Here is a 72,089-nt window from a genome sequence, read left to right on the forward strand (position 1 = left end):
TCATTAAAGAAGCTTCAAAGCTTGAGTCCAAAGAAATTAGATTTTTAAAATTGGGTTTTGTTTTAAGTGAGTGTTATTGTTAGTGACGAACTTCTAATTTAACTCTATGATTTTTAGTTTTTATGATTTTTTAGTATTGAATCTATTGTATTTTTAAAATTATAAATTTAGACCTACTATTTATTGCAACTACTGGTAGGTTTGAATTTAATTTAAGTTACACATAAAAAATGTTGGGTTCATTTGAATATGGAGCTTGACTATTGAATCCACAGTCCACAACTAGTTATTGCTATATATCATGTGTCTTGATTTGAATATCAAATTTGGGGTGACTAATATTGGTTGAGAATGTCATTTTGAAATTGTGGTTAAAATTTGAGTTATTTGGTGAAGATTGAGCTAGTTAGGTCTTTTTTATATATATGTATATTGCAAAACGTATGGAAATAGATAACAATATAATCAACATTGTATAATAATGTATGCATAGTGTATAAATATGTATAAACCCTTTATACACACACTACACATATGTGTGCACACACGTACACGCGCGCGCGCACACACGATATAGCTTATGAAATTAAGCTTTAAGCTCGTCTCCGTTGAAGGGTCTAAAATGCCCCTCAAGTATTTGAGTTGGTTCAAAATTACCTTCCATCCACCTATCGCCCTTAAATACCTTTTACGTCCACCTTTCGGCTAAATACCCTCGATGAAAATTCTTTGATTCATATTTGTCCTTATTTTTAGTAGCTCCATTAAACTAAAATTATTAAATATTTATTTATTTTATTGCTTAATGTTATTGGTCCAAATTTAAACCCTTCTCAAATAAATAATAAATTATATTTTTTTTAAAAAAATCTATAAAACCACTTCGGATTCAAATTTTGACCAGATACAATAGAAAATAATTTTGAAAAAATAAATAATTTCATGTGATCTTCATATTGACCTATTTTATGTCGATCTCAATTTATTGTAACGTAACCAAACTCATAATTGAGGATCCAACTAAAATCCTTACTTACCCCGACTGATTGTCCATGTAAAAAAATTAGTGTTTTCATTAATATAATTTTTTCTCTCAATTATCCAAATGACTTGTTCATTTTCTCTTTTATTCCTTTTTGTAATCTCTTATTCTTATTTAGGATATCCAAGACTCAAACATTAAATGAACTAACATATTTATATTTTTTTAATTAGTATTAAGTTATTAATATTTTCATGATGGGATGAGGGTGGGGATAAGAGAATTGATTATCTTTAATTTTGGGTACCCACAAAAGAAAAATGTATTATTTGTACATATTTACTTAATTAAGTCATCTTTTATTGAATTCATTATTTCTATATAAATGTATCATTATTTTCCTCCTTTTTCTCTCTCTTGTTTGTCATAAATTTAAAAAATGGTGAACATGATCCAAATAGGAATCTTTTTTGTAAGAGATAGGAAATGAAGAGTCGGTGAGGGAGGAGTGTAGAGTTTAGCTGCCTAACCTTTTTATAATTTAAAATTTACTATGAAATTCAAAATTAAGTCAATCATTTAAGCTTAAATATTAACTAATTTTAAATTATTTTAACGTAAAAGGGCCTAAAATGTCATCCAACTATGAGATTTGGTACAATTTTACTACCCTTTGTTTATCTAATGAGTACTCCCTCTTTTTCGAAAAGAATATCCCTATTTCCTTTTTATTTTGTTTAAAAAAGAATGACCCCTTTCCTTTTTTGGCAACAATTTAACTTCTACTTTTCATTTGACATGTTTAAGACCACAAGATTAAAGAGTACTGTCACGACCCAAATCGAGTCGCGACTGGCACCCACACTTACCCTCTCCTATGTGAGCGAACCAATCAATACAAAACCCAACATTTCGAATACAATGAACTAAATACATTGCGGAAGACTTAGAAACTCATTAACAAAATAAATCAAATAACTTCTAAAAACTCAAACATTTATTTTTATCCCCAAAATCTGGAAGTCATCATCACAAGAACATCTATCCTCAAATTACTAATTCTAAGAGTATCTAGAAAGCTAGGACAAGTAAAAATCTAGTCCATGCCGGAACTTCAAGGCATCGAGACATGAAGAAGAAGATCCAGTCCAAGCTAGAAGTGTAAGCTCACCCTGAAATCTGGTGTAATGAAGACTGGCTAGAGTTGCGGTTAAATTGAAGACAACAGCAAACGCGGTTGAATTGAAGACGACGGCACGTTTGCTGCACTCCACAAATAACAAGGAAAGAAACATACAAATAGGGGTCAGTACAAAACACGGGTACTGAGTAGATATCATCGGCCAACTCAAAATAGAAAACAATATATATCAGATCATATCATAAATCAACTACAATACTCAATCTGTAGCAAAAATATGTACAAGAATATTTGATAAATAACGTCAAGTACATTCATGAGGACTCAAGCCTCCATATCATGCTCATTTGGGAATTAGGTTCTTTTCATTCGAATTTATTAACATAATTCCAAGATTCATTATCTCTATTCCTCTTGTGTCGGCACGTGACACTCCTCTCCCTTACTACTATGTGTCGGAACGTGACACTCCGATCCCGTAATTCTACGTGTCGGTTCGTGACACCCGATCCCCTAATTCTACGTGTCGGTTCGTGACACCCGCTCCACTAATCTCATTCTATTAATTCATCAAGCCTTCTTTTATACCAAGGCATCATCAATCTCATTACTTTAGTTCATCAAGCCTTCTTTTATACCAAGGCATCATCAATCTCATTACTTTAGTTCATCAAGCCTTCTTTTATACCAAGGTATCATCATTAACAAGGGGTTTTCAAGATTTGGGATTCAATAGCTTCATCATGCTTATTTCATCATAATTATATAATCACATTCACGCAAGCATACAATTAAGCATATAGACGACTTTACAATACAACCCAACACATATCATTCACTATTAAGAGTTAACTACGAATAGTATAAAAACCATAACCTACCTCCACCGAAGATTAGTAATCAAGCAAGCAAGTTCCCAAAGCTTTGTTCTTATTCTCGTTTCTCCTCTTTCTCGTTCGATCCCCTCTCTCTCTTTCTGTTCTTTTCTTTTTTTATTCAAACCCTCTTTCTTTTACCCTAATTAGCATATAATTAAGTATATAAGATGGTGAATTAACCCATTAATTAATTCAAGGTTATCTCTTTTAACCCTCAAGTAGTTAAATTATTAACATTAACCCACTAAATTTATAATTATAGCAGGAATAGTCCAAAACGTCCCTTAAAACATTTAAAGAAATCCGACCCCGCTTGGGATTACGCAGCCTGTGACGGGCCGAAGTGCCTGCGACGGTCCGTCCTGCTGCTCCGTCACAGAGTTCAGAGACTCCATTCCATTAAAGTGTCTGTGACGGCCCGTCGTGCCCACGACGGTCCGTCCTGTCATTCCGTTACGAAGTTCAGAGAGTCGATTTCAATACCCAATTTTCAGAATTCTAAGTATTTTGAAATGAGACACCCTCGAAGGTCCGTCGTGCCCATGACGGTCCGTCGTGCCCATGACGGTCCGTCGTGGGTTCCGTCGTCTCAGCCATTTTTTTTCAAAAATAAAATCTGCTGCTCAAAACGACTAAATAGGTCGTTACAATAGATACCAATTTACCCATCGTTCGTTCCCCGAACGATCGTAAGAATGAAAACAAGGGTGAAAAGGAGTACTTGAATCTGTAAACAGGTGTGGGTATCTTTCTTGCATGACAACCTCTTTCTCCCAAGTGGCTTCTTCGACTGGTCGATTCTTCCATTGAACTTTGATGGATGCAATCTCCCCTGACCTCAGCTTGCGGACTTCTCTATCTAAAATAGCAACAGGCTCCTCCTCATAAGACAAATTCTCATCAAGCAAAACTGAATCCCAACGGATAATGTAGTGTCCATCCCCATGGTATCTCTTCAACATAGACACATGAAATACTGGATGCACTCCTGACAGTCCTAGGGGCAAGGCTAATTCATAAGCCACCTCCCCTACTCGCTTAAGTACTTCAAAGGGACCAATATACCTTGGGCTTAGTTTACCTCTTTTACCAAACCGCATCACCCCTTTCATGGGCGACACCTTCAGCAAGACTTGCTCACCCTCCATAAACTCCATGTCTCTAACCTTTCGATCCGCATATTCTTTCTGCCTGCTTTGAGCCGCTAAAAGCTTTTCTTGAATAGATTTCACTTTCTTCAATGAATCCCTCAAAAGGTCAGTACCCCAAGGTCTAACCTCAAATGCATCAAACCAACCAATGGGAGACCTACATCTTCTCCCATACAATGCCTCGAATGGGGCCATATTAATACTTGAGTGATAGCTATTGTTGTAGGAGAACTCTGCTAAGGGTAAGAAGCTATCCCAATGACCACCAAATTCTATCACACATGCGCGAAGCATATCCTCAAACACTTGGATTGTTCTCTCAAACTGACCATCGGTCTGAGGATGGAACGCAATACTAAGGTCCAACCTAGTACCTAATTTAGCATTCAGTGTTCTCCAAAACTTAGAAGTAAACTGCGTACCTCTATCTGATATGATGGAGAGTGGAACTCCGCGCAATCGAACAATTTCTGAGATGTAAATTTTGGCTAACTTCTCTGCACTATAAGTCACCTTGACCGGAATGAAATGAGCAGACTTAGTTAATCTGTCCACAATTACCCAAATAGAGTCAAACATCCCCGATGTCTTTGGAAGACCAACCACGAAGTCCATTGCAATTCTCTCCCACTTCTATTCAGGAATGGGCATTTTCTGAAGTGTTCCTCCGGCCCTCTGGTGTTCATACTTTACTTGCTGACAATTCGGACATTGGGCAACAAAATCCACAATGTCGCGCTTCATCCTACTCCACCAAAAGTGTTGCTTTAGGCCGCGGTACATCTTGGTTGCACCAGGATGTATAGAGTACCTTGAACTATGAGCCTCTGTCAGAATAGTGTTCATCAAATCATCAACGCGGGGTACACATACCCTTCCCTTGATTCTCAAAACACCTTTCTCATCGATTTGCGCTTCCTTAGCCTCTCCTCGCAATACCTTATCTTGGATTATGCTTAGTTTCTCATCATCAAACTGTTTTCCCTTGATCTTGTCAAGAAAAGAAGATCTCGCCTCCACACAAGCCAACAATCCTCCTTTCTCATTTACTTCTAACCTCATAAAGTCGTTAGCCAGATTCTGAACCTCTCTAGCCAATGGACGTCTAGAAACATGCAAGTGAGCTAGACTTCCCATGCTCCCTGCCTTTCTACTTAAGGCGTCTGCCACAACATTAGCCTTTCCCGGATGATAAAAGATAGTGATATCGTAGTCCTTCAGTAGTTCCATTCATCTCCTCTGTCTCAAATTCAAATCTTTTTGAATAAAGATATACTGTAGGCTACGATGATCCGTGTATACTTCACACTTAACCCCATATAGATAGTGTCTCCAATGCTTTAAGGCAAACACTACCGCAGCCAATTCCAAATCATGGGTCGGATAATTACGTTCGTGCACCTTTAATTTCCTTGAAGCATAAGCAATTACGTTATTCTCTTGCATAAGCACTGTACCCAAACCCGAATAGGATGCATCACAATAGACAATGAAATTCTTACCTTCCACTGGCAGGGTAAGGATTGGTGCAATAGTCAACAAGGTCTTGAGTTTCTGAAAGCTTTCCTCACATTCGTCTGACAATACAAATGGAACATTCTGCTTAGTCAAGTTCGTCAATTGGGAAGCAATGGAAGAGAATCCCTTGACAAATCCATGGGAATAGCTAGCTAAACCAACAAAGCTCCTTATTTCTGACACATTAGTAGGTCTTACCCAATTCTTCACTGTCTCAGTCTTAGAAGGATCCACCATCACCCCATCCTTAGAAACCACATGCCCCAACAAGGACACTGCATCTAGCCAAAACTCACACTTGGAGAATTTGGCATAATGTTTTTTCTCCCTCAACATTTCCAATACCATTCTCAAGTGCTCCTCATGTTCCTTCTTGGTCTTTGAGTATACCAATATATCATTAATAAATACGATCACAAAGAGATCCAGATATGGCTTAAAAATCCCATTCATTAAACTCATGAAAGCAGCAGGGGCATTCGTAAGACCAAAAGACATCACTACAAATTCGTAATGCCCATACCTGGTCCGAAAAACAGTCTTTGGCACATCCGTTGCCCGTATTTTCAATTGATGATAACCGGACCTCAAGTCAATCTTAGAGAAGACACAAGCACCTTATAACTGATCGAACAAGTCATCAATATGAGGAATGGGATACTTGTTCTTAATAGTTACCTTGTTCAACAGCCGGTAGTCTATGCACATCCGAAAACTCCCATCCAAGGAGATGCACTTTGTCTAATGAAGCCTTTGCTCAACAACTCTTGAAGTTGGGCCTTTAACTCTCTTAACTCCGCGAGAGCCATTCTATAAGGGGGTATTGAAATGGGGCGAGTACCCAGTTCCAGATCGATGCAAAAATCAATATCTCTATCCGGTGGCATACCAGGAAGGTCTGCAGGAAACACATCTAAAAACTCGCGAACTATCGAAACCGACTCAATTGAAGGTACTTGGGTAGTGTCATCCCTGAGGTGTGCCAAGAAAGCTAGACACCCTTTACTAACCATTCTCTTAGCCCGAAGAAAGGAGATGATACGAACCGGATTGGAAGTGTAGTCACCCTCTCACACTAACGGATCTGTCCTAGACTTGGCTAACGTCACAGTTTTAGCATTACAATCCAAGATTGCAAAATTTGGGGAAAGCCAAGTCATACCCAGAATTACATCAAAATCAACCATTTCTAAGATAACCAAGTCTACATAAGTATTGCTCCCCACAAAACTCACCAAACAAGACCTATACACTTTTTCAACTATCACAGACTCACCCACCGGAGTAGAAACACGAATAGGCATGTCAAGCAATTCACAATGTTAATTAAGACCATTAGCAAATGAGGAACATACATAAGAAAATGTGGATCCAGGATCAAACAATACAAAAGCCATGTAATCACAAACCAAAAGATTACCTGTGATGACAGCATCAGATGTCTCCGCTTCAGATCTCCCGGGAAAAGTGTAACAATGGGCCGTATCACCAGTCTGTCCGTTGCCTCTAATAGGTTGCGGTGCAGTAGTTCCCATTTGTCCGTCACCCCGGCCGTTTTGATGACCACCATTACCCCGGCCACCACGTCCTCCAAAATAACGGCCTCTACCATGACCACCTCTACCTCTAGCTATTGGGGGTCTATAACTCTGTTTTGGACAATTCCTCCTAATATGTCCAGTCTCCCCACATCCATAACACTCTCTGGAGTTAAGCATGGGTCTCTCAGAGAAGTGTTGACCGGTCTGAGGTGGACCCCCAACTACAGTCTGTAGTGAAGACTGAATTGGTCGGACTGAGTAACCTCCTGAACCCTGTCCTCTAGAGTAAGAACCATTAAACTCACCTCCCTTTCGAAACCTTTTCGATGTCGATGCCATGGTGAAGTCATCTGGCTTCACTCCTTCCACCTCTATCATGAAGTCTACCACTTCTTGAAAGGATTTTGCCGTAGCCGCTACCTGTAAGGCTGAAATCCACAATTCTGACCTCAACCCCTTCACAAAACGGCGAATCCGCTCTTGTGGACTGAAACAAAGTTGGGTGGCATACCTGGACAATGCACGAAACTTAGTCTCATATGCAGTAACCGACATCCTACATTGTTCTAGGCTCAAAAACTCATCTCTTTTCCTATCCCTCAAAGTGCGGGGTATATACTTCTCCATAAACAAACTAGAGAATGATGCCCAAGTCATAGGTGGTGCCTTTGTTGGTTGACACTCAACATGTGACCGCCACCACATTTTGGCATTCCCTTGAAACTGATAAGTCACAAACTCAACACCAAACCGTTCTACTATACCCATCTTGTGTAGTAGCTCATGACAGTCAACCAAAAAATCGTAGGCATCCTCAGATTCAGCACCCTTGAAGACTGGAGGTTTCAATTTCAAGAACTTACTGAAAATTTCATGCTGATCATTTGTCATTATAGGCCCTGTAGTCAGACGAGGAAACATGCCTATTTCCAATGAGGCATCCATGCGGGGAGCCACAGTAGCCGCATGTTGTACCTCCGGAGCCTGAGGTGCTGGTGTAGAAAACACTGGAGGCGCTTGGCCTTGAACAGATAACCCGCTAAGATAAGCAAGAACCTGATTGATCATCTCTGGGGTGGGTTGGGGTGGTAATTCCTCATTCTGTACTTGTTCATTTTCCCCATCCTCCCCTTCTCTTACTACTTTCTCAGTCGGTGGAGGAGTCACCGCCCTAGTACCAGATGTGCCAGGCGTTCATCCTCTTCCTCTAGAGGACGTCCTCCCGCGACCTCTACCGCGGCCTCTTGCTACTGCTCCTCTTTGAGCTACAGTCTCAATGGCTGGCTCAGATGCACCTTGTCTTGCCGATGTTGATGTTGGCACGGTTGTTGCTCTAGTTCTAACCATCTGCGAAATAGAGTGAAGATGGTCATATACCAATTTGTATCACCTAGATACCAATTGGATCCAAGTAATAGCACGAAAGGAAGAAAGAGAGAATGTAATTTTCCTAAAGTCTTATAGCCTCTCAAAGAAAAGTAAAGGCGTCCCCCTACCGTTCCTTAAGACTCTACTAGACTCGTTCTTGTGTGATGAGACCAACGAACCTAATGCTCTGATACCAAGTTTGTCATGACCTAAATCGAGCCGCGACTGGCACCCACACTTACCCTCCTATGTGAGCAAACCAATCAATACAAAATCCAACATTTCGAATATAATGAACTAAATACATTTGCGGAAAACTTAGAAACTCATTAACAAAATAAATCAAATAACTTCTAAAAACTCAAAAATTTATTATTATCCCCAAAATCTGGAAGTCATCATCACAAGAACATCTATCCTCAAATTACTAATTCTAAGAGTATCTAGAAAGCTAGGACAAGTAAAAAGCTAGTCCATGCCGGAATTTCAAGGCATCGAGACATGAAGAAGAAGATCCAGTCCAAGCTAGAAGTGTTAGCTCACCCTGAAATCCGGTGTAATGAAGACTGGCTAGAGTTGCGGTTCAATTGAAGATGACGGCACGTTTGCTGCACTCCATAAATAACAAGGAAAGAAACATACAAATAGGGGTCAGTACAAAACACGGGTACTAAGTAGATATCATCGGCCAACTCAAAATAGAAAACAATATATATAAGATCATATCATAAATCAACTACAATAATCAATCTGTAGCAACAACATGTACAAGAATCTTTGATAAATAACGTCAAGTACACTCATGAGGACTCAAGCCTCCATATCATGCTCATTTGGGAATTAGGTTCTTTTCATTCGAATTTATTAACATAATTCCAAGATTCATTATCTCTATTCCTCTTGTGTCGGCACGTGACACTCCGCTCCCCTACTACTATGTGTCGGAACGTGACACTCCAATCCCCTAATTCTACGTGTCGGTTCGTGACACCCGATCCCTTAATTCTACGTGTCGGTTCGTGACACCCGATCCCCTAATTTTATGTGTCGGTTCGTGACACCGGATCCCCTAATTCTACATGTCGGTTCGTGATACCCGATCCCCTAATTCTACATGTCGGTTCGTGAAGCCCGATCCCCTAATTCTACGTGTCGGTTCGTGACACCCGCTCCACTAATCTCATTCTATTAATTCATCAAGCCTTCTTTTATACCAAGGCATCATCAATCTCATTACTTTAGTTCATCAAGCCTTCTTTTATACCAAGGCATCATCAATCTCATTACTTTAGTTCATCAAGCCTTCTTTTATACCAAGGTATCATCATTAACAAGGGGTTTTCAAGATTTGGCATTCAATAGCTTCATCATGCTTATTTCATCACAATTATATAATCACATTCATGCAAGCATACAATTAAGCATATAGACGACTTTACAATACAACCAAACACATATAATTCACTATTAAGAGTTAACTATGAATAGTATAAAAACCATAACCTCCCTCCACCGAAGATTAGTAATCAAGAAAGCAAGTTCCCAAAGCTTTGTTCTTCTTCTCGTTTCTCCTCTTTCTCGTTCGATCCCCTCTCTCTCTTTCTGTTCTTTTCTTTTTCTCATTCAAACCCTCTTTCTTTTATCCTAATTAGCATATAATTAAGTATAAAAGATGGTGAATTAACCCATTAATTAATTCAAGGTTATCTCTTCTAACCCTCAAGTAGTTAAATTATTAACATTAACCTACTAAATTTATAATTATAGAAGGAATAGTCCAAAACGTCCCTTAAAACATTTAAATAAATCTGACCCCTCCTGGGATTACACAGCCTGTGATGGGCCGTCGTGCCTGCGAAGGTCCGTCCTGCTGCTCCGTCACAGAGTTAAGAGACTCCATTCACGACGGTCCGTGATACGCTCAAACTTACTTCTCAAATGAGAAGTAAAGCGGTCGCGTCAAGTAAATAACCCAACTAGTGAGGTTGGGATCATTCCCACGAGGAAAATAGTCTAGACTTAACTCCAACTTGTTATTACTATTGTTCGGTTGATGACTTCCTTAAAAAGTAAAAGCATAAAAGGGGGGTTTTGTACTTCCTAATAAAATAAAAAATAACTAACGAACTTGACAGAGACACTTAACAGCTTTTAATGTTGAGTTTTAATCAAGTAATCAAAGTAACTAGGGTTTACGTGTTCCCCACAGGTTCATAACTTGATAATTCTAGCTATAACAATTCTTTCCTAGTATCTTGCATGCAAAGTGATAAGCTATGTATTTCTAAATCCTTGGTCCGGCATCTAGAAAATCTCACTCCGCACCTTGGTCCGGCTACGTGTGTTGCTTTCCTAACCCTTATCCTTACCTCATATTAAGCATCATATTCGATATTTGACTCAGTTATTACCTCGTACCAATCAATACTAGCCTATTAGATAGTATACACTAAATCTATGTTAATAATTCTTTTCCTATTATCTACCTCCTTGGTCCGGCAAGTAGCATTAAGGCGAGTTCTAACGTTGATCATCCGTTAAAAAGATTTCTAAGCGAAAGAATTATTAATACATGCAAGACACTATTCTAGAATTGTTATTTTAGCTAGGGTTTATCTCATTATTTGTCTATGGTTCCCACAACCCTAGTTATAGAGTTTAGTTCCTCATATTCATAAACACAATATTCAAATATATTAAACAAGAAGTCATGTACTTACTTTAATAAGAAAGAATAAAGTCTGAAAATTTGCTTGATTAATTAACAAGAGTTACTTGTAAGAATCTCCAACAATCAAAAACTCAGAAAAACAAAGTCTAATAATATGATGTTTAATCTCCAAGAGTCTAACCTCAAAAAGAGGTTTTTCGAACTATTTATAAAAAAATAAAAACCTAATTGAACAAGGATTCTAATTACTGGAAATCTGTCAAAACGCGGCTGGGTCGACGAACCACACGACAGAACGTCGTGGTCATGACGGACCGTCGTGGGCTCCATCGCCCCATACTTGGTGCAATTCTTCTGCTGCTTTCTTCATTCCCCTCGACGGCAAGTGTGACGGACCGTCACAAGCACAACGGTCCGTTGAGGGTCTTCGTTACCAAATACTTCAACTCTTGGAATCTGGGTACTGGGATCACTTCTCTGATCTTCGCAACGAACCTGCAGGACGGACCGTCATATCCATGACGGACCGTCACAAGCTTCGTAATCCCACACTTGGTCAGACTTCCCCCATCTTCCTTCAGCAGCTTCTCTACGTTGCCACCTACGGACCGTCACAAGCACGACGGACCGTCATAAGCTACGTAGGTGGTCTCTTCTGCATTTTTCTCTCAAAATCTCCGCATTCAGTTTTAGACAGATTTCCTGCAAAACAAAGAAAAACTTATATCAAAATTAGCACAAAAAGGCTTTCGGACACAATAAACTTAAGGAAAAGGTATTAATTATACCGTGAAACCACGGTATATCAGTCCGTCCTGCCATTCCCTTACGAAGTTCAGAGAGTCGATTTCAATACCCAATTTTCAGAATTCTAAGTATTTTGGAACGAGACACCCTCGACGGTCCGTCGTGCCCATGATGGTCCGTCGTGCCCATGACGGTCCGTCGTGCCCATGACGGTCCGTCGTGGGTTCCGTCGTCTCAGCTAGTTTTTCCAGAAATAAAATCTGCTGCTCAAAACGACTAAACATGTTGTTACAAGCTTTTTGGTACATTTAACATAACTTTAATTTATAACCACAAGATTAAAAAGTCTTCTTTCATTTTCTTAAACTCCATTTCAAGTCAAACTAGGTCATCCTTTTTGAGACAGAGGGAGTATAATCTATTAGATAAAAGTGTATTTTTGAATCGAAAGGTGGACATCACGGGAGATTTTAGGACTGATAGTTGGATAAAGTGTAATTTTGTACCAATTATAAAACATAAGGGAGATTTTAAGCCCTTCTTATCATTTGCTCCGCTTAGATCATAAATTTGAAGTCAATATTTGAAACTAAAAATTTTAAGTTCTGACAGATTTTTAAAAAAATGTGTTTAAACATGCAATATATTTTATTTTAAAAAAATTGTAGATGAATGTCTCAATAGCCCAAAACCTGACTCTTTTGAGGGACGTAAAATCATTTGACGATGCAGTTACATGATCTACTCGATAAAGTTAAGGATAATTAATAGACTAATCCAAAATAAGTTTAATGGATACTTACAAGAAATTTTTAGCTTTATTGATTCAAACTCTATGTCAAACATATATTTAAAGGAATAACTAAAATGTATGATCTTAAACGTAGGTCAAATAGATATTTAAAGAAAATATTTAAATGTTTTATTCAAAATATATGATTAAAGGATAGCTTAATCCGATAAAATTGAGAACCTACTTATAGATAACACATATTCCAAAAAAGAGGAATAAATCCATGGGTAAAAAGGTTATTTTTCCTACCCTATATATATTCCAAAAAAAAACTATATGCTTATTAATATGAAATATTTGTCTTTTCCCTCAAAATTCCAAAATAAGGGCTACTTCTACTCTTGAAGAAGCTTGCAAAGAACCTCTAAGTATTCAACACATTCTTCCCATATATTTTCGGTCGATCCAAGAAGTCTCAAATTCTCATTTATGGGCTTAAATCAATAAAGCCCCAACTAGTAATAATGACAAAAACTCTAACATCCCAATATTTGATCTTTTAGCCCCTAATGTTGTGGAACTTATGGGCCATGTCAATCCAAGAAGTCGCAAATTCTCATTTATGGGCTAAAATCAATAATGTCCCAACTAGTAATAATGACAAAAACTCTAACATCCCAATAATTGATCTTTTAGCCCCTAATGTTGTGGAACTTATGGGCCATGAATGTAAAACATGGGGAATATTTCACCTTGTTAATGATGACATTTCTTAAGAACTTTTTCATAAAATTGAATCTTAGGCCAGACGACTCTTTGCCTTGCCTGCTGAACAAAAGGTGAAGGTCTTGAGATCAACTAATGGCGCCACCAACCATGGCATAACTTGAATTACACCTTTTTCTCAAAGTTCATACGGCATGAAGGGTTCAAAATTGTGGATTCTCCACTTGATCATGCTAAGGAACTTTGGCCACATGATAATAAAAAAATTTTGTAAGTACATTGATCTAGTTTATGTGAACCTACTTATATGAATTAATGATATAATAAATATTTATATAATCTTGTTCTTTGTTAGATAATTCTACACAATAATTATATTTCTCTTATACTAAGCATAAATTTAATTATGTAGATAATTTGAGAAAATTTTACTTTCAAAAAAATCACGATAAATAATTTGAGAAGTGAGGTGTAATATAATGATTCTTTAATTGATTATTTGTGATGGATCTTGCAGTGATGTGATGGAAAATTATCAAAAGAAGATGAAAGTTCTATCCTTTCAACTCTGCATGTTCACCCTCAACTACTTACAACCATCTCTAGAACATTCAATTAATTCATTTGAATTTGAAGGATCCCTACAATTAAATTCATATCCATGATGTCCTAACCCTAACCATGCACTAGGGTTATATCCTCACACAGATTCATTATTCCTAACAATACTCTATCAAACAATTAATACAAAGGGTCTTCAAATCTTGAAAAAAGACCAAGGATGAACTTCAATTGATTCGTGTAACGATCCGAAAAAATAAAATAAATTAAAATAATAGGTACTTAAGGTGATTTAATTATAAATTAAAAATCTGGAATTTTAAGGGCATAATGGTCCTTTCACGTATTAATTAAAATAAACCAGATTTGTATTAATTTAATTTAAATTCTATTTGACTAAGTCATTGAATTAGTCTCCTAATCCTAATAGTTCTCTCTCTCTCACACGCTTCTTAACTCTCTCTCTCACGTTCTCCATCTTTCTCACGTTATTCTGCCAAGCACAAAAAAAACAGAGAATACACCAACAATTCTTCACGCTTGAAAAACTCACATGAAATTTTAAGAAAAACAAAGCAACCAAAAACATTAAGCCGAAGAGAAGTTGTTCGTTGAATGGTGTGAACATTGAGGTAACTTGGATTGATTTTTGGAGAGAGTTTTGGGTAGCGAATTCTTCGTTTGAACATCAATAAAGGTATGTGTTTCTCTCATGGAGTTCTTTCTCCAAAAGTACTTTCTCTCGAACGTTTCTTAAACTCTTGAAACTAAGGTTGTTCCCCTTCATATGTCCTTGTCCTTAGCTCCCTAATGAATTTGTAGGATGGATATGTTGTGCTGCTAGATTTTTGCATGAATGATGTGTTTAAATAAAATATGAATATATTTATATGCGGGAAATCACGATAATGATCATCAAAATATGACCGGGAAATTTGATGCATCGGCGTGTATAGTGTAGTGTTTTAGGCACTATTTGGGGTGTATAAGTTGTGTATTTATCGTGTATTTTATGTGTGTAATGGGTGTACAATGTGATGTTCATTATGATGAAGTATAGTGAATTGAATGAACGATGAAATCTCCCCAAGAACTAATGTAAAATTTGATGAAAAAGTGCGGAAAAATTGTGGAATGAATTTCCAGAACATAGATATAGGCTTTAAAAGAATCTGGAAATTTTTGGACATCAAAGAAATAAAAAGAAAAGTTTTGAGGCCTGCAGGAATCAAACCCAGGACCTCTTTGCAACATGCCTTAGTTAAAAAAAAAATGGGGCCGGGGGAATCGAACCCTCGCTCCTGCCTTGCGCAGAAAAAAGGAAAAGAAAATGGGGCTGGAGGGGATCGAACTCGCGACCAGCCCCTGATTTCGCAAGGAAATAATAGAAAAATAAAGGGGGGCTGGGGGTTCAAACTCACCACCAGCTCCTCCCTCGCGAAAAGAAAAGAAAAATTAAAGGGGAGGCGTGGGATTCGAACCCACGACCTCCCAGTACGCGAAGGGAAGGGTTTTTAAAAGAAAAAAAATAAGAAGAATAGAGGGGTTGTGGAGGTTCGAACCCACCATCTCACAGCCCCCCTCAGCGAAATTGAAACAAAAATAGGGGGGGGGGGTTGTGGGGGTTCGAACCCACAATCTTCCCATTGTAGTGAAATTAATTAAATTTAAAAGTTAAGAGGTTGTAGGGGCTCGAACCCCCAAGCTTTCGGTTGATTAATAGTAAAATAAAAATAGAAAATTTATTTCTTTCATGTAATTATTTAGATTTAAATTAGAATTCTAATTAAAATAGAATATTAATTCTTTTATGTAAATGTTGGAATTTAGTTTAGAATTCTATTTAAAATAGAAAATTTATTTCTTTCATGTAAATATTGAGATTTAATTTAAATTTCTAATTAAAATAGAAAATTAATCCCTTCATGTAAATGTTGAGATTTAATTTAGAATTCTATATAAAATAGAAAATTAATCCCTTCATGTAAATGTTGAGATTTAATTTAGAATCCTAATTAAAATAGAAAATTAATTATTTTATGAAAATGTTTAGATTTAATTTATAAGTCTAATGTTATGAATATTAGAAAAAAAATCAATGAAAAATATAAATGATATCCAAATGATTCAAGAGTTGGGTTCCCGTGCCCAAAACTCCATATTGATACATAAGTCATACGTGAGTAAAATATTCAAAAATAATGTCATCTACTTTGATTAAAAAAATCAAGATCTTGACATATATACAAGATACATAAGTCTTGTAATGCATAATCTTAGGAAAGTAAGAATCACTTAACGAACAATAAATGAAGCCCCATGGCTTGTATGTATAAACACATAAGTCTAACATACGTTCAAAAATTAAGTGAACCTAAGATGTACGTAATTAAATGATGAATCTTACGAGGGTTAATAAAGAAGAATGTGGTGACAATCATGATGTGAGGCTAATGTATATGATGAGAGCAACCTCAAATGAGCCTAAGTAAATGTTACCAATACGTACTCACCAATGAGAGTGTAAGATAATGAAGAGATCAGTCTCTATGAACACTCTAATGAAAATATTGAGTTTAAACACTTAATACTAATGATGAGATGAGAAATCATTTATTCAACTATGATGTCCTCATACTAGAAGCCAGCTTCCATGATGTAGGAGTTGAATGTAATGAAACTTTATACTGAGCACCGATAGGCTAGCTATGAGCGGTGATGCCTTCTTTCGGGAAGGGCGGATGTTCACGTAACTCTCATAAGATGAGAGTGTCTCGCTTGCCGGGTATGGGTCTCTATACATATCCTTGTCTTTGAACCTATATTGCCACTATAGGAATCTGGCGGGGTTAAATTCCCATATACGCTAGCATGTTATTGAGTCACTTTGGTCGGTTATTCCACCTCTTTTTGGTGTGGGGGGAGACACTGAATTACATGATACTCACATAATCTATGTCGGTTAAAGTTAAAGTTCCCAATGAATGAATGAGGCCAGACTCAAATGAATCATATAAAGAAATGATTGATACCGAAGGTGTTAGGATAAGATAATCAAGAGGTGAGCTAGATTCGGGTTATGACATTAGGTTATTCCTGATCATTGCACAGCAAACCCAATGAAAGTCGTAAACTACATCCTAGGTATAGCTGGTGTTCACACTGCCTATGAATTAACTGAGATATGGTATGTATGAATGAATAAAGCAGACCCTGTGTTTGCTAAAGAAGGCTCTCTAGTTGAGGTCCCATATGTTGAGCCCTCATTTTGGAATTTCTTAAGGTTAAGTCTATGATAACAAGGTCTCATGGCATATGAATGAATAATATTAAGGAAACTATGTGTTGCATGTTATGTGTTATATAAAGATATTATGTGTTGTGTGCCATATGATAATTATAGCGATGCATGTCACTCTCATGGCATAACTCTCCCATTCTCAATATGGCAAGTCCATTGACTTGAATTCCAAAAATCATATTGTTGGGAAAGAGCAATTCTTTCTCATGCCTGTCCTTGGTGTGTGCTTGCATATACCCATACTTAGTACAAGTGTGTACTAATTCTATACAAACATCTACTTTTAGGTGCAGGCACAGGTGGGCGGTAGAGCTACAGGTTCGTTGTTTCATCTATTCGGACGTCAGCATACATATGGAATTTTGTAGGTCCTCATGCTTTCGAGGATGCTACTGTTTTACATTCTAGGGTAGTTTTAGAGTTGAGCTAGTGGAGCATGTTCCACTAGCGTTTCTTTCCTTTTTTGGTTCAGACTTTGTATTGGTTCTACTTTGCCCGATATACAATTAATACTTAATGAATTATTCTTTCAGTTGCTTATATCTTAAATGTTATATGGTTGATGATGAACGATTACGAAATATTAAGAATGTTTAGCAAGTTTGATTAAAGAATCAAAATTTTCAAATTTTCCGCTAAAATTAACATATGTAAAGTAAGAATGACGTAAGTAGGCTTGTTTTCGACCTCTGAGAGGTCAATGACGCCGGTCTCCTTTGGGGTCTAGATTTTGGTCGTGACAAAGTTGGTATCAGAGCACTAAGTTAAAATCCGAGAATAATGAGTTCACATCAACCACATTAAGTAGTTTCTAAGTCATGGTAGTGAAGTGCACCACTATCCTGGATTAGAGACTGCATGATGCGTAGGAAAAAATTTTCATTCTTCTTATCTTATCGTGCTTTTCCTAATGTTTCAATTTTTGGTGTTATGAACTTGTATAACATCAATCCTTGTTGTTTTTAGAGAATGAACACTTGGAGAACTAAGGGTCTGATGTCGAGAGCAGCAGCAGCTAGGGGCAATCAAAATCCACCCCAGGCTCCAGCTAAAGGAGTGGCCATGCTAGTTAACCCAGCTAGATTGACTGATGCTGAGGTGAGGGCATCTCTAGCCCACATGGCACAGGCCATCACGATGCAGGCTCAGGCTATGACTGCCCAAGTGAACCGACAGAATGTTCAGAGGGAGAACCCACCGGTTCGCAGCATGGCTGACAGACTGCGAGATTTCAGGAGTATGAATCCTCCTTTGTTCCGAGGGGCTAAGACTTTAAAGGATCCTCAAGAGTTTATAGACGAGGTGCATAAGATCCTGGTGGCCATGGGGGCCACTGATATTGAGAAGGCTGAGGTGCTTTCCTACCAACTCAAGGATGTTGCACAGACTTGGTGCAAGATGTGGCAAGATAGTCGTGTCCTAGGTGGAGTGCCAGTCACATGGGAGCGGTTCAAGATAGCATTTCTCGAAAGATTCTTCCCCAGAGAGATGAGGGAGGCCAAGGTTGAGGAATTCATCAACCTTAAACAAGGACCTATGACGGTCAGGGAGTATTTCCTGAAGTTTGTGAAACTATCAAGGTATGCCACTTCTCTTTTGTCTAACAGTAGAGACGAGTTGAGTAGATTCTTGAAAGAATTGTTGAGGATCTCGAAGAGGAGTGTAGGGCAGCTATGCTGCATGACAGCATTGGACCTTTCCAAGCTTATGGTCCATGTCCAGCAAGAGGAGGAAAGCAGAAAGAGGAAACACACTAGGGTAGGGAACAAGGCAAGGCAAGTTGATGAGAATTTTTCAAGGAAGAGTAGTACTAAAATCAGGGATAATCCCAAGTTTAAGAAGGAACTCTCCCACCAAGGGGATTCAAGTTCATTCAAGGGTCTCCATGATAGGAATTCTGAGTCCAGAGTTAAGAGAAACAATGAATTAGATACACCTCAAAAGAGACAACCTTGCAATAAGTATGGCAAATTACATGGAGGAGAGTGTATGAGGGGCACTAATGCTTGTTATAGGTTTGTCAAATGGTGAAGGATTGTCCGATTAGGAGAATTCAAGAACAAGTAAAGGAGTGAGTTCAGTCTAATGGACCAAGTGAAGAGGCTCTAAGAAGGCAACGATTTTTCGCACTCAAGTCTAGGGGTGCAGAGGAAGGAACTTCTGGTGAAATCTAGGGTGAGTAGCCTTAATTAGTCCTACATTTATTTGACTGTGTGTGGTGTGTATGCACTAGTATGAGGTTAGAATTCCTACTCGTAAGGCTATAGTTCTTTATCTCTTTGTATGTGTTGCTATTGGTTAATTGTGCATAATGATTAAGTTATGATCGAATTGGCATTACGATGTGTAATGGTAGTGTCATTCGGGGACGAATGTTCCTAAGGGAGGGATAATGTAACGATTCGGAAAAAATAAAATAAAATAAATAGTAGGTACTTAAGGTGATTTAATTATTAATTAAAATTTGGAATTTTAAGGGCATAATGGTCCTTTCGCGTATTAATTAAAATAAACCAGATTTGTACTAATTTAATTTAAATTCTATTTGACTAAGTCATTGAATTAGTCTCCTAATCCTAATAGTTCTCTCTCTCTGTCTCTCACGTTCTCCATCTTTCTCACGTTATTCTGCCAAGCACAACAAAAGACAGAGAATACACCAACGGTTCTTCACGCTTGAAAAACTCACATGATATTTTAAGAAAAACAAAGCAACCAAAAACATTAAGGAGAAGAGAAGCTGTTCGTTGGGTGGTGTGGACGTTGAGGTAACTTGGACTGATTTTTGGAGAGAGTTTTGGGTAGAGAATTCTTCGTTTGAACATCAATAAAGGTATGGATTCCCCTCATGGAGTTCTTTCTCCAAGAGTACTTTCTTTCAAACGTATCTTAAACTCTTGAAACTATGGTTGTTCTCCTTCGTATGTCCTTGTCCTTAGCTCCCTAATGAATTTGTAGGATGGATATGTTGTGCTGCTAGATTTTCGCATGAATGATGTGTTTAAATTAAATATGAATATATTTATGTGCGGGAAATCACGATAATGATCATCAAAATATGACCAGAAAAGTTGATGTATGGGCGTGTATAGGGTAGTGTTTTAGGCACTATTTTGGGGTGTATAGGTTGTATATTTATCGTGTATTTTATGTGTGTAATGAGTGTACAATGTGATGTTCATTATGATGAAGTATAGTGAATTGTATGAACCATTAAATCTCCCTAAGAACTAATGTGAAATTTGATGAAAAAGTGCAGAAAAATTGTGGAATAAATTTCCAGAACATAGAAATAGGCTTTAAAAGAATCTGGAAATTTTTGGACATCCAAGAAATAAAAAGAAAAGTTTTGAGGCCTGCAGGGATCGAACCCACGACATCCCTGCAGCATGCCTTAATTAAAAAAAATGGAGTTGGGGGAATCGAACCCTCGCTCCTGCCTTGCGCAGAAAAAAGGAAAAGAAAATGGGGCTGGAGGGGATCGAACTCGCGACCAGCCCCTGATTTCACAAGGAAATAAGAGAAAAATAAAGGGGGGCTGGGGGTTCAAACTCGCGACCAGCTCCTCCCTCGCGAAAAGAAAAGAAAAATTAAAGCGGAGGCATGGGATTCGAACCCACAACCTCCCAGTACGCGAAGGGAAAGGTTTTTAAAAGAAAAATAATAAGAAGAATAAAGGGGCTGTGGGGGTTTGAACCCACCACCTCACAGCCCCTCTCAACGAAATTAAAACTAAAATAAGGGGGGGTTGTGGGGGTTCGAACCCACAACCTCCCCATTGGAGTGAAATTAATTAAATTTAAAAGTTAAGAGGTTGTAGGGGCTCGAACCCCCAAGTTTTCGGTTGATTAATAGTAAAATAAAAATAGAAAATTTATTTCTTTCATGTAATTATTTAGATTAAAATTAGAATTCTAATAAAAATAGAATATTAATTCTTTTATGTAAATGTTGGGATTTAGTTTAGAATTCTATTTAAAATAGAAAAATTTTTTCTTTCATGTAAATGTTGAGATTTAATTTAAAATTCTAATTACAATAGAAAATTAATCCCTTCATGTAAATGTTGAGATATAATTTAGAATTCTATTTAAAATAGAAAATTAATCCCTTCATGTAAATGTTGAGATTTAATTTAGAATCCTAATTAAAATAGAAAATTAATTATTTTATGAAAATGTTGGGATTTAATTTAGACTTCTAATGTTATGAATATTAGAAATAAAATCAATGAAAAATATCAATGATATTTAAATGATTCAAGAGATGGGTTCCCGTGCCCAAAACTCCGTATTGATACATAAGTTATACGTAAGTAAAATGTTAAGGAATAATGTCATCTACTTAGATAAAAAAATCAAGATCTTGACATATATACAAGATACATAAGTCTTGTAATGCATAATCTTAGGAAAGTAAGAATCACTTAACGAACTATAAATGAAGCCCCATGGCTTGTATATATAGACACATAAGTCTAACATACGTTCAAAAATTATGTGAACCTAAGACATATGTAATTAAATGATGAATCTTAGGAGGGTTAATAATGAAGAATGTGGTGACAACCATGATGTGAGGCTAATGTATATGATGAGAGCAACCTCAAATGAGCCTAAGTAAATGTTACTAATACGTACTCACCAATGAGAGTGTAAGATAATGAAGAGATCAGTCTATATGAACACTCTAATTAAAATATTGAGTTTAAAACACTTAATTCTAATGATGAGATGAGAAATTATCTATTGAGCTATGATGTCCTCATACTAGAAGCCAGCTTCCATGATGTATGAGTTGAATCTAATGGAACTTTATACTGAGCACCGATAGGCTATCTATGAGTGGTGATGCCTTCTTTCGGGAAGGGCAGAGGTTTACGTAACTCTTATGTGATAAGACTGTCCCGCTTGCCGGGTGTGGGTCTCCATACATCTCCTAGTCTTTGAACCTATATTGCCACTATAGAGATCTGGCGGGGTTAAATTGACATATACTCTAGCATGTTATTGAGTCACTTTTGCCGGTGATTCCACCTCTTTTCGGTGTGGGGGAGACACTGGACTTCATGATGCTCACATGATCTATGTTTGTTAAAGTTAAAGTTCCCAATGAATGAATGAGGCCAGCCTCAAATGAATCATATAAAGAAATGATTGATACCAAAGGTGTTAGGATAAGATAATCAAGAGATCAGCTAGATTCAGGTAATGACATTAGGTTATCCCTGATCATTGCACAGTAAACCCGATGAATATCTTAAACTACATCCTAGGTATAGTTGGTGTTCACACTGGCCTATGAATGAATAGAAATGAGGTACGTATGAATGAATGAAGCAGACCCTGTGTTTGCTAAAGAAGGCTCCCTAGTTGAGGTCCCATATGTTGATCCCTTATTTTGGAAAGTCTTAACGTTAAGTCTATGATAACAAGGTCTCATGGAATATGAATGAATAATATTAAAGAAAGTATGTGTTGCATGTTTGGGCTATATAAAGATATTATGCGTTGTGTGCCATACGATAATAATAATGATGTATGTCACTCTCATGGCATAACTTTCCCATTCTCAATATGGCAAGTCCACTGACTTGACTTCAAAAAATCATGTTGTTAGGAAAGAGCATGTCCCTGGTGTGTACTTGCATATACCCATACTTAGTACAAGTGTGTACTAATTCCATACAAATATCTACTTTTAGGTGCAGGCACAGGTGGGCGGTAGAGCTACAAGTTTGTTGTTGCAGCTATTCGGACGTCAACATTCATTCGGAATTCGGTAGGTCCTCATTCTTTTGAGGATGCTACTGTTTTACATTCTAGCATAGTTTTAGATTTGAGCTAGTGGAGCATGTTCCACTAGCGTTTCTTTCCTGTTTTGGTTCAGACTTTGTATTGGTGCTACTTTGGTCGACATACAATTAATACTTAATGAATTATTTCTTTCAGTTGCTTATCTCTTAAACGTTATATGGTTGATGATGAACGATTACGAAATATTAAGAATGTTTCGCAAGTGTGTTTAAAGAATCAAAAATTTCCAAATTTTCCACTAAGATTAACCTATGTAATGTAAGAATGACGTAAGTAGGCTTGTTTGTGACCTTTGAAAGGTTAACGACATCGGTCTCGTCTGGGGTCTATATTCCGGTTGTGATATCCGGTGTCCAGCGATGCCATAATCGCATGTGATCTTCTTTATATACTCTCTAATGGTGAATTCCCATCGGTTTATCATCGAGTTCTTGTGGATCAAAATAACTATAGGGTTTCGTTGGCTTTTTTTTGTTTCATACCTCAAGTTGACTCTATGATTGTTCCATTACTTTCTTCTAAGGATAATGTTGGTGTTATACCAAAATATACAAATGTGAAAGTGAAATATTATCTTGGTCTCAAGGATAAAAATCTTGAGAAGGTACCCTGCATGATTAGATTTTAATTATGTAACAGTATTTTAGTACGTAGCTATTGTGATCCACGATGACTTCGTGAGGGCCTATGGCCTAGAAGTGGCAAATATGACTGAACCAGTTAATATTATTGGGGCGAATAAAATGTTGGAGAGTTTTATATGGGATCCAGACTGAATTAGCTATTGTTAAAAATGTCTATGGAGTAGAATGAACCGTTATGCAAATCATATCGAAACTTTGGCATTTCTCATCCCTTTCTCTATTCTAGTTTCTCATCCCCTTCTTGTTACCTTCTTTTATGTTAATCTATCTATAATTAGTATGTTATTACTTTGTGCTATGTATTACACGTTGCATTCAAGGATAACAATATATATATGTATATATATATATATATATATATATATGAGTGTTTGTATTGAAAATCGAGTTTGTTTCATTGGTGCCTTCATCCAGATGTCATGAATGGAGAACCAAATATTTCAAACTATCGGCCATTCAATTAAGGCTGTGAAGAATTCATGGTCAAAATATATTGTTATCTCTGACAAAACCTCAATTTTACCTTGATTCATGTTCGTCCATGCAAGTAGATTCCCTGAAAGTACCTAGATTCAACGGTGATTACCCTGCGTCATGGTTTTTTCAGGTAGAACAATATTTCACTAACTATAACATTTTTTTCAGATAAAAAATTGTCATTGGCTTCTTTATATTTGGATGGTGATGCTTTGAATTTGTATAGCTTGTTATTTCGAAACAAGAAACTTACGGATTGGGACCATTTTGTAGCAAAATTATTCATTCGGTTCGGAACTCAGAGTCAAGAAGTACCTGACAGGAATTTAGCCTTTCGCTGTCAACTTACCATAATGAACTATTGTCCGAGAGGAATTGCAACCAACTATCCCTCGCCTCAGAACTTGAATGTTGGTTATGACTATAATAACCAAAGCTTTGCCCATAAGGTGTTTGGGCAAAACTGAGGGTGCGGAAATTTTGTTAACTCAAGCGAAACAGGATAACTGTGATTTCAAGGAGATATCCAATTAAGATTTGAATGAAAACAAAGAAAATCCCCTGCCTCTTGTTCGGATAATGACATGTACAAATATCTGAGGAGGCATGTCATTGTATATCACAAAAATAGGTGATGAAGTTACAATAAACAAAGGCGCAAAAGAGTTGTTTGGTATTTATTCTCATAAAGCCTGACAACAATTGGTTGACAATAAAGTGGCAACTTACTCTGGGAAAGAAGTGACCTCTTGATTTTGGATGGAACTAGATTAATGCACAAAAACTTATTTATCATTTTTCCATTTAATCCCAGTGAGTCTATCCCTCCATCGATTATGTTCAAGAGCATGGATATACATTTGGATACATCGCATTACATGTCGATTGAACTTTATTCTAGTGTAATTGTTCTTGATTGTACTACAAAGGTGGCAAATTGTTAGATGAAATGCCAGTAGTAAAGTGGGTAGACATAACGGTCAACATTGGCTGCCACGACCACTTCAAAAACCATCTTTTAGAGCTTTACTATCCCAACTTGAGCAATATGTTGAAATTGCGAATGAATTCGACTTTGAGGGGCTTTTATAATTGGTGTTGTTGATTCCAACATACATTCTTGTCTTGTCGCTGCAAACGTCAATAGTGAAATGCAGCCGGCTACACTTGATGCCATGTCACCAGAGTGGAAACTGTTGAAATAAAGAAGTAATTATAAATAGAAACTTCAAGTTGTGCACCATAATGGTTGCACCTTTTATGGTGTCATTGAGTTGGTAGAGTTGGATGTACTATATATATTACATCTAGGCTTAGTGGCAATGCAAATATTTGGTGCAGAGCGAGCTTCAAACGTAGTTCATGTAGTAAATATGAAAGGAAAAATAATATCTTTAGAAAATGCTCAAGTTTATTACAGGTTACATAAGGACACTTGAGATGATTATAATCATCAACTACATCACTATTTATACTACTCAAAATAGAAAACAAAAAGTCTTGCACAAATCACTAAATACATGTATCACAATTTACTAGATACATGTACTACGAAATTCTAAAAAGACTTGTTGAAAAACTAAGAAACAATTTTGGAAGACTAAACATCGATGCATTAATTCCAAAACTCCCCCTCAATGCATTTACTTTATAACTCCTATGCGTTCTCGAAGATAGCAAAAATTTTCTCTAGGAAGTGCTTTGGTGAAGAGGTCAGCAAGTTGTGCTTCTCGGATAAAATAATACTTGATGGAAATATGCTTTGATCTTTCATGGCTGACTGGATTCTTGGCAATTGCAATTGCTGATTTGTTATCACAATACAGAACAATCCCTTTTTTTTGTTTTTCACCAATGTCTTCAAATATTCTCCTAAGCCAAATAGCTTGAGAAGTAGCCTTGGATGCTGAAACATATTCTGCTTCAGCAGTCGATTGAGCAACAACACTTTGTTTTTTTGATAACCAAGAACAAATGCTTGATCCAAATAATAAAGCATAACCAGAAGTACTCTTCATGTCATCTATACTTCCAATCCAATCACTATCAGAATAACTAATTAAGTTCAAATTTCCACCAAATTTGTACATTATCCCATAATCCATTGTTCCTTGCAAGTAGCGCAGAACACGCTTTGCAGCTCCAAAACGCACTTGGCTTGGTTATTGCATGAATCTAGATAATAAACTAGCAGCAAACATAGTATATGGCCTTGTTGAAGTAAGATATGGCAAACTTCCAATCAAACTCCTAAAAAGTGAGCTATTAACTTTCTTTTCTCCATCATATTTTCTTAACTTCTCATTTGCTGCTAATGGTATGACCACAAACCTACAATCCATCATTTTGAATTTTTGAAGAATACTTTTAGTATACTTATTTTGAGAAATGAAAATTCCTTCTTTCACTTGAGAAACTTCGATTCCTAAGAAATAATTTAGCAATCCAAGATCACTCATTTCATAAGCTTGCATCATATCTTGTTTGAAATTTTGCATCATCTTTACATAATTTCCTGATAAGAGCAAATCATCCACATATAGACAAACAATGATAATGCTGCCATGTTCTTTCTTCATATACAAAGTGGCTTCACTTTTACTTCTCTGAAAATTATTTTTCAGGAAGTATACCAGGCTCTTGGAGCTTGCTTCAACCCGGAAATAGCTTTTTTTAGTCTATACACCTTTTATTCTCCCCCTTGAACAAAAAATCCTTGAGGTTTCTCAACATAAATCTCTTCATCAAGTTTTCCATTCAGAAATGCTGATTTAACATCAAGTTGAAATATCTTCCATTTCTTTTGTGCAGCAATAACAATTACAATTCTAATTGTCTCAAGATGAGCAACTGGATGAAAAGATTAATAAAAATCAATACCTGGTTTTTGTGTGAAGCCTCTAGCAACCAACCCTGCTTTGTGCTTTTGAATATCTCCTTCCTGATTGAGTTTGACTTTGTAAATCCATTTTAGACTTACAACTTCTCTTTCTCTAGGAATAGCGACAAGCTCCCAAGTATTATTTTTTTCGATCATTCGAATTACTTCTTACATGGCTTTCTTCCAAACATCATGCTTTATTGCTTCTTCATAATTTTCTGGCTCAACACCGGCAAAATTACATCTTTGATAAATGTCACTCTAACATTTTTGTTCCTCTTGGAGGCGGTTCTTCATTATCTAAATCTGGGATTTCTCCCCCTTGAGATACATCTTTATCTTTCTCATCCTCTTCTTGATTTGAAGATATGATAGCAGTATTCTTTATCTTTTTATCCTCCCAATTCCATGTTGTTTTTTCATCAAAAATGACATCTCTACTAACAACAAGTTTGTTAGTTTTGACATTGACAAGCCTATATCCTTTTGTCAAATCACTATAACCAAGAAAGACACATTTTTGAATTTTTTCATCCAATTTTGTTCTTTACTCAGCAGGTATATGAGCATAACAAATACACCCAAAAAAATTAAAATGACTTACATAAGGTTTAACTCCACTCCAAGCTTCAACTGGTGTCTTGTCCTTAAGTGCCTTTGTTGAACACCTGTTAAGGATGTGAACTGATGTATGCACTGTTTATGCCCAAAAATATTTTGGCAACCCTTTCTCATTCATCATAGTTCTGTCCATTTCAACAATTGTAGTATTTCTTCTTTCAGATATACCATTTTGTTGAGGAAAGTTTATTTTTATCATCTTTACTTTAACAATGACTTTATTTGGCTCAATTTTATCATAAATCTTGCAATAATTATCTCTAAACACAAGAGAATAATCATTTTCCATGAGTCGACAAACACTTCGAAGTCATTAACATAAAGAACATCATGAATTTGCTTACCGCATCCTTTCATGTTGATCGAAATAGTACCTTTACCTTTCGCATCAACTAAGGCTCCATTCCCCATCTTCACTTTAGTAGTGATGCTATTATTAGTTGAGAGGAAGTCTTTTCATCTCTAGTCATGTGATTACTACAACCACTATCAACATATCATTCATTGCTTTTTGTTGAAGCATCAGATTTAGAAGCAAAGAAAAGATTTTCTTCCCTTTCTTCCTCGTGTTTTTGACAAAAATTTACTTGCTCCCATTTCTTGTGCCAACAATCCTTTTAAACATGGCCAAACTTTTTATAAAAGTTACATTGGGGCTTGCCTTTGTGCCAATATTTATCTTCATTGTGATTAGTCTTTTTGCAAATTTAACAAAAAAGACTAGAGTTTTTCTCACCTTTTTCTTCAACCTTCTTGGAAGAACCATCATGACCCTGCTTTTTTTTTGCTTTTGATTTTTCTTCTTATGATTTTTTGAGAAATTTTGAATATTCTAATTTATTTTAGACTGGTAATCCGTCTCTTTGAGTTGATCTTCATGGAAAAAATTTCGCTTCTCGTGTGCATGAAATGATCCAACTAGCTCTCATACTTTTCTGTGACACTAATTAGAATCTTTTCCACAACTTGTTGACCAGAAATTGTATCACTATGATTTCTCATTTCATTAACAATATTCATGACCTTGTGCAATATTCATCAATTTTTTCAGATTCTATCATCTTTAAATTTTGAAACTCTCTTCTAAGAGTTTGAAGATTTATAGTGCGTACCTTTTCGTCACCATACACCTCAGTTTCCAGAAAATCCCAAGCTTTCTTTGCAGTCTCACAAGTAGCAATTTTCGCAAAATATGCTCTTGAGACTCCCATTTGGATTTTGCTCAAGGCTTTTGCATCTTGACGATACTTAGCCTCAAGATTTTTCATCTCTGTTGTTGTAACATCACCATCGTTTTCTGGCTCTTCAAAGCTATTTGCAACAATAGTCCACAAACCTTCAGCTTTCAAATGTGTTCTCATTCTTATCTTTCAATATTCAAAATCAGTTCTATCAAAAAATGGAGTAAGATCAACTGAAGAATCAGTACAAGCCCAAAAGCAAGCTCAAAGGGAGGAGGATTGCCCAATACTTATAAAGAGTTTACCCATCTCATTAACCACCGATGTGGGACTTTTTGTCATTCATTAACACCCGACCTCACGCCCAGTTCTTAGCATCTGGTGCGTGGGCAATTTTGATTTCGGGGGGGTCCCAACATCGGGTGAGACGGGCCCTTCTCTGATATCAATTTGTAGGAAATATGAAAGGAAAAATAATATCTTTAGAAAATGCTCAAGTTTATTATAGGCTACTTAAGGCCACCTGAGATGATTACAATCATCAACTACATCACTATTTATACTACTCAAAATAGAAAACAAAAAGTCTTGCACAAATAACTAAATACATGCATCACAATTTACTAGATACATGTACTACGAAATTCTAAAAAGACTTGTTGAAAAACTAAGAGACAATTTTGGAAGACTAAACATTGATACACTAATTCCAACAGTTCATCAGTATTTCAAGGAGGATAATTTTAGCCTCGATGGATCCAATCATGTTAAGTAGTATTTCTTGTATCATATTTCAAATGCTTCTGAAGCTTTTTCTGATCCTGGTAGTACTCTTGATGCTATTCTTGTGATCAATCTTTAGAAGCTGTGCAAGAATAATAGAGTCAATTCTGGAATCATCAAAGCTGCCAACCAAATCACTATATTGTTCATAATAGCTTTGACCTGTAGCAGCCAAGGAACTTATAATACTCCAAGTCGCCAGATGGAGTTTCTTTATATGAACCTTGAGGACAAGGTTCTTTTGGGGGGAAGAAGTATTGTTGTGATCCACGATGACTTCGTGAGGGCCATGGCCTAGACGCGGCAAATATAATTGATCAAGTTGATATTATTGGACCTAGTAAAATGTTGGAGAGTTTTAGATGAGATATCGATCCAGGACCAATTAGCTATTGTTAAAAAGGTCTAGGCATTAGAAATAACGGTTATGCAAATTATGTCAAAACTGTCTTTCAGTTATTTCTCATTCCCTTTCTCTATTCTAGTTTCTCATCCCCTTCTAGTTACCTTTTTCTATGTTAATCTATTCGTATATGTATTATATGTTGTAACGTTTATTCAACAACAACAATATATATATATCAGTGTTTGTATTGAAAATCGAATTTATTTCAGAGCTCAGTTAATGGACTACATAAGATTTTATTTATCGACGATGGTTTGATTCCCCATGTTGTAGTTTGCTCACCAATTGCCCTTCCCTTTTCCCTCCCCTTTCTCCTACCCCTACCCCATTTTAATAGAATAAATATGATGTTTTCTAATGTTCATAATTTTTAAAAAGGCAATTTTGGTGTAATTCATATATACCATGAAATTGTTTGGAGTTTTTAATGGATCAGTTTACTTGTTTAATTTTATAATTTACACTATCAAAGTATTAGAGTGTGTAACTATCTCAGTCAAAAATTTAAATTTTCAAAAAATATATTTTTGTTTAGTCAATTGTATTTTCAATATATTTCATACGAATTTATATTTTTTTAGAAGTTAAATACGTGATCTTTTTTGTAATACTATCTGAAGACACGTAACTTTTGATCGAACATAAAATTTTACATCATTTTTAGAGCTTAAATATTTTTATAAATTTAAATTAAATATTTCAATTTTGATTTTATTTTAATAAACTTATGTTTAAACATATGAAAACTACAAAAATAGAGTCACGCTTTGAAGTACATTTTGTTTTTAATTTATTTAAAATTTTATTAATAAATTAGTGATTTTAATTTTAATTTTTTTTGATATAGTTATTTAATTTTTTTTAGATAATATTGTTATTATTATATTTTTTAATTATTCACAACAAAAATTAAATAAAAAATAACCTACCCCATTACCCATTTCCATACAGATCGTAACCCCACTCACAACCCCACCATCTGGACACACTCCACTCCACTCCAATCAACACTCCACACACTACCCCAACACACACATACACTACTATATTATATACAACTATACCTACAACCAGAAAAAAAAAGGACATACAATAATCAAACTCTACCAAAAAAAAAACTGCACAGGGGGAAAAATAGGACAGAAAAGAAAAAACGGAAAAAAAACACCACTAAAAAGAAAATAATACAGAGAGAAAAAGATCAACTAAGAAAAAAAACAATACAACACACACAAAAAGAATCACACAAGAAATGTTAGTGAAAACTTACAAGATAAAAAAAATTACAAGATTACAATTGAAAATGAAATGAAGAAATAAAATCTATTTCAGCGAAGGAGCAGATATCTCGCTCTCTTTAAGGAAATTCAAGCCCACTGTAGCAATTGTTTTCACCAGTTCAGCTATAGTCCACCTTGACTTGTCCCCTCCAGGATACAACAATCTTCACAAAGAATAACTCAACAGCTCTGGACAAGAGTTGAGTTCAAAGCTCCACAAAAAGGAATACATTTCTTCAAATAATAAGAACTCTCTCATTGACAAACTCTATCACTCTCTATTTTCTCTTGTGTGCTATGTCTCAAACCAAATAAAGACCACCAACCACTATTTACACTAGATGAAATCTTCCTATTAATGAATTGATATAGTAAATAGTGAAGATAATGACTTTAAGAGTTACATAGGTTATAAAAATAATGAAGGAATTGAGAATGACAATCTAAGTGGCACAAATCTCATTAACAACTAATGTCATCAACAGCATTTTGCATAACTGAAATGCATAGGACATACACTAAATGTAGAGATGCATATGACACTAACTCCAAAATATAGTAATGCAGCAATAATTCATTTGTTAAATACTACTAACGGTCAACCAAACTAATTAGTCATTCATTTCATTACTTCACTAAGGCAGATAAGCATAGGACCTTATGAGAAACTTAATAAGAAATTAATATTAAAACTGCTCAAAAGACAAACAATCCCTCACTCATTTTTAATATCAGACAAAAGAGTATATCAGCTGAAGGAAGACTATCATGCATAATGAAGGTGAGCTCTGCATTAAACCTACACTTAGTGAACCAATAACTTTTACTCTAGATTTGTAGTGGTCTCAGACTTGAACTATGACTGCTTAAGGGAAATAAAATATCACTCTCAAACATAATAATCAAGGTGTTGATATGAGCTTTAAAAGTCAACACGTTATTGCTTTGTGTTATCCAGTTTCATGAGTGCATTTGAGAATTAGCCAAATTCTTATAGGAAGCGACCTATTTCCACGCATCACATAAGGGAAATGTCTCGAGAGTGCTCCTGTAAGTTTAATACTCCATCAATATGGATCACAGATATTCATTTTAACAGTTTATCAACCCAACCTTCACAAACTACCGGAAACAATGCAACTGACATCATAGGGAGGGAATAAAAAGATAGTGCATTTTCACAGTAGGTCATCACATGATTACTTTTTCCCTTTGAACCTGGTTATAAAATCTTTAGTCCCCAGGTTGGGTTTCCTCATACATGACTCAAGGATTTTTAGGAATCAACCTCTCCCCCCTCGATGTGCTCCGGACCTTTTCTCTTGTTAAGGAAGATTTGACATAATCAACATTAATGATACCATTTGTCAAAAATAATCTTACATTACCGTGTTTCCTCCTTATAGGCCTGGATTTACCGTTGTAATAACGATTTTTGAACTCTGCCAATTGCAGCAGTGCTATCACAATGAATTAAAATAGGTGGAATTGGTTTTTCAAAATAAGGAATTTGAAATAATAAATCGAATAATCAATTCGCTTCCTCACTAGCTGAAGCTTAAACAATTAGTTCAGCCTCCATGGTAGAGTTAGGAATTACAATTTGTTTTTTTTTGTTTATTTCCAACCAACAACACCACCACCTAAAGTAAAAAAATAAGCAGTGGTAGAACATGAATCACCTGATAAACTGTTTCAATCTGCATCACAAAAGTTTTTAAGTACATCATGATATCTTTTTATAGAACAAACCACAATTTTTCGTTCCAATTAAATATCTCATAACTCTTGTTAAAGCATGTAAAAGTTCATTACCTGAATTGCTTGTAAACCTGCTAAGTATTCCTACTGCATATCCAATATCATGCCCAGTGCAATCAGTCACATGTCTGAAACTTTCGATTATACTTGCATATTTCTTTTAATTTATTACATCGTTTTCACTTTCAACAAGAAATAAGTGAACAGTTGAATCAAAAGGAGTGACAACATGCTCGTAATCATGAAAATTATATTTTTTTAAAAAAAAAATCTCAACATAATGTGACTGGTCAAGGAGAATTTCCTTAAATGTTCTTGTTATTTTTATTCCAAGAACAAAATTTATCTCACCAAGATCTTTCATATCAAAATGTCTTGTAAGAACACTTTTAGCTTTGTCAATAATATTCACGTTATAGCCAAAGATCAACAAATCATCTACATATAGGAAAATAATGTCATGTGAATTATTCCAAGACTTCTGATATATGAACTTATCACACTCATTTGTTTTAAAATTATTTTCAATCATTCATGAATCAAAATTTTCATGTCATTGCTTTGGTGCGTGTTTCAAGCGATATAGGGATTTAGTAAGTTTACATACATTGCTTTCTTGACGTGCTTCAACAAAACACTAGGGCTGATCCATATAAATTTCTTCATTTAGGTCTCTATTTAGAAAAGCAATTTTTACATCTTTTTGATGAATTTGCAAATAAAATATTGCAGCCACAACAATAAAGTCTTATGGATGTAATTCTTGTTATTGGAGAAAAAGTATCAAAAAATTTTGGGCCTTCTAGTTGTTTAAAACCTTTTGCAACTAACCTACCCTTGTATTTATCAATAGATCCATACGGTTTCAATTTTTTCCCTAAGACCATTTGCAACCAATAGTTTTACAACCCAGTGGTAAATCAACTAGTTTCCAAGTTTTAATAGAAATTAGTAATTTCATTTCATCATTTACAGCATCTTTTCAAAAAATAGAATCATATGAAGATAATGCTTCTTTCAAAGTGAGAAGGTCCTCTCCAACATTAAACACATAAATCAAAATCAAAATCAAAATCTTTTTCTACTCTAGCTCTTTTACTTTTTCTTATCTCAAAATCATCAACTTCTTCATTTTTCTAAGTAGAAGTATAAGAACTAAGAAGTGAAAAAATATTTTGTTCAATCATTTGACCCCACTATTTTTAGAATCAAATGAAGATTTATTTTCATGAAAAATAGCATCGTTAAATTTTATTACAATATTATCTTCAATGTTAAAAAAATTCATAGGATGCACTATATGAAGTGTAACCAAGAAAAGCACAAGTAGTAACTTCTTACCCAACTTTATAATCTTGGGATCCATTAGCCTCACAAAGGCTAGACAATCCCAAACTCTTAGATATACCAAACTTGACTTGTAACCTTTTCACAATTAAAAACATGTCAATTTAGACTTTTTATGAGGCACACAATTCAACACATTGTTTTATTTTAAAAATACTATTATTTGGTTAAAAAATAGTAGAATTGACTCGGTTTTGAAAAATCAATTAATCTTATTATTTAAGAAAAATCGACTTTCAAAAATACGGAGTGACCACTTGATTTTTGATAAAATCAAGAAAAAGTTAAAATTTATTGTCAAAAGATTTAAAAACAGATAAAAATCGATTGAAAAACAAGGTTCGAATTTCAAATATACATCCCGAGAATGTGTTAGGCCCTCGGGACGCCCGCTAGCTTGCACCAACAATTTGACTAAAATGACTTTTAAAAATTATAAAATTTAACTAAGTAAAGAGAAAATTCGTTTTAATTTATTTTATTCCATTTTTATTATTTCTATAGGGAAATATTAAGAGGGAATTAACTTAAGGAAAGAACTAAATGATGACAAAAGTAAATAAAACAAAATATGTAAATAAAATAATAAAATTGAAAATAGTGAAAAATGGTTGCCCTTTAGGAGATTATTAAAATTATACCAAAAAATTAGTTAATTCAAACAAATAATAAATAAAGAGGAAAAAAATTTGAACTTGGGCTTGATTGCCCAAATTCATTCAAATTTAGGCTTTGACCCACCTATCCTATATTAAACTATTCATGTTTGGGCCCTTTTCATCAATTCAAATCCTCCAAAAGAAATTGGCCTTTGGGCCTATTAAAAAACTTTTGCTGAAAGGGCCCTGACCCATTTCCTGAAAGAGTCAAGGTATACAAATGATGTATACTGTTGTATACAATGTATATTCAATCCATTTTGGACTTTTTGAGCCCTGCATATTGTTTAAAAATGCATTCCTCGCTATTCCCTTGTATTTGCCATATTATTTCTGCACATTTGTACCTGTACCATTTTTAACCTGTTTTAACAATGTATATCGCGGCCCAAAAGATGTATACCAATGTATATGAGTTGTATCCTACCCACGTATTAATTGCCTATTCCTGTATTTTACTCAAATTAGGAGTCCTTGTACGTTAACCTGCAATTCTTATTTTTTATACATACTTATAGTATAGACCCTCTGTATATCAGTGTATACAGGTTGTATATAGGCCTATTTTTCAACTTTTGAAAGCTTAAAGTCCCTTTTCAGCAGCGTATTTTCCCTGCTATCAACCCAGATTTCGAATTTTGATCCCCTGTGCATTTTTTACATGTATATCATGATATAAACTATGTATATAGCTGGTATACAGCTCCTTCAACACATGCACTGTAATTTCCAGCAACTTTCAGGTTCTGATGAACCTGTAATCAATTTCTAGCAGTGCATTTCTGCTGTTTTTCGACCTGTACACCTGTTTGAGGCGGCTGACTGACTCGAGAAGGGTGTTTTGAACCTTTATGGCTCAACAAGAGAATGCAACGGCGATAAATCCATTATGGATTCGGAGGGATTCATACAACAAAGACAACAAAAGGAGAAAATTAGAAATCGTTTCAACATAGATGATAGAGAAATAATTTAACTAATACAAGAACTAAAAAAAAAAAGAAACTCGAAAGAAGGATGCAGCCAACTTCAACAAATAATTCTGATGGTAAGTAAAAAACAAGCCGCCTTGATGAACAATATTAACCAACAAATGTTGTCACTTATTTTTCATCCAAAATGATATGCAAAGGCATGATAAACTATCCTAATCCTTATGAACATGTCAAATAAACATACTGCTAGGAGGCAGACTGCAGAGGATACAGGTAACATGCCTCTAATCCTTATTGCAACACATTAAAGACCATCGAACACGAAGGTCATTCTACAACAAAACGACAATCTGCCTAAACTCATATGTCCAAAAACCAACAGGAAGGGAAGAGTTGATTACGGCTCCGGTTAAATGGCATGTTACACAGCCTATATTGGTTCATTTCAACGTAGGCGAATAACTCGAGAACAAAAATGAATGGAGGTTTTAGACAAGATGAACAGGTAGGGAATGACACACTTTAAACAAACGAAAGAATGTAGAGAAACAGACCATACCAACTAACTCCATAAGCCACAATACCGCAAACAAGAGCCATAGCATTTTGAACATGTTGCCTTAGAATATCAAGATGAAAGGAACTCTAGGTACAAGAAAAACATAAGATACAAGCTACGGACATTCAAACAAGCACACTTAAAGTGAGAGCCAACCTAAGAATCCCAAGACACGCATGGAAGCAGTGACTCATCATAAATGATGAACATCTAAGACCATAACAATAATATACAGCGAAATCACTAACAAAATAAAGATACAATGTATGCCCATGTCAAAATAATCATAGTTAGCAACAGCAGCACTAGCCTCTAAAGTATTGGAAGAAAACTATTTTAGAAATATAAAAGATGAGAAAATAATATCCCAGGAAGAAGTGTTACCTTTTCGGAGTCAGCGGAACTGAGACGATTAACAAGCTTGAGAGGATCGACTTTCGATTAATAAATGGTGGCTCACTTTGGTCGACGAACAGAGAATTGAAACAGAGGCTTGAACGAAATATTTCGCCACCTCTACCTCTTAATGTGTCTTGTTTTGTGGCTCGACTAACTTCCCTCAATATACGAATACTTCTCGCCAGGAAATTTCAGCCAAGAATATTAGGCGGAAGATAATTGAAAGCCAAAAAAAAAATCCCCCCAAAACAGTGAATAGATGGCCCTATATATACTAAATTTTGACGGACGGAGAGCGGAGGATATCACAAAAAGGGTTGGGGTAAAATCGCGATTTCATTTCCCAATTTGAAATCCAAAAAAAACTAAAAGGATATGGTTGAAATGGAATGGTACGAATTTGTATTATTCTCCAACACCAAGATGACCATAGTCGTCCGATTTGAAGGAGAGGACGAGAGGGGAGAGGAGATTTCGACACCTAGGTGTACCATTCGTATGAAAGAAAGGGAGAGGGGAAGGGGACGCGCTGTACAGGAGATGGGAGGAATTGCGTGGCTGTTGAACGCAGGAATGTGTGAAGAGGAAGAAGGAGTAACGGGTCGGGTTAAAACGGTTTGGGCTGGAGAAGGAAATGGGGGTTGGGCTGGGAATAAAAGGGAAAAGGAATTGGGCCTGCGAATTAAAGGGAAAAGGATTTAGGTGGGCTGCTTAGTTTAAAAAAAATATTTGGGCCTGGGAAAGGGAAAACGGGCTGGGAAATAAATAAAAATAAATGGGCTGGAAAGGGAATTAAAAGGGATTTGCAAGAATGGTCCAAAATTGAATTAAATTGGAAAATTAAGATGAGAAAATTTAATAAATAGACAAATTGAGTTAAGATGATAAATTTGGCTAAACCTTAAATAAAATGAATTTGTATTAATTAATTAACGAGCTTCTTTATTTAGTAATATAATTATTTTAATTGTAAAATAGTGATTCAGAATATAACGATAATTTAAACTAAATTATTTAAATAAAATACTTACTAAAATTTAAAATATTTTGAGAAATAATCGTAAAATATACCAACTATGTACATTATCATGTAAAATATATAGGATATCTAAAAGTTATAAGAAAAATGACAAAAGTATTCAAAATAACATAAAGTTCATACATTATTATTATTATATTTTTTTCGCAAAATTTATAAAAACTAATTATTTTAAATTGTTTGGAAAATTTACGAAGCTCGAAAACTAATTTATACCGAGGAGGGTCGAAATTGGGTGTCAACACACATAACAAACAGTTAAAATAACTTCACCCTAAAAATTTAAAGGTGCATGTGACTCAATAAACATGACATTAGTCAATTCAACCAAAATATTATTTTTTCCTTTCTGCTACTCCATTAGAGAAGGAGAGTAAGGTGGAGTAGTTTCAGTTATTCCCAATGATCTAACGAAAGAATTAAACTCATTTGGTTCATATTCACGACCTCTATCACTTCTAATTCTTTTTATTTTTCTTCCAAACTTATTTTCAACCTCACCGAGATAAGTTTTGAAATTTTCAAAAGCATCACTTTTATTTTTCATCAAGTAAAAACATGTAAACTTAGAAAGATCATCAATGAAAGTGATAAAATATCTATTACATCCACGAGTTAGAATTCCATCAATTTCACAAATATCAGTATGAAATAATTCTAACTAATCAGTTTTTCTTTCAACTTGAAAATGAGGCCTTTTAGTGATTTTAGCTTTACTACAAGCCTCACACTTTTCAAAAAAATTTTAACCATTTGGATTAATCCTAAACTATTCATCATTCCAACATAACGATCATTAATATAACACAAAAGTGAAAGCCAGAAATTGGTAGAAGAAAACATATACACAGAAGTAGAAGTTTTATTCATTTCAACATTCAACTTAAACATCCCATCACATGCATACCTCTTTCCCTCAAAATAACCTTCTTTAAAATTACATATTGATCATATTCAATAACGTGTTTAAAGTCTGTTTTGTTAAGAAGAAAACTAGACATAAATTTTTTTCTCTTGGAAGGAGTATAAAGTACATCTTTTAAAGTTAATACCCTTCCAGAAGTAAAACACAATTCGATAGCTCCCTTTCCAAGCACCTGAGTAGTATGAGCATCATCAAGCATGATGATTTTGGGCTCCTCGAAATGAGTATATTTTTTAAATTAGTCTTTGTCATAACAGACATGATGGTTTGCACCAGAATCAGCCCATCATCCATCAACATTCTCTACCATATTTATGTCGGTAATCACCGCCACAAAATGTTCTTCGATAACGTTTGCATGAGGGTTAGTTCCACGTTTCTGAAATTTGCAAAATCGAGCAGTGTGCCCACTATTGCCACAAACAAAGCATGATCCCTTTTTTTGAACTTATTGATTTTATGCTTCGTGATTTGTAACATTATTTTTCTTGGAAGATCTACCATTTTTTTCCTTGAATTTTTTCTTCTTAATCTTTAAAGAAGTATTTTTATAAGTTTCAAGAGTAGCATTATTTGAAATAATTAAATGTACCTTCGATGTGATGTTGTTATCTTCTATTTGTAAAAGTGCATCTTGGCCCCTTGCTTCTTCTTCCATGCAGATTTTCATTATCAAGGTTTCAAGAGAGGTTCCTTTTTGTTTGTGGCACATAGATTTTTGAAATTCCTTACAAGAAGGTGAAAGTTTATCTATTATGCCACAAAAAATAAGGTTATCTCCAATTTAAACCTCTTCAGAAATAAACTCTCCAACAATCATGATAAATTCATTAGCTTGGTCTACCACTAATTTATTGTCCACTATTTGTAAACGAAAAAAATCTACTAATCACATATTTTTTTTCTCCAGCCTCTTCGGTATCATACTTACTCTGCAATGCCTTCTAAATTTTCTTTGCACTAGACTAAGTTCTATCATAATAATCATAAAAATTATTAGATAGACAATTAAGAATATAATATTGACATTTATAAAAATCTCCATTATACTTTTCCACTTTATCTAGATGAGAAATAGTTTCATCATCATTCATAGAGGTGATGTCTTCTTTATTAGAATACTTCTGAATTAACACATATTGAGAAGACTTAAATAAAAAAGTAATTTACCCTTCCATCTATTAAAATGGTTACCATTGAACTGAAATGGGTTGTTAAGGTCTCCCATCTTGACATCCGCGATTTTTGCAATTGTTGCCATGATGAATCTCCTTAAAGTTTTTAGTGAAAACTTACAAGGTAACAACATTTACAAGATTACAACTAAAAATGAAATAAAATTAAAATCTCGTCAGGCTGAGGTGCAGATATCTCGCTCTCTTTAAGGAGATTCAAGCCCACGGTAACAAATGTTTTAACCGGTCCAGCAGTAGTTCTCTTTGACTTGTCCCCTCCAAGATACAACAACCTTCACAAAGAATAACTCATCAATTTTGGACAAGATTTGAGTCCAAAGCTCCACTAAAAAGAACATATCCCTTCAACTAATAAAAACTCTCTTTTTAACAAACTTTATCACTCTATGTTTTCTGTTCTGTGTTGTGCACAAAATGAAGACCGCCACAATTTATACTATAATAAGTCTTCCTAGTAATGAATAAGTGTAGTAAATAGTGAATATAATGACCTTAGGAGTTACATAGGTTACAAAGATAATGGAGGAATTAAGAATGACAATCAAGTGGCACAATGTCATCAACGACTAATTCCATGAACAACATTTTGTAATATTACTTTTACAATATTAATCAAGAATAATGCAAAGTATATAAAATATTAGGTTACAAAAGGAATAAATTACCTATCCATCCCAAATTACTTTTTTATTAAAGTGTGATGTAATGACTTTTAATTTCATTAAGATTTTCCATACGTTTCTTAAGAATTCACTTCTTATCTTTGAAATTCCTATTTGCAACTCCTATATAAAGATGTATTTTGAGTGAACATAAAACACCACTACCAACACAAACAAAAAGAAGAGAAAACCATTTTCCTCTTTTCTTCAAATCTTATTCTTAAAATATTTTTTAGGCAATTGGTTTTGGGATACCTCCAAACTTTCAGTCACGAGTGCACGTGTTTGAGAGTAACTATGGAACCTTAGGGAGAGACCCACTACAACAATTTGCACCGGAGTCGAGCCCAAATCGCTTTCAAGGCAGTGACTTTCCACGAGTGACAAGTTATTTACTATTTTATAATTCCATTCTAATATCAATATTGTAGTATTTTTCTCAAAAATTTGAAAGCGATTTTCTAACATATAATATTGATAAATGACTATTTCTTTAAACAAAACTTTTAATGATTTGTCAAAACTTGAGCCTTTGAATGGAAATAATTTTAAACGATGGTCATAAATTTTTTAAATTTTCTTTGAACAATTAAAAATTGACTATGTTTTATTGAAGGAGCCTTATATGAATGGTTCTAACACTACTACTGATTCTAGTAATGTTATAACTGTTGATGATCTTGTTAAAATGAAGTTTGAAAAGGATAACAAAATTGTTAGAGGACATTTGTTAAATCATATGACTAATCCTTTATTTAATTTATTTTAACCTATAAATCTGCCAAAGAGATATGAGATAGTTTGGAAAAGAGATATGATGTTGATGATGCAGAAAAGAAAAAAATTACCGTCGATCAATGGATTAAATTTCAAATTATTGATGATAATCCGATAATGAAACAAGTTCACGAATATGAGAATTTGACTGTTGATGTTCTCAACGAGAACATGGAGATGTGTGATATATTTCAGGATAGTGTTCTGCTCCCCATCTTTGAGTGAGTAGAATTTAACTTTCCAAGAACTTATTAGCCATATGAGGACTGAAGAACGAACTGTCTCAAAGATAAAAAGGAAGAACTTCTCTTAATTCTTCTAAAGATAATCTTGTTGAATCTTTTGGTACTTTTGTGGAAGACAAGTTCAAAGTCAAACAGAAGAAAGTCTCAAAAAAGAAACATATGAAGAATAAAAATCAATTCAATAAGCTGGAGAGTCAAATTCACAAATTTAAGGGTTCTTGTTTTGTTTGTGGAAAATTTGGTCACAGGGCAAAGTGATGTCCAAGCTAATTTTGTTGAGGGTAATGAAGTGATTACTATTGTAGTCATTGAGGCGAATCTGGTGTCTAGCAAGACTGATTGGGTATTATACATAGGCGCTTCAAGGTATTTTTGTTCCAATAAAGATTTATTCCATGACTCTCAGGAGTCTACTAATGGAGAGTGTGTATATACGGGTAACTCCACTACTGCTGTAGTAATGGGTAAAAGAAAAGTTTTGCTTAAATTAACTTTTGAAAAGACATTATCCTTGAACAATGTTTTGTACGTTCTCTCCCTCCTTGGAAACCTAGTTTGCGGAGCACTTCTCAATAAAGTAGGACTTAAACTTATTTTTGAAGGTGATAAAATAATTATATCTCGCGGAGGATACTTTGTTGGAAGGGATATCTTACTGGAGGATTATTTATACAAAATATTGTTCAAAAGATTGTCAATAACCAAACATTTCAAATTCTACTTGTATTGTTGAGTCTATTAATTGTGGCATGGTTGACTAGGTTATATTAATACTTTTTATATTAAAAGTCTTAGAAAAATGGAATTAATTCCTATGATAAAAACTGATGATTTTTCTAAATGTCTTGTGTGTGTAGAAGCAAAGCATGCCAAGAAACCTTTCAAATCTATTATTAGTAGAAAGACAGAATTACTTGAACTAATACATTTAGATTTAGCAGTTTTCAAGAACACTGTTAGCAAAGGTTGAACAAATTATTACATTACTTTTGTTGATGAATTTTCTAGATACACTAAGCTATATCTTCACAAGTCTAGAGATGAGGCTGAAAGCATATTTTTGAAATTTAAAGCAGAAGTGGAAAATCAATTTGACAGGAAAATCAAGAGGTTTAGATCTAATAGGGGCGGTGAGTATAGTACTAAAACTCTAGAAGATTTTTGTTAGGAAAATGGTATTATATACGAGGTTAGTGCTCCATATACTCCCCAACAAAATGGTGTAACCGAACGGAAAAATAGAATCCTTAAAGAATTGGTGAACTCTATGCTTTTAAGCTCTTTTCTATCTGACAATATTCGGGGAGAAGCAGTCTGGTCTGCATGTTATATTCTTAATAGAGTCCCACATAAGAAGTTAGACAAGACCTCATATGAGTTGTGGAAAGGATTTCCTCTTAATTTGAAATTTCTAAAAGTGTGAGTGTGTTTGGCTAAGGATGGTCTACCTGATTTTAAACGAGTAAATATTGGTTATGAGACTTCTGATACTATCTTTATTTTTTGTGCTCAAAATTGTGTTGCATATGGATTTACGTCTCTAAATGATCATTCTATTTCTGAATCTAGAGATACAAAATTTTTTGAGCATATTTTTCCTTTGAAAAATAATGTGCTGAGTGATGTGAAAAATAATTCTTCTACATCTATGTATATTAATTCTCATGTTGTACCTTCTTATAGAGTTATTTCTAATGAACATGAAAAAGAACTTAGAAGGAGTAGGAGACGTAGAATTGAGACAAGTTTTGGTCCTGATTTTATCACTACATTCTTAATTGGAAATTTTGATATTATTGTTTTAAATGATGAATTAGTGTCTATCTATATAATAGAAGAAGATCTTAAGACTTATGATGACGCAGTGAGATCAATAGATGTTTTATTTTGGAAAGAGGCTATTAAAAGTGAGTATAGACTATATAGTTTCTAATCACACTTGTGACTTGTATGATTTGCTTAAAGGTTGTAAACCCATAAGTAGAAAGTGGATATTTAAGAAGAAATTAAGACCTGATGGTATAATTGATAAATTATTATATAAGGCTAGGCTTGTGATTAGGGGTTTTAAGCAAAAGAAACGTGTTGATAACTTTGATAATTTTTCTCCTGTGACTAAAATAGCGACTACCAGAACTCTTATTGCTTTAGGTGCTATTCATGATTTAGTGGTACATCAAATGCATGTTAAAACAACATCTCTAAATGGTGATTTAGAGGAAGAGATATATATGACTCAACCTGAGGTTTTTGTGATTTCAGGTCAAGACGATTAAGTATGTAAACTGAGAAATTCCTTGTGTGGACTAAAACAAGCACCTAAGCGATGGTATGAAAAATTTAATATCACATTAGTAGATAATGACTTTGTTGTAAATTCATTTGATACATGTGTTTATTCTAAGATGATAGGTTCAAATTGTGTCAGTATATGTTTATATTTAGATGACATATTAATCTTTGGTCTTAATGTGAATGTTATTAATGAGACCAAGAACTTTTTTTCATCTAAATTTGAAATGAAACACCTTGGTTAAGCAAATGTGATTTTGGGGGTTAAAATCAAAAGATGTGCTAATGGTTTATTTTTGTGTCAGTCTCATTACATTGAAAAGATGTTGACAAAATTTGATTGTTTTGATGTAGTTCTAGTGAGAACTCCTTATGATATTAGCATACACTTGAAGAAGAACAAAAAATCTAGTGTTTCACAAACTGAATATGCTAAAATAATTGGGAGTATAATATTTCTCATGAACTATACTCGGTTTGATATAGCTTATGTTGTTACTAGATTAAGTAGATATACGCATAATCCCAGTAGTGAACACTGGAATGCTCTTCATCGATTGCTAAGGTATTTGAGAGGTACTATGAACCAGTTTTTGCATTTTAACAAATCTATTGCTTCTTTAGAAGGTTATTGTGATGCAAACTGGGTAACTGACAATGATGAAGTTAGCTCCACCAGTGGCTATGTGTTTACTTTGGGTGCAGGTGCTATTTCGTGGAAGTCTTTCAAACAGACTAGTATAACACGTTCTACCAGGGAATCAGAATGTATTGCTCTCGGGTTGGCAGGGCAAGAAGCTGAATGACTGAGAAATCTTTTGTCAATTATGCCTTTGTGGGAGAAGACAAGCTTCACCAGTTTTTCTTCATTGTGACTCACAAACAACAATTGAAATCGCCAAATTTAGTGTGTACAATGGAAAAAAGAGATATCCTCATTAGACATGGTGCAGTTAAGCAGATGTTCGAACTGAGTGTTAATTCCTTGGAATATGTAAGGTCTCAAAGAAGTTTAGCGGATCCTATGACCAAGGGATTGACAAGGAAAATAATAATTGAAACTTCGAGGGGTGGGTCTAAAGCCAATTGATTGAGGTGATGTGGTGGATCTGTTAGGCCTCAATATACACCACATTTATTATCCGTATGGCCTGAGACAATGTTTTATAAGGTTGAGCTTATTTTTCTCTTAATGATTCTATAGTTGTTAAGTGGTCTATTTGAGATAGACTTGATGGAGTCACCTATGTGAGTGTAAAGGTGTGGTCGATTTTTATGAAAGACTTAGGTCGTCTTTCTAGAGCACTCATAAGACCCAAGGTGTTTGTGCATGACCATAAAAGAACTTTGTTTGTATCGCGGAGGTTGCTTAAAATTTAAGGATATAGTAAGTGTTATGGGGGACTCAATTTATATTTATTCAGTTCAAGAGTACTTTACTTTGTGGATATGGATTTGTTTCCCCATTTCATTATGCGTTAATTCAAACAGAAAGATATTGACACTTAAGTACATGTTCCTTCCTTTTGCCTAAAATTTATTATTACTCTTTAACATTGCATTAATGGGGGATTGTAATATAAGTTTTACAATATTAATTAAGAGTAATACAATGTATATAAAATATTAGGCTACACAAGGGATAAATTACCTATCCGTCCAAATTAAATTTTATTTAAGTGTGATGTAATGACTTTTAATGTAATTAAGATTTCACATATGTTTCTTAAGAATTTACTTATTCTCTTTGAAACTCCTATTTTCAACTCCTATATAAAGATGTATCTTGAGTGAGCATAAAACACCACTACCAGCACAAACAAAAAGAAGAGAAAAATATTTTTCTCTTTTCATCTTATCTTATTCTTAGAATATTTTTTTCATAATTGGTTTTGGGCTACCTTCAAACATTCAGCCACCACGTGTTTGATAGTAACTGTGGAACCTTGGAGAGAGACCTGCTACAACGATTTGCACGGACGTCGAGCCGAAATCGCTTTCAAGGCAGTGGCTTACCACAACATAGTGTTTGTGATAAGTAATTATTATTTTATAATTCTATTCTAATATCATTATGGTAGTATTTTTCCAAACACATTTTGCATAGCTGAAATGCATAGGCAAACAATAATGTAGCGATGCATATGACACTAACTCCAAAATGGAGTAATGTAGTAATCATTCATTTGTTAAATACCACTAATGATAAACCAATCTAATTACTCATTCATTCCAATATTTCACTAAGGCAGATAAGCAAAGGATCTTATGAGAAACTTAATATAAATTAATATTAAATATGCTCAAAAGATCAATAAGAAACATAAATACACTCTCATTTTATTTTTATTTTTCTTCAAAAAATTTATCAATGTATTTACATTTTTCTTTCCTTTTTCATCACTATTTTCATATAAACACTTACATATACCACCAAACACACCAGACAAAATCTTTGTGGGCTTTCCAATCAAGCTTCGATCAAAATATTACGGTATTCAACTTTACCTTGTCCTTTTAATTTATTTATGAAATTTGATGTATTTTTTGTACAAGTTTTCTTATATTTTGTCTACACATTAATTTGATTGAAACGATTAGTTTATTAGTTTGTTATATCTCTATTTCATGAATGAAGGTAGCTTTAATTAGTGAATATTTTTTTATATTTTTTATTTGTTAGACCTCTTAAAAATGAACGGTCATGGCGTTGTTCTTGTCTTGATTCAGATAATAATTACAAACTAGAAATTGTTAAGCTAAAATAAGTAAATAAATAAAATTCATTTTTATTTTATGAAACAAAAAAATAAGAAATATTCTACAATTCTTTATTATTTTATTAGATTAAAAAGTGTGTGCAAATTTTGATGTTAACTTGGGAAGTAATATAAATAAAAAATATATAGAAGTAATCTAAAATCCCATATTGTATCTAGAAGAGTATATTTATTTTAGTTTGTTTGATTTTGTCTTTACAAGAAATAAATGTTTTCTTTTAACGTTAGATACAATTTTAGACACATTAAAAAAGAAAATTGTTTCACTTAAGAATGTGGTTACACATCTTTTTAAAAACATTTCAAGGATGTGGTTACACACCATGGTGAAATTATTCTGACAAATATTTTATTAAATTAAAATCAAGATGTGAGACATAGAATATTATGCAACATACTCAAAAGAAGAAAGCAGTTATGCTCTTAAGCTATTTATATGTCAAAAATCGAGAATGCAGTTATGCATTCAATTTAAGATTAATAAAATTTCAATATTAAAAATAAATAAGAGCAAATCATGGCATATAATAATATATTCTACTACTAATAATAACTTAAGTATAAGTCAATAACAGAGACCATGTTAATACCACGGGAATCGAGGGATGACTAATACATTTCCCTCAGTTAATAGAATTTCTTATCCGAATTTATGGTCCGCAAACCAAAATTAAAGATTTATTTTCTTTTGATTAAGGATTATTTAATAAGGTGACTTGGAACACCATAACGCAATTCCAAGTGATGACTCCAAAAAAATTAAAATAATTGCTAATCAATGTCGTCACTAAAAATGGGAAAACCCTATCCATCATGCATAAAAAGGGGAGTGCATCTCTGGCGATTTGCTAGGGAATAACCAGAATTAGAGTTTTGTTATATTGATTTTTAGTTGATTTTATTATTGTATATTTTTTATATATTGTGTATGATTGTCTAATGTGATATATTATGCTCATTTATTGCTTTTATATTATTTAATTGTATTAAATTGTCTCGCTTACTCAACAACTCTAAGTTTCTAGTAACACTTCACAGGCATTCATTTACATGAATACAATTATGAATCCTGCTTCTATTGAGATAAAGTTGGAGTGTCTTGACAACAGTGAAGTATTTATACATTTTATGACCTAATTCCATTAATTTAAGTTACTCATATTAGAATAAAAAGAAACCCACATCCTCTAAAATATTTGTCTAACAAGAATTTCTGAATACGAAAGAAGAAGAGAGCCATTGGAACTAGGGTTTGATGATTTCAATGTCGTTCTTCCTCAAATTTATTAGGGATTCTTAGTAAAGGTATGATGATCCTTATTGTAGGGTTATTTTTCACCCTACAGTAGATTTCAAAGATGTTTTCAAGCTTTTCTTATTTTCACCAAAAACATATATTTCACTCAAACTCATGAGTTATTGCATCAAACGTTTTCAAATAATAAACTTTGATGATATTGATGTTTACTTGATGGTTTATGATGGAAAACTCTATGAACCCATGATTTCTCTAAATTCCTAAATTTGACCTTATGAAGTGGGTTTGTTTACTATGAATAAATTCTATGGATTCATGTATATAATAATTTATATTGTCAATTTGTATCATTATCTATGTCTAATCATAGTGAAGTGTTGATGAATAGAGGAATTGTGATTATAGCCTTGAAAGGAGCAAGTTTGACCTAATTTTATGTGAATGTATAGTTGATATAGAATTGTTTCAGATTGATGTGTGATCCACTTATGGTAGGGGTATTTACCTACTTCTTACATTGTGATTATGGACTTGAAGGCATAGGGTGTGGGAGTAAAGAATTATCATGAGATTGTATTGAGGAACATCAAATAAATCATGTGTGTGAAATAAAGGATATAATGATGAACTAATATCCAAAAATGGAATGCATATTGATTGGAAGTATACTCTTACTAAATACTCGTGAATTGGTAAGATTATGTGTTATATTCTTGTATTAATGAATGTAAAGTTATATGTGTCTTGAATTAGTAGGCTAGTGCATCCTCTTGTAGACGCGAATGTATCTTGACTTAAGTGTCTAAATGAATGAATGAATGTCTTTGACCGGTAAATATAGATATGGTTCCCTTCCTATAAATGACTAAACGCTTTCTAGACTATGTATTGGACAGAAAGACCTAAGCTTGTTGCCCCTTCATGACGAGTCTAGAACCCTATGTGAATGATGAAAATTTTTTCCGTAGGCCTAATATGTGAGGTAATCTTTTTTGAAAGTCAACGAGCTATATTTAATGAACCTTGATCAGTAGACCTATTGGTTGTAATCCTTCTTGGTAGAAGTACTATGAGTCGGTAGACCTAATGTTGGTTCCCTCTTATGTACACAAATGTGAATGAAACAACTCTGTGGAAACTAAGGTAAGCACCGAGTGGATATGGTTAAAATGGTTGCTCTATCAGAGTGAGAGGCTAGAGAACAATGAAGCTAATAATGAATGGTCGACTTATTGTCTCTGTAATGTGATGCATGTTTCTCGTATATTGATGCAATGAGTTACTTATCATGTTATGTTAAAAAAAGAAAGGTTCTTGTGTAAATGTAGCCTTGAGGAACACTTAGTGTGAAATGAAGAGGTAGTATGGGCTTCCACTTTATGACTTACTTAAGGGTGATTTAGGATAACTTTAAATAGAAGTCCTAATATGATGAAATGATCTACTTAATGTATGTGCCCTTGTATTTCATGTTTGTACTAGTTGAAGCATGACTACTTAAGTTCAAGTGTTGGTTGTGACTTATACTATGCCTTTATTGTTCAAGTGTTCATGAAGCTTTACAAAATGACATAAAAGCATGTCTTTCAACCAAATGTCCCTTGTTAGCATATTTTTGCATGGTCATCATACTTTGTGCTTAATTGTGATAATACAATCATCTTTATTTTTTTACTACAAAGTGTAAGTTACTCACAACATTACGTGAATGTTCATTTCATCGTATGCCCATGCACTTGGCCTTTTAATGTTTATAACACTCTTAGTAAACCCCTCTAGGGTTTCATTATCTCATCACATAACATATTAGGTTCACTTACTTTTAAATGTATTCTAGACTTATGACTCCAAACATACAAGCCATGAGGCTTCATTCATAGTTTGTCTAATTGATTCATATTTACCCAAGATTATATGGTACAAGACTTATGCATCATGTAGATATGCAAAGATATTGATTTCGATCTTTGGAGGCAGCATTCATTAAATATTTGCTTACATATGACTTATGTGCCAATACAGAATTGGGCAAGGGAGTCCGATATCGAATCCCTTGAGTAATAGCTAAGCTTATCGTAAATTTGATAATTGAATTTTTCAGATTTGGGGGACCTTAGTTTGATCCACATCACTCCCATAATATTTTCCTTTCTTTTTCTCCACTCCTTTTCATTTAAGGAAAGGAGGTTGTGGGATCAATCCCCCACAAGCTCAATTTTTTTTCTTTTAAATTTATCTCTTAACTTTCTCACTTATCCAAGAGGTTGTGGGTTCTATCCCCACTCACCACATTTATTTTTCCTCCTTTATTTTTCTCCTAACTCTCTCAACTATTCAAGAAGTTGTAGGTTCGAATCCCCACAGCCTCACCCTATTTTTATTTACATTTTCTCCTTACGTTCTTATTCTTCCAAGAGGTTGTGGGTTCGAATCCCACATACCTCATTTTTATTATTTCTTTATTTCATTCTTCTCCTCTCTCCTTCATCCGTCCAACAGGTTGTGGGTTCGAACCCCACACGCCTCACTTAATTTTTTTCCATTTACCCCCTAACTTTTCACTTGAACTTTACCCCATTTCATGTTCCCCCTCGTTGCATTCCATTTTCTCAAATTTTAGATGTTAGATTTAGGATAAATTTTCATGTAATATCTAGTGCATCTTTAAATGAATTTTCATGGTTATTTTTGAGAATTTAATCACCTTTGTGCAGTCCATTTTCTCACCCTCTTTCACGTTAATATCAAGACATTTCGAGTAGTTTTTTTGGGAAATCTTTGGGTGCATTTTCAAGGTTACTTTCAATCAAGAATTATCATTCAATTAAGCAACTTTGAACTCATATGAACATCACATTTTTAACATATTTATATACGTAAAATACAACATTTTAACATGTAAAAATCCATGCTTCAAACCATGGCTAGCTCACGGCACACATATGCACAATAAAGTTAATGTAATTCACTTTTTTGGAACACATCTTTCATGAATATATTCATCACAAACATCAGATTACACGCCTAATCTACCAGGAGACATACCAACCTAAGATCATTGGGAGATACTGACAAAGAACATGTAATGGGGAACAACCCTAGTTTTTAGAGTAGATTCATCTGAGACTTACGAGTCTCTTGGAAAAAGGACCACGAGGAAGAAAACCCATACCTGATTTCACGTTGTTCAACACTGCAACTTGCTGCCAAATCCACCCCAAACCAAACGGCCACCAAAGAATCTCACACCTTACCCAACGAGAAAATAAGGTTTTGCTTTATGTTTTCAGATTGCTTTATCGCTTGTAATTTGAGTGTAAGTTCTTCAAGTATGAAGAACTTTTGTTTTTGTTATTATTCCAATTTTCGGTTACTGTTTTGTTAAGAAGAGAGAACGTGAAAGATAGTGTTGAAATGAGGGAGATAAACATGATAGTGGATAGATGTGAGAGAGAGTGTTTCCTTAGGGCTATGACTTGAGGCAAGACTTAGTCAAATAAGGCTAAATAATTAATAAAAAATAATTAATAGTAAAAATCTGATTTTCCTTTTTCTTAAATAATCCATTAATTATTAATTTATTAAATTAATTCAACAAAATTAAATAATCAAATTAAATCATTGCTCCCACCTAGGTTCGAACTCGGGTGGAGCAAGATTTTTCTCGAAGACCAATTTTTGCCCTTTCTCCCGAAAATGCCTCTCAACCATATTAAATAAATAATTAATTATATATTTAGGGTAATTACTTTAGTACCCTACATGGCTGGACCCAACCTTTCCTAGATCAAATAACTCACCAAGTTAGTTGGCTTGGCTGTTGCAGAGGTTCAAAGGTCTGATTCTACGCGCATCAATCCGTGTGAACCTGGTCTAATTGTTGGCATTCTAGACACATTAACCGTTACTTAGAATAGCAATTTCTAGGGTTGTTACATTATCCACCCCTTAAAAACATTTGTCCCTAAATGACAGTATGCGTCATTTTAAAATAAAGAGGGTGATTTGTGAAAATATCTAAACATATATGAGATGTTACTCTTTGTGAATTTCTGTTTCACACTACAATGGATAATGCATATTACTCAAGCTTATATGAAGCTTCATATTTGAGATTGAGGAATTTCCTTCTCAATCGCACTTAACTTGATGCACCTCACAATTCATGCAACACAAAAAGAAATCATGTCCACGCTATACAAAAACAGCAACATGATTTCATTTTAACTCACATAGTGCAATTATTACACATACTATTTTTGGACTTACAACACCAAGTCGACTATTGCACTAATACATAGAGTTTCTTATATAAAAAAAAAACCAGCCTTAGGAGGAGTATATCTAACCCCTTAAATAACATCTTGTTGTCCTTAAGATTTGAAATTGTATGGCTTTGTTGGATTGATCCACGCCCTGCACATTTATACCCTATCTCATGTGGCAAATGAAACCTCACTACCCTGGTTTGATAGTCTATGGTAGCATAACACTCATGGAGAAAATGCATACCTATGCTATTTAATGATTTTTTATTTGTGAATATCTTATTTACATATTAGTAGGTTGGTGCACATCCTTGAAACCTACTAGAAGCTTCGCATTAATAGATTAAGGAACATCTTCCTAAACTAGTCTCATAAAAGCACACAACATAAATAAAAACATAAATCACATAAGTTAGCAACCAACACATGGAAAACTAATTTAGGCTACGCACCAGCGACATCACCAGAGGTGTCTTCCCCTACCCTCCGTAGACTTGAGTGCGAAGAATCGTTAGCTCCTTGGAGCCTCTTCACTTGAATCATTTGGTTGAACTTTCTCCATCCCTTTTTCTCGACCTCTCATACACGGACAATCCTTCATTATGTTAATGGATGATTTAGAGATATTCTTTTAAAAAACATGTCTACTAATAAGGTGCTTAATTTTTCCTTATAAGCAATATACAATATTTTTTTATAGATAGTTGAACAACTTTTTAATGATAATTGTGTTATAAAAGAAAAGGAAAGTTCTTATCTAGCATTAAAATAATTTAATCATTTCACGACAAGAACATATAAATATTCATACAAATTAGAAGAAGTTAAATATTTGATGTTAAGTTCTGTTGTTGATTGTAGTGATTGATAGTGGTTGTAGTTGATGATGATAGTTGTGGGGTATTGATGGTAATACTTAGGAATGGTGAACAATGATGATGATGATTGATAAAGATGGAGTATGGTGTTAGCAGTGAATGAATTGAATTAATGAACTATAATATTTTCATAAACCTTTGAATGGACATGTTAATTATATAAGATTCTATTACCTAGTCATTTATAGCTATCAAGACTCAATAAATGGTTGCATCATAAAAATATTTGCTTAATTTTTTAGGTTCAAACCTAAAACATAGAGATTTAATAGTTCATATATAAAGGATTGATGTTATATCTTTGATAATCAAACATATGAGACATAAATATTAATACTTACTAGTCTCTACATAGATATACATACATTTCTCTGTTGTGCAATATCATCAGTTAAATATGCATTATGTCAACAATGATAAATCCTCATAAAAAACCATTTTCGTTATATATTTAATACCTCGATTTTCCATGGTCTCAACCTATAACATGACCAAAGTATCTCAAATGATCACAACCATCATTGATCTTATTACATAATATATACTATTGTTGAATACACAATTTTTTTGATTTTTTTTAGTTTTGTATCACTTTGATTACTTGAAACATAGTAAGCGAATAATTCATTTTTTTTTGAAAACCTTCTTCATCACTTCATACAAGTTTTAAATTTTCAAAAGTTTTAACTAAGTTTTTTATATTTGTAACATGGATATGGATAAGCAGGAAAAAGTTGGCGATCAAGATGCAACATTGATGGAAGTTGCCATATCTTTACTTGAACCTCAATAATCAAAAGCTAATCTTTTTGAGGTAAGCTTTATAATCCAATTACAAGGTGTTAGTTTTCGTCCTTTTTCAGATATGCACAAAAATATTTTGACAAACTCTACACTAATAAGCTATCCTTTTTCCTTAGGATTACTAGGTATATTAGGAATGGTAGTCAAAGTAGGAGACGAGCTACATGTTCCAATAAGATGAAACTATTTATCATGAAGTGCATAAAATTGATGAACGTTCATCTTTTTATTTTATAAATTAGGTATTCTATCTCTTAGATTATCTTCTTAAAATATTACTTGATATATCCACATAAATGAGTAGCATGTGAGCAATTTTTATCTCTTTTAGAAAACCGTCAATTATTTCACACAATTTTTTTTTTACTAAATATCTATATAATTTTTTCATATTGTCTTTTAGAATATGGATAAGAAACGTAAAGATGGTGATGATAAGAACGTAATATTAATGGAAGTTCCAATATATTTTATGACACATAATGAATCTATAGCCAATGTTTTAGAGGTAAGCTTTTCAAAATTTTCTCCAATTATAAAGTTTTTAGTTTATTTTCTTTCAAGTCATTAACAAAAATATTTTGATGGATTTTTGGAGTAAATTTTAATGTTAATTGTGTGATGAAATAAAGAAAAATATTCTTCTCTATATGTAAAAATATGACTTGTATTGAAACAACAATATTTAAATATGTCATACATCGAATAATATGTCAAATATGTACTCTTTCCGTTTCAATTTGTATGATGTGTTTCACTAAAATAAAATATAGAATGGATTAATATTTAGGTTCGAAATCATCCTTTAAAATATGAAGTTTTATATATAATAGTACCTTTATGAATATTTTTCCAAATAATGTAAAATCAACATGGTAATAGGTAAATAGTCTAATTAAACATTTTCCAATTAAGGACATACGTTATATTTTAAAGCTAATTTAACAAAGTGTTCCACGTAAAATGCAACACATTGAGAATTGATTCTATGATGCTTTATTTTTGTTTTTAGCTTTATATTATGATCAACGACACTAGCCTACAGTCTGAGTATCTACGAATTGAAGATATAATAGTAAACCAAGCAAGGGTTAGGGTCGTGTCCCAAGGGAGTGATAGTGAAAGTAGTAGCTACTTAGAATTCCGTTCTAAATAGTGATAGTTTAAGACACTTTCAAATATTGACACAAAAAAAATTATTTTGTGACACCAAAGTGTCAATTATTGAAAAGGGGTTTTGTTACAAGTAGTAGAATAGAAAAATAAAAAGGAAAATCAAATATGGGAGGGGTGTGATCGCTATATGTGAAGATAAAAGTGGTGGGTACATGCTTTTGGTAGCTAATTTTGAAGGACAATGGTGACTAGGCTAAGATTTAGGTGCATACAAGTTCCCTCTTGGGAAACTTACCCCATATCAAATTGTTTCCTCTTGGACACCACTCGTCTAAACTATCCAGCCTACACCTTATCCAGACTCGCTCTTTCGATAAGGGTGCTTGGGTATGGGATTAGGGCTCAACCTCTCGGGCATATCGACCCACTCCTTGAGAGATCAATATAGTGGTCTTAGTTTTAGGACTTCTTCCTCAAGAAAGCAAAAAGACATTGTTTGATTATTTTTTTTAAACTATAAACCCATAATTGCTAAATCACACTCTAAGAATAGGGGTTTTTACCCACGTATCAAGTAATAATCAAATATCCTCAAAATGATAATGAAATCAAGTGGGTATAAGAGATTAAATCTTAAAAGTAGCAAAGGAAGGTAAATGGAGATGACCACTTCCAAAATTAGAAGATGAACTTTTTTCTTCAAGCTTCCACAAAGACCTCTCCAAATTTAGACAAAAATAATTAAAAAAGTTTCTAAAATAAAATATCAAGTGTAAAATTGTTTTACTCTCTAATTTTCTATATATAAATAATAAAATATTTTAATATTTATAGGCTTCAAAATTGTACTGGAAATCTTTTTGGAGAAGTTAGTCATTATTCGCTAAATCGCCCTTCATTGAGTTCATCCCCGTTTGCACAATGACTTCCTTATCTATGTCTTCTTGATCGATCGACGGTAATCTTCTTCTTTGTGGAAATGATCGGCGAAGAGCTGATTGCTTCTTTTCGTCACCTTTTGATCCACTTCCCTCAAGGCTCACTTGTAACAGAAGGAAAAACTTTTCTATTCGAGAGATCACCAAGTGTGGTTGGCGATGCACCTTTGTATCTCAAGCTCATTTTGTCCGTTTTGTTTCCTTTTTATGCCTAAGTGTCCATGCTCCTACCAAATTCAAAAATACTTTAAATTTAGGAGTTTTTATCAGATTTTGAGATAAAATAAATAATTAAGGACCATATTTTCATTAAAATAAGGCCATAGATAAGTCCAATTTGAGGACTCATAAACACCCCCAACTTAATATTTTGCTTTTCCTCAAGTAAAACTTGAGTTCAGTTGTTTAAGTAAGATGTCTCAAATAGTGCTACACAAGTCTCAATGAATAATTTTCACAACAAGACTCAAATTACTCATGCATAGCTCAGTTATATACTAAAATATTCAAGTTGTGACACACCATTACAAAAGATTCTCGAGCTCACAATACTCGCTACTAATGAGAGTTCATGCTCAACAACAAAAATATTTTCATGCCCTTACAAAAAGAACGATTCCATTTTCATACGCGTAGATTTATTAACTTAGGGTCATAAATCTGACGAAATGCTCACACTCAGAAATAGGGACACGATGCATGTTTTCACCCATAGGTTTGACCTTATTTTCCAATTGACTTTCGGTTCATTCACTCAAGATAAAAATGTCTTTCTAAGACATGTAATGGGGGATATGTGCAAAGGTATAATCATTTAGGCACGATAGATTTTTTCTCAATGAGATGTGACTTTCTCAACACATCCCCTTTCTACCTTCATCAGTCCTTAGTCAAGTTCCTTTGAAGTAATCTTTTCATTGTTCTCCTTGGATTGCTTGGAAATCTGATTTTTTTTGTGCTTTCATTCCACACCTTCTTATTCATTCTTCTCTTTTTTTTATATATATGAAGGGTTTTTCCAGTTCTCCGCAATACCATGGGTTTGTGAGACTTTTCATGTACTTCTTGACTTCTCCTTCCCTTCTTACCACATCCCCAACTTAGGCTATTGGTCTCTGTTGTCTATTCCCTTATATAATATTTCAAGAGGATTATAGGTGAAGGATACCATAAGGTCTGGGTTTCATAGAGTTTTATCCAAAGAAGAGGTAAGGATAAAAGGGTGTTCAACTTAGTTTCACACGCTCATGGGTAAGCCACAAAAAAGGTAAATGTCAAAGCTGGCTTACTCTCTTTGATTATATCCTAAGATCATCTCAATAGAACCCCTTCCTAAATAATCAGACTAACTAACATGGCAAATTCTATGTTTATTCAAGCAAGGTTCAAATTAATCTCATGACATAAGGCATCGACACTTAAATAAAATAAGACAACACACTTTTGCTTGTGTACAATGGTCATTGCAAAAGAATCAATTCAATAATTAGCTAATGACTGTGAGATGCTAAGAGTTGACATATTGTCTATGTAACTTCATTCGTTTTTATGGTATATGTACAATCATATTTGTTCGATTGAAAGCACTTTTCAATTTCGGTATTGATCGAAACCAAGATTTAAATATGTACAAGAACAACCACTTTCATCATAATGGGTGGAAAAAAATTTAAAAAAAGTGAATTTTTCGGAAGGGTCAAAATTATCTTGAAATTAGGACCTAGAATATAGATCCATATGCTCAAGAATCCATAAAAAGAAATATTTAAAACACAATCTAAAATATAACAACCCATCTCAAAGCATGCAAACATTGAGCTTAACAAAACAAAGGGACTCAACCCACCACAAATAAAAGCATTTGTCCTCAAGTGTAGTTCATATAATATACAGAAGTTAATGCAAAGATATCTGGAATAGAGAGTACGGAAAGAAATCTTGTTCAAGTTATTTTTCAGTGTGTTGGTTTGTTTTCCCCCCATTGAAGATAGCACGGTGTTTACTCCAGATAGAAACTAGTACTGCTACACCAATCAAGATTTGTTCTATCTCATTGGTTCCTTGTCAGTAGTATTGGGTGTGTCCTCAAGGATGTAGCTTTTTGTCAGAGCCTCTCGTTCAAGTTTATCCACTGTCGATACATAATAATGGACTTCACCTACTCTACTTTACTTTTCATTACCATGATCATATCCTTTTATGTTGTTATCTTATCAGTGGTTCTTTGGTTACGTTCGTACATTGCCATTCTTGCCTGAAGTTCATCAATAGTTTTTTTAGTGATGTAACAACAGTAGTAAGAGAAATCTGGATCATTCCTAAACTAGAGGTTTCTAGGGCAATTATCTGATGACCTGCTGACTGAGCAAGTTGTACTATTTGGTAAAGCATAGCTTCTGTGACGTAAATGTGAGGTGCGATGATAACAGTAGGTTAATTTCTAATAGTAGTAGGAACTTTCCATGTAGCATCAATTGGGTGGGCTTTTGACACCGTTCCCTTTAACCTATTCTCCTCCAGATTTGAAAGGTATTCTGCTTCGATTTTTCCAATGTTGGTGAATGATATCGGAGTGATTTCCATATCCCTCTTAGCTTATTTAGGTACTTAAGCTTGTTTTCATAATTTAGTGATTAGTACCACGATAGAAAGTGAAGTTTTGCATCATTTGAGCACATGAGGATCTCCGAATTTATGATCTCCCCAAGATTGAGTTGAATTCTTTCAATAATGCAGCCTAGGCATGTGACCCTTCCAAGCCATAGGATATATTCATTTTGCGAAGGCATGATTGATCTACTACTAAAACCAAACCAATATCGAGGTGCTACATTTAGGCTTTTCTTTTCAATTGTTGTGCCAACTCTCAACCAATTTGGGGTATCATCAGAAATTAGGTGAGCTAACAAATCTTTCATGTTATCCAGTGATATGTCATTGTACAGGTGTTTGCATGCTTCCTCCATGTGTTTAGGACGACCTCAGTTAACATTAATACTGTCGAGATCATACCGGACCGACATCCCCCATACAAATACAGAATCGATTGGCTTGACTGTTTCTACGTGTTTCATTACCGATGGAATTAGAGATTTATATGATCTATAACACTCCCGAACCAAACTTGGAATATATGAGCCACACGGCTTAGTGAAAATCTGGAAGTGATGAAACCTTATTGTGCTCATAATTTAAGGATATCTATCAATCACCCTATCTCTGGATAAGAGTTTTTCTTCAAGAATAATTTTGAACCCATCATCCTTTGCCCTTTTTGATTATTTTGGTTGTGGAATCTTCTTCTCTTTTTCATTACTACTTGAAGTAAGTTTCTTCATTTTGCCTCCCTTTGTGCATATTCGTGCATTCTATGTACCCTTAGTTGCTTTTCCTTAAGGAGGTGTTAATTTTCTACAACTTTAGATCTGTTTATACCTGCAATCATAAGAAGATACAAATGTTGTTAGTAGGATTCAATTGGGGTTTGGTTGGTATGTAAACCAAATAAGTTTGGGAAACTATATCTAATATTCAGCGGCTAAAACTCTCTATGCCGACTGTAACACGCATTCCAAGTGAAGACTATGCCATTTATGACTCAATCAGTTTGAATGACTGTCGAGTGTGCCAGTGGGCCTGATCTTGCTCGCCAGACTACATGATGCCCTGTTTGTCATACTAGTTTCCTAAAATACACCTCACAACCCTTCAAAGAGAATTTACAAAATTCTCTACTCAACTCATAGTTGGGTTCACACAATTGTTGCCTAGGGTTTCAGATTTCTACTCATTCCCATATCAAGAAGTTCAGCATAGCTTACTCGGGAAAAACATATCTCTGGATAACAAATATCATAATTGAAGGAGGGTAATGTAGAACTAACCTTTTCTGCTGATCTGATGAAAATTTAGGTAACAAACCGACAGATAGATTTTGATTCAAGCAATAATTACTCAGCTACAAATACTTATGAGATACCATAATTTATTAAAGACTGAAATCTAGAATGGGAGTAATGTAAAAATTGAGGAGGATTAAAGGCAGTGATTTTATGTAACATTTTCATATCTCATTATGTTGGAGACGTAAGTTAAATATGTGCTCAGCTACTTGGTGATAGGCCAAGGGATTCTTTCCTTCGCTGAGTCGTACAGAACCTCCAGCTGATTTGAAGAGATAAAAAGCGGACATTATCTCAATCAATAATCAAGTTGGCTCTTCGACAACGCCATTTGTGTGCCTCAAATTGTTCCCTTTAGAAGCCCTCCACTCATAAATCTACAAATCAAAACACACTTATTTTAAATAAGATATTTAAAATACTTAAAAGGGTTTTTGGTTGCCTCCCAAACAACGCAATAGTTATCGTTGTGGTACGACACCAATCAACACTTATTCTTCATCTTCGAGTTCACCCATGGTGTAGTTAGGTGAGGCTCTCGCGAATGGTGGATGACGAGATTATATCAACTCAATAATTTGATCATCTTAATGATGAATGGTTATAGTTTTTATTTTTTGTCTCATACAACATTTCTATGTTATCTTTGAGCTCATTCAACATTCTATCTTGTGTTACTAGCTCCTTCAGTCGCTTGGATAGAATGTCTACTTGGGATACAAGTGAGTCCCACTCGAGGTTTTCTTGATTTTGTTTGTTAGTTCTAGCTACATTATGAAAGGTTGTGGCTACCACATCATAGGGGTTAAGGAGCATATCGCCTAGGAAGAATTGATCAATGATACTTCTACTTTCGATCCTAATACCTCTGTAGAAGGATTGTAGTTAATCCTTGTTGATCATCCCCTGAGATGGGAATGGTGCTAATACTTTTTGAAACTTCAACCACACATCCTTGAGAGTATCATCCCCTACTTTCTTAAAGGTAATGATGTATTCCCTAAGGTTTAACACATTCAAGAGAGGATGGTATGTGTAAAGTCTGCAGTGGTCTTCCATTCTTATTACTCTGCATCAATACTTAATCACACAAAAAAAAACTAAAGAGAAATTATTAAAAGGTAGGTTACAAAGAACTAAAAACTATAAGTAACTACATTTTTACGTGACAACACTCCCTGGCAGTGGCGTCATTTTGATTCTTTGATACTTTGTTTTTATTTTTATTTTAGCTCGTTCTCAACCACACTAGCCTATAGTCAAATTCTCTATGACACTATCCACAACCACTAGGTGATATTACCATTAAAATTCAATCTAAGCTACAAGAAATAAGGACCCAACAAATTAATCAACCCATAACTTCTAAATGACACCCCAAGAATAGGGTTTTTTAGCCATACATCCAGCAACAAAAAAATATACTTAAATGATAAAGAAATCAAGTGCCTATAAGACATTTAATATTAAAAGTACAAAAAAAGGTAAATGGAGAAGTCCCACTCCCTAAATTGGAAGAACTTCTTTGTTCAATCTTCCACAAAATCCTCTCCATACTTGAGAGAAAATGTAACGAAGAAAATTTCTAAAATAAATTATCAAGTGTAAATTTGTTTTACTCTCTAATTTTATTTATCATAATTAAAGCGTTCGTTATTTATAGATTTCAGAATGGTGCTGGAGAATGTTTTCTGCGTAGATAGTCATGATTTGGGGAATCCCCCTTTGTTCATTTTGTCGCCGGTTGCACAATGCCTTCCTTGTCTTTGTGTTCTTGATCGGTGGGCGATAATATTCTTCTTTGCCGAGATGATTAACAAATCCTCGATTGCTCTTTTTCGTCGCCTTTTGATCTACTTCCTTTAGGAATCACTTGTTGTAACATGTTGAAACTTTTATATTCGACGGATCACCAAGTGTGCTTGGCGATGCACACCTTTGCATCTTCAGCTCTTCTTCTCCTTTTTTCTTCCATTTTGCGCCTAAGTGTCCATGCTCCTACCAAATCAACAAATACGTGAAACTTAGGTGTTTTATAAGATATCGAGATAAAATAAACAATCGAGGACACTATTAGCATTAATATAAGGCCCTAGATGAGTCCAATTTGAGGACTCATAAACTATATGACTAATATTATTTTAAATAATACTATTAAAAGTTATTTAATAAGCCTAATCTCTATTATCCAATTGTGTCATTTCTTAGTTAATCCCTAAATTCATGTAAACAATGGTAAGTTCTTCAAAATAATTTTAGTCCATATAACATTATTTATTTTTGTGAGAATATCGAGAACTAACTAGCACACAATCACAAACAAATAACAAATAACAAAAAATAATATAAGGATTTAAAGAAGTTCATGTTATTCAACCTGTATTATAAGGTTAGCTTAAAACGACAGATAAATAATAAGATGAAACAGAAAGTAAATAGAATACAAGAAGTAATTCGAGTCCACAGAAACTACTATGTGTCCTTAAGATATTTAATCCCCTCATTGTAACCACGGTTATTAATTAATTTCTCCCAAGATAAAATGGATTAATCCTGTTAAAGAAATAGTGGTACCTCAAATTTCATTAACTTCAGCGAACTTCAGAACAGGAAAAAGTCATACAGACTCAGTCGATCGACACATTGATTTATTTGAGAGAAAAATATTTGCAGAGAAGGAAAATTTCAGTCTTTGAAAAAATGAAAAATTGACTTCCTTTTATAGCAATTTTCAGCAAGAAACGTGTCCATTCAAAGAAATCTTTTCAGACCCATTTTATCCAGAAAGTTGTGTCTTCTAGAAAAAATAATAACTTTTCGGAAAAATGTGTCTAATAGAAAAATAATGGCTTTTTGGAAAGTAACGATTTTTCGGGATGTTACGTTACCGTTACCCGCAAATTTATACGAGATAATATTAACAGGATTTATTTGATTTTACAAAAACTGATTAAATAAATTTTGTCCAAAAAGTTTATCAATCAATCACATCATTTGCCAAATCCAAAATCAAAGCCGAAGCCGAGCGAGCGACGACGACGACAGCGCGAGGGGGCATCTTCTTCTTAGATCATTAAGAAGTAATGGAAGTGTTTCCTTATGTAAGGACAACAATTTCCCTTAATTTTTCCGATATGGGAGAAATGACTTTTCATTTGCACTTTGCAAAAGACTTTTCATTTTTCCTCCAAAATAGTTCCCTCACTTTTCATATTCTCTCTTTTATTTTCCCATTCACACTTGCTAAACCCAACAATCCTCCACATGAATGGGGAAGGCTATTGTTAAAACATATGCATGAAAAAACTTGTGTGTCTTGTAGGTAAAGGTTAATCGCATCTGGATAAGTAGGTTTCCCTTTAAACTTTCCGTAGTGAACATATATCGTATATACTCGATCAATCGATAGATTTGAAATCTTTGAACCGTCGAGCTTTGGTGTATACCTAGACAACATATGTCACACAATCAACCCTTGAACTGTTCTTGGTTCTCATTGTTTTGTTCATTTCATCCATGAACACATCTTGGATAGTAAGTGCTTAAAGAACTGGCCTTACTGGATTCTCCTTGAAGCGGCTTACACTTCACACTTACATAGGTGATTTTAAAATGTGTTAGCCCATAGATACACCATTTGATATTCCCCGTATCAAACTTAGAAACCATTAAAAAGTCCTTATGTCTTTATCCAGGTTACTAAACACTGTCTCATCATGAGAATGGACCATAAAATAATAATTTTTTCTTGACAATGTTGAACCGTCATCAATGACTTTGTTTTATCTCCTTGAACCTAGATCTTGGGATCTACAGTCTTCTAGGTAGAGTTACCGCCACGATGACTTATTCTCGGTAGTCCCATTCCCGTCGATGATTTCCCAACTCCCTCTCTAGTTAGGCCTTTTGTAAGTGGATCAGACATATTATCTTTTGACTTCACATAGTCAATTGTGATAATTCCTCTAGAGAGTAGTTGTCTCATAGAGTTATGTCTTCGTCTTATGTGAAGAGACTTGACCTTATACATAATGCTTCCAACCCTTCCTATTGCAGCTTGACTATCACAGTGTATGCATATAGGGGCCATTGGTTTCGGCCAAAATGGAATATCTTCTACAAAATTCCTGAGCCATTTAGTTTCTTCACCTGCCTTGTCTAAAGCAATGAATTCAGACTCCATTGTAGAGCGAGCTATACATGTTTGTTTGGATGATTTCCCAGATATTGCTCCTCCACCAATAGTAAAAACGTATCCACTTGTGGATTTTGTTTCAGTTGACCCAGTAATCCAATTTGCATCACTATATCCTTCAAGAACGACTGGATATTTGTTGTAATGTAAAGCATAGTTTTGAGTGTCATCTAAGTATCCCAAAACTCTCTTCATCGCCAACCAATGACTTTGATTAGGATTACTTGTGTATCGACTCAGTTTACTGATAGTGCAAGCTATGTCTGGTCATGTACACATGCATGACATACATTAAGCTTCCCAATACGCTATCATAGTCCAATTGAGACTAACTTTCACCTTTATTCTTTGCAAGACGAAGGTTTACATCAATTGGAGTCTTTGCCCTTTTAAAATTCAAATATTTGAATTTTTCAAGTATCTTTTGAGTGTAATGAGTTTGAGACAATGCCAGACTGTTAGGAGTTGTAAGAATATTAATTCCTAATATCACATCAGCAACTCCTAAATCTTTCATATCAAACTTACTAGCGAGCATACGCTTTGTAGCTTTTAGATTAGCAATGTCTTTGCTCATTTTAATTATGTCATCTAAATATAGGCATAAAATGACTTCCTTATTTGGAGTATCTTTAATGTAAACACATTTATCACATTCATTGATCTTAAATCCATTTGAAAACATGGTTTCATCAAACTTTGCATGTCATTGTTTTGGTGCTTGTTTTAGTCCATAAAGCAACTTAATAAGTTTGCACACTTTATTTTCTTTACCAGGAACTACAAAACCCTCAGGCTGTTCTAGGTAAAATTTTTCTTCCAGCTCTTCATTTAAGAAGGCTGTTTTCACATCCATTTGATGAATTTCAAGACCGTATATTGCAGCTAGTGCAATTAACATCCGAATTGATGTAATCCTAGTCACTGGCGAGTATGTGTCAAAATAATCAAGACCTTCTTTTTGTCTAAAACCTTTGACAACAAGTCTTGCTTTATATTTGTCAATAGTTCCATCATCTTTCATCTTCCTTTCAAAGATACATTTTGAACCCAAGGGTTTGTTCCCTAGAGGAAGATCAACCAAATCCCAAGTATGGTAGCTTAAGATTGATTCAATTTCACTATTAAAAGCTTGCTTCCAACAGGTTGAGTCGCTAGAAACATTGCTTTCTTGAATTTTTGAGGCTCACTTTCAAGAAGAAATGTTACAAAATCAGATCCAAATGAAGTAGATGTCCTTTGACGTTTACTGCGTCTTGGACTTTCTTCTTTGGTTTCATTCTCTTTTGTTTCTTCTCTGGGTTGTTTAGACCCCCCACTAGATGACTCAAGTCTAGTTTTATATGGATAGATATGTTTAAAAAATTCAGCACTATCTGATTCCATTACTGTATTATCATGAATATGTGGATGTTCGAACTTATGAACCAAAAAATCGACATGCCTTACTATTTGTGTCATATCCAATGAATACACAATCCACAGTCTTATGCCCTATTTTTAACCTCTTAGGTATAGGAACTTGGACTTTGGCCAGACACCCCCACACTTTGAAATATTTCAAGTTGGGTTTTCTACCTTTCCATTTCTCCTGTGGAATTTCATTTGTATTTGAGTGAGGCACTCTGTTAAGTATTTGATTTGCTGTAAGGATAGCTTTCCCCCTCAAGTTCTGTGGTAAACCTGAACTTATAAGTAATACATTCATTATTACTTTTAAAGTTTGGTTTTTCCTTTCTGCAATTCCATTAGACTGAGGAGTGTAGGGAGAAGTAGTTTGATGGATTATTCCAATTTCTAAATATATTTCTTCAACTGGAGATTCATATTCTCCACCTCTATCATTTCTGATCATTTTGATCTTTTTACCTAACTGATTTTCAACTTCAGTTTTATATTGCCTAAATGCATCTATTTTTCATCCTTACCATTTAGCAAATCGACATAACAATATCTAGTGCAATCGTCAATAAAAGTTATGAAATACTTTTTCCCACAAAGTGATGGTGTTGACTTCATGTCACAAATATCAGTGTGAATAAATTCTAAAGGATTTGAATTCCTTTCAACAGATTTATAAGGATGCTTAGCATACTTAGATTCAACGCAAATTTGATATTTTGATTTATTGCACTCAAATTTTGGCAAAATATTTATGTCAATCAGTTTTCGCAAGGATTTGTTATTAACATGTCCCAAACATTCATGCCTTAAACATTTAGACTCAAGCAAGTAAGAAGAAGCAAAACTTTATTCATATCAACTACAATTACATTAAGTTATAAAAGGTCATCACTAAGGTAGCCTTTTCCTACATACATATCATTCTTGCTTATTACTACTTTATCAGAAACAAATACACATTTGAATCCATTCTTGGTCAGAACTGGAATTGAAACTAAATTCTTTCTCAATTCTGGAACATATGAGACCCTATTCAAAGTCACCACCTTGCCTTATGTCATCTTTAATAGGACTTTGCTAGTTCCGTCCACCATTGCAACAACGGAGTTTGCCATAAACAACTTCTCATCTGTAGGTGCTGGAGTATATGATGAAAATAATTCTTTGTTGGCACAAACATGGCATGAGGCACTAGAATATATCCACCATTCTCTTGGATTTCCAACCGTTACATTCTGAAAGCATTGCATAGAGATCGTCCATTTCTCTTTTGGATTCAACCAAGTTTGCTTGATCCTTCTTTTTCTTGTCCTTCATAGGACCCCGACATTCAGTAGCCCTATGACCATGTTTACCACAGTTGAAGAAGTTTCCATTGAATTTATTCTTAGGAGGATTGCTTTTTGGACAGATGCTTTCTTTCTTTTCTTTAATTTTGTGGGATCTTCTTCAACAAAATTTACTCCAGATATTTCTGAATTACCACGTGACCTCTTTTCTGCAACCTTATTATCCTCTTCGATTCTCAACCTTACTATGAGATCTTCAACAGTCATCTCCTTGCGTTTATGTTTCAAGTAGTTTTTGAAGTCCTTCCATAATGGAGGTAACTTTTCAATAATTGCAGCCACTTGAAAAGAATCATTCACAATCAATCCTACATTAAAGATTATGTGAGTATTAAGGAAAAACTTAATATTTCTAACATAGGCATTAAATAAATTTATACCTTCAGCAAGGAGATCATGGATTATGACCTTCAATTCTTGAACTTGGGTGATGACGGTCTTACTGTCTATCATCTTATAGTCCAAAAATTTTGCCACAATGAATTTCTTCATTCTGGCATCTTCTGTTTTGTACTTCTTTTCTAAAGCATCCCAGACTTCTTTTGAGGTTTTGACATTGCTTTACACATTGTACAAAAAATCTGAGTATGTCCATGCTTTTGTTACCAAGAATCATTCATCAGATAGAGTTTCATCTGACATAACAGGAACATTCTCATTAATGAACTTCTGCACACTCAACGTAGTGAGATAGAAGAACATCTTCTGCTTCCATCTCTTAAAGTCGACTCTAGAAAACTTTGCAGGTTTCTTAGCCGGCGCTAAGGCATCATTTGAACGATTATGTGCAACCGATGTTGTTGCAGCACTTACTGTTGCAGCATTTACAGTTTATTGTTCCAACATTTGTTTGACTTGAATTAGTCATTTTTCTTTTTTCTGTCACAAATGGCAGATAACTTAAATATTTGAAATACAAACAGTAAAGAACAAATTATTACACCGACTGTTTCTGATTTAATGATAAAGTTTTTTAGTTCTTTTAATCGTTAATCGAATGAATTTTAAAAATTCAAGCAGAGTAGAAAACAATAAAGGTTTTAATCTCCAGAAACTTCAAATACAGAAACTTACTAAATTTCTTAAGATTGTTATTCAACCTGTATTATAAGGTTAGCCTAAAACGACAGATACATAATAAGATGAAACAGAAAGTAAATAGAATACAAGAAGTAATTCGAGTCCACAGAAACTACTGTGTGTCCTTAAGAAATTTAATCCCCTCATTGTACCCGAGGTTAAGGATTAATTTCTCCCAAGATAAAACGGATTAATCCTGTTAAAGAAATAGTGGTACCTCAAATTTCTTTAACTTCAGCGAACTTCAGAACAGGAACAAGTCACACAAACTCAGTCGATCGACACTTTGATTTATTTGAGAGAAAAATATATGAAAAGAAGGAAAATTTCAATGTTTGAAAAAACAAAAATTAACTTCCTTTATAGCAATTTTCAGAAAGAAATGTGTGTGTTCAAAGAAATTTGTTCAGACCCGTTTTATCTAGAAAGTTGTGTCTTTTGGAAAAAATAGCAACTTTTCAGAAAAATGTGTCTATTAGGAGAATAACGGCTTTTCAGAAAGTACCCGCAAGTTTATAAGAGATAATATTAACAGATTTGATTTAACAAAATCTGGACAAAATTTATCAATCAATCACATAAACGCAAACTGTTGAAAAGTTACCTCCATTGTAGAAGGACTTCAAAAACTACTTGAAACATAAAAGCAAGGAGATGATTGTTGAAGATCTCATAGTAAGGTTGAGAATCGAAGAGGATAATAAGGCTGCAGAAAAGAGGTCACGTGGTAATTCAACAATATTTGGAGTAAATTTTGTTGAAGTAGATCCCACAAAATTAAAGAAAAGAAAGAAAGCATATGGTCTGAAGCCGAGGCCGAGCGGGCGACGACGACGACAGCGCGAGGGGGCATTTTCTTCTTAGCTCTTTAAGAAGTAATGGAAGTGTTTCCTTATATAAGGACAACATTTTCCCTTTCTTTTGCCGATACGGGAGAAACGACTCTTCATTTGCACTTTGCAAATGACTTTTCATTTTCCCTCCAAAATAGTTCCCTCACTTTTCATATTCTCTCTTTTCTTTTCCCATTCACACTTGCTAAACCCAACAGTTCAACCAGGCATAATCCACTAAGAAGAAAGCAAAGGAGTTTTCTACTATGAAAGAAAAGAAGTTTTCTCCTTACAGTCTTATCAAGCCTTTATAACTACAGTGTGTCATGTACCATGCCTTATAATCCCCAACTGTGTCTCTATGTATAAATTTCAGTTGTCCCAGACCTATAAGGAAAAGGTTCTACAAATACAAAAAGGGAATCATATTAAATTCTAAATTTATTTGGACAAAAGGTTTTCTAAACCAAAAGGGATAATGAGCATCCTAAAATATAACAAGAAAAATTTCATAAACAATGAACAATTATTATGTAATTGATACCTATGATGCTAGAGGAATGTTTTTATTTTTTAGAGTGATTTTTTATCAAGTATTATAAATATAAAAATATAATTTTTTTCAAATTCAAACCATACATTACTTAAAAAAATTACTATGGTATGACCTCGGTACAAAACCTGTGTGTTTATGAAGGAAATAAAACATGTATCCTCTATTAAACTCACCACATATGGAAGTCTTTTGAACACTTTATACCCATACAATAAATATTAGATTAATTAACAACCATGTTAGATGAAATGATATTATGAAATCAAGTTCAAGCTTTGTCTCTACATTCAATTTGATTTTTTAAATTGTCTTTTTGGCACATAAATATAAAACTACCATATGTTGTGAAAACTATTGAATGTAACCCAATTCTTCATTTTTACAACCATACCAAATAAGCAAAACTTAGGACAAAAACATCAAACAAAATACACTATAAAAAAGTTAAGCTAAAAAACGAAAATATTTATTGTTCAATGTTTAATTTTTTTCAATGAAAAGGTAACATTAAAAATGAGTTGTAGTAAACTTTAATTTTGTTCAAGTACTCTTTAATAAAATTTACCATGGTCAATAAAATTAGTAAATATATCATCATGTTCACTTTTTGTTTATATTTCATTAGTCCTTTCATATACTGCAAAAAGTTCTTTAGTTTTATCATAATTTTTTTATATGTAATATAAATTTGTGGGTTAATATTTGTATTCGAAAAATCTGAAATCATGATATGGAATTCTCAAATCAATTTTTTTTGAAGAATTTCATCTCATAATTTAAAACAATGAGCTGAAATCACTTATCTGATTTTCATGTAATGATTTAAATTTACAAGGAAAATCGCATGTCTAAATGCCTACTAACTAAACATGGTAATTTTGATGAAAATTTAACAAACTTTGAATTAACATAGAGTACTTGACTTACTATTATTACTTACCTGAAACTATGTTATAGATAAATATATTAAAATACAAATTAGCTTGTGTGAACATTGAAACAATAATTTCTTTACAAGAAGAGAAAGTAAAAAAAATTATGTTAACATGAAAAGTTTCTACGTAGTTTGAGTTTCTCATGAAAATCATTGCACTTGTTACTGAAATCATAAGACTTATGGAAAAACAACCATTTCTTTATCTTTGATATTCTATTACAACTTTGATTAATTTCATATTTTCTACTAGAGAATGGATAGGAACCATAAAATTGATCGTAGAAATGCAATTATGGCTATCCTCATATCTTCTATTGCACCACAAGGTGGTGTCTCATTTGTAAGCCTTGAAAATTTTTCTTTATTGTTTAACATACTTATTATAAGGTGTTTAGTTTTTTTCAATTAAGACATGTACAAAAATGTTTTGATCTATTTGGTAATAACGTTTTATTTCATATTTTCTTCTAGAAAATGGATAAGCATCACAAAGTTGATCGTATAGATGCAACAATGACAGTTCCTCTATCTTCTATTGCACCACAAACTAGTGTCTCATTGTAAGATTTAAAAAAATCCTATACTCTTTAATATACTTATTATAAGGTATTTAATTTTTTTTCTAGCAAGACATGTACACAAACCTTTTCATTTGTTTGGTAATAAGTTTTTAAATATTAGTTATCTTATGGAAGAATGATGAAAAAATCCTCAAGCTAAAAATCTAAGTCGCATAACAACAACGACGACAATATTTAACTATGTCTCAATCAAAAATAAAATAAAATAGGCTATGTGAGTCCTCATTTATGTATTTGAACTAAACTAATTGTCCTAAAGTGATATAAATAATAATAAAAGTAAAATAGTAATTTAAATACATATAGATAATAGTACTAGTAGTAGTAGTATTACAAGTTCTTTAACATGTTTTGACGTCTCATTTAATTTTTATGATTATATCCAAGACATCAAAGTTCGAATGGATAATAAAATTATAAATTGTGCATGAATAGTTGAATAAACATCTTTGTATTATGATTATGTAATAAGATTTGAATGCTAAAATATAAGACTGCTTATAATTGTTCATCTCTCAAGTTAACATTTTCCTTAGAAATAGAATCTTTTTAATTTAGTTTTCAAAAAAAATATTAATTTATATACAGTAAAATTATAATTTAGGATGAAACTTTCATATCACATAAATCATTGATCTTATTACAAAATGTCTAATTTAGGATGAAAGTTTCATATCATATATATTTATATATTTTCATATAAAATATGTGTACGTGTGGGTGTGTGTGCGCGCCTACATGTGTGTAAATTCCTAGCAAACAAGAATTTTTGATGTTTTTTGAAAGTCTTTTCATCCATTACTCAACAAGATTTACCATTTTTTGCAAAATATCTAACTATTTTTTTATACTTTGAACTAGAATATCGATAAATAGTACCGAGTTGATGGTGATGAGGATGCAACATTAATGGACATTTTGATATCTTTTATTACACTGAAAAAAGAAAGCATTGAATTTTTGCAGGTTCGCTTTGAAAATTTTCTATAATAATATGTTTTTTTTCC

General features: G+C 34.0%; 1 long non-coding RNA gene across 1 annotated transcript; it reads right to left on the reverse strand.

Annotated features, from left to right (window-relative positions):
• Positions 1–35,113: 35,113 nt before the first annotated feature.
• On the reverse strand, positions 35,114–37,689 carry LOC104646652 (uncharacterized). Its single transcript, XR_003246281.2, has 2 exons — positions 37,053–37,689; positions 35,114–36,021 (listed from the first exon to the last, which is right to left on the reverse strand). It is a non-coding gene; the product is annotated as an uncharacterized lncRNA (long non-coding RNA).
• Positions 37,690–72,089: the final 34,400 nt, after the last annotated feature.

Source organism: Solanum lycopersicum, chromosome 1, assembly GCF_036512215.1.
Source record: "Solanum lycopersicum chromosome 1, SLM_r2.1".
In the NCBI taxonomy this organism is placed as follows: Eukaryota; Viridiplantae; Streptophyta; class Magnoliopsida; order Solanales; family Solanaceae; genus Solanum; species Solanum lycopersicum.